Source organism: Manihot esculenta, chromosome 15 (genome assembly GCF_001659605.2).
Source record: "Manihot esculenta cultivar AM560-2 chromosome 15, M.esculenta_v8, whole genome shotgun sequence".
Lineage (NCBI taxonomy): Eukaryota > Viridiplantae > Streptophyta > Magnoliopsida > Malpighiales > Euphorbiaceae > Manihot > Manihot esculenta.
In genome coordinates, this window is record NC_035175.2 from 4,675,406 (window position 1) to 4,736,353 (window position 60,948).

General features: G+C 37.1%; 10 protein-coding genes across 12 annotated transcripts; 5 read left to right on the forward strand and 5 right to left on the reverse strand.

The window, feature by feature from the left end:
• Positions 1-2,346: 2,346 nt before the first annotated feature.
• LOC110600933 (desmethyl-deoxy-podophyllotoxin synthase) lies at positions 2,347-4,694 on the reverse strand. The gene is made up of 2 exons (XM_021737871.2): positions 3,762-4,694; positions 2,347-3,675 (listed from the first exon to the last, which is right to left on the reverse strand). Exons 1-2 carry the CDS (start codon positions 4,662-4,664, stop codon positions 3,046-3,048), a joined length of 1,533 nt encoding a protein of 510 aa, XP_021593563.2. The 5' UTR covers positions 4,665-4,694; the 3' UTR covers positions 2,347-3,045.
• Positions 4,695-12,449: 7,755 nt separating this feature from the next.
• LOC110601245 lies at positions 12,450-13,342 on the reverse strand. The gene has a single exon (XM_021738310.2). It carries the CDS (start codon positions 13,186-13,188, stop codon positions 12,811-12,813), a length of 378 nt encoding a protein of 125 aa, XP_021594002.1. The 5' UTR covers positions 13,189-13,342; the 3' UTR covers positions 12,450-12,810.
• Positions 12,450-16,998, reverse strand: LOC110601480. 2 transcript variants are annotated; one of them, XM_021738631.2, is made up of 6 exons: positions 16,561-16,998; positions 15,355-15,697; positions 14,802-14,886; positions 14,513-14,584; positions 14,187-14,429; positions 12,450-14,076 (listed from the first exon to the last, which is right to left on the reverse strand). In XM_021738631.2, exons 1-6 carry the CDS (start codon positions 16,704-16,706, stop codon positions 14,000-14,002), a joined length of 966 nt encoding a protein of 321 aa, XP_021594323.1. In that variant the 5' UTR covers positions 16,707-16,998; the 3' UTR covers positions 12,450-13,999. The 2 variants fall into 2 exon arrangements, with proteins under 2 accessions (XP_021594323.1, XP_021594322.1); XM_021738630.2 differs by having other exon boundaries at positions 14,513-14,599.
• Positions 16,999-17,468: 470 nt separating this feature from the next.
• Positions 17,469-19,942, forward strand: LOC110600852 (DNA-dependent metalloprotease WSS1). The gene is made up of 5 exons (XM_021737756.2): positions 17,469-17,938; positions 18,110-18,305; positions 18,520-18,898; positions 19,102-19,184; positions 19,488-19,942. Exons 1-5 carry the CDS (start codon positions 17,784-17,786, stop codon positions 19,677-19,679), a joined length of 1,005 nt encoding a protein of 334 aa, XP_021593448.1. The 5' UTR covers positions 17,469-17,783; the 3' UTR covers positions 19,680-19,942.
• A 929-nt stretch (positions 19,943-20,871) lies between these two features.
• LOC110601230 lies at positions 20,872-26,779 on the forward strand. The gene is made up of 6 exons (XM_021738293.2): positions 20,872-22,210; positions 22,909-22,988; positions 23,128-23,250; positions 23,985-24,806; positions 25,602-25,821; positions 25,932-26,779. The coding sequence occupies exons 1-6, from the start codon at positions 21,916-21,918 to the stop codon at positions 26,435-26,437; spliced, it is 2,046 nt and encodes a 681-aa protein (XP_021593985.1). The 5' UTR covers positions 20,872-21,915; the 3' UTR covers positions 26,438-26,779.
• Positions 26,780-27,000: 221 nt separating this feature from the next.
• On the reverse strand, positions 27,001-29,648 carry LOC110601231 (pectinesterase QRT1). Its single transcript, XM_021738294.2, has 5 exons — positions 28,685-29,648; positions 27,887-28,082; positions 27,594-27,797; positions 27,268-27,503; positions 27,001-27,174 (listed from the first exon to the last, which is right to left on the reverse strand). Exons 1-5 carry the CDS (start codon positions 29,014-29,016, stop codon positions 27,027-27,029), a joined length of 1,116 nt encoding a protein of 371 aa, XP_021593986.1. The 5' UTR covers positions 29,017-29,648; the 3' UTR covers positions 27,001-27,026.
• Positions 29,649-29,975: 327 nt separating this feature from the next.
• On the forward strand, positions 29,976-36,324 carry LOC110601031 (30S ribosomal protein S10, chloroplastic). 2 transcript variants are annotated; one of them, XM_021738011.2, is made up of 4 exons: positions 29,976-30,315; positions 30,754-30,813; positions 32,051-32,378; positions 36,011-36,324. In XM_021738011.2, the coding sequence occupies exons 1-3, from the start codon at positions 30,049-30,051 to the stop codon at positions 32,360-32,362; spliced, it is 639 nt and encodes a 212-aa protein (XP_021593703.1). In that variant the 5' UTR covers positions 29,976-30,048; the 3' UTR covers positions 32,363-32,378; positions 36,011-36,324. The 2 variants fall into 2 exon arrangements, with proteins under 2 accessions (XP_021593703.1, XP_021593702.1); XM_021738010.2 differs by lacking the exon at positions 36,011-36,324 and having other exon boundaries at positions 32,051-32,643.
• A 4,243-nt stretch (positions 36,325-40,567) lies between these two features.
• LOC110600839 (serine acetyltransferase 1, chloroplastic) lies at positions 40,568-42,023 on the forward strand. Its single transcript, XM_043950869.1, has one exon. The coding sequence runs from the start codon at positions 40,636-40,638 to the stop codon at positions 41,794-41,796; it is 1,161 nt and encodes a 386-aa protein (XP_043806804.1). The 5' UTR covers positions 40,568-40,635; the 3' UTR covers positions 41,797-42,023.
• A 2,315-nt stretch (positions 42,024-44,338) lies between these two features.
• Positions 44,339-46,417, forward strand: LOC110600837 (desmethyl-deoxy-podophyllotoxin synthase). The gene is made up of 2 exons (XM_021737731.2): positions 44,339-45,544; positions 45,634-46,417. Exons 1-2 carry the CDS (start codon positions 44,612-44,614, stop codon positions 46,255-46,257), a joined length of 1,557 nt encoding a protein of 518 aa, XP_021593423.1. The 5' UTR covers positions 44,339-44,611; the 3' UTR covers positions 46,258-46,417.
• Positions 46,418-46,606: 189 nt separating this feature from the next.
• On the reverse strand, positions 46,607-48,554 carry LOC110600840 (desmethyl-deoxy-podophyllotoxin synthase). The gene is made up of 2 exons (XM_021737733.2): positions 47,447-48,554; positions 46,607-47,365 (listed from the first exon to the last, which is right to left on the reverse strand). The coding sequence occupies exons 1-2, from the start codon at positions 48,347-48,349 to the stop codon at positions 46,745-46,747; spliced, it is 1,524 nt and encodes a 507-aa protein (XP_021593425.1). The 5' UTR covers positions 48,350-48,554; the 3' UTR covers positions 46,607-46,744.
• Positions 48,555-60,948: the final 12,394 nt, after the last annotated feature.

Consider the following 60,948-nt stretch of genomic DNA (forward strand, 5'->3'; position numbering starts at 1 on the left):
AAGTGATTGGGTCAGCGATTTGCCCAATCACTCGAAGAAACTGGCCAAATCACCGGGCAAATCACCTTGACAGCAGAAACTTGACAGCAGAGCGGGAAAGACAGCAGAAAACAGAAATCCGAATTTTTAGAAGTCCAAATCCAACTCAATCACTATCAATACAAATCCAAGAGCCACGAAAAGAATTTCTCATCCAAGGAATTCCAATTGCAATTAAATTCAACATCAAAAGAGGAGTCAAACACCAAATCAAAAAGGGATTTTGAAACCCTAGATGGATGGAAATCTGCAGCTATAAAAGGAGAGCCTCCAAACCAGCAAGGCATCATCTTGGATCAGCAACTCAACTCGCCAGAAACTCTCCAGCATTTTTCTTCCTTTCTTTTCTTTTCATCTTTTTGTATTTAGTCCACCATGAGTGGCTAAACTCTTTCTTTTCTAGTTGAAGTTGGTGAATTTCAGATTTGTGTGATGAATTGGGAGATTTAAATCTCCATTGTTAAACTTCTATTTCTTTTCAATATTTATGCAATTTGAGCTTTCCATAATTATTACTTTGCTTTTAGAATCAATAAGGGCCCATTGTTTTTAAATTGCTTAAGTAATATTATTTGAATGATTTAGGTCCGTAATTGCTTAGGTTGTTCAAATACACATTTAATCAAATTGCATGATCTAGACTTGACCACGCGGTTGGCAAGGTTAGAATTAGGTTTCTCTAAGTCTTAATGCAGTTAACAGTTGTTCGATGCTATAATGCCCCAAGGACGTTCCTTGACAACTTGTTAACTAGTGTTTGATTAGCGAACGTTTCCTAATCAAACTAGAACTAAGGAGGAATTTGGATTGTGAGAAGCGTCTTCCACATCCAAAACTAATTTATTGAGATAAATAGGAGTATTAAAGAATCAATGATCAATTCTAAACAATCTGAAATAAAACCATACTTCAACTAGAAACTTTTCTCTTATTGATTTACTCATCTTTAAATTATTGCTTTTTTTTGCTATTTAGTTTTAATTCATCAACTCAAACCCCCCTCTTTTAATTATTTGTTATTTACTTATCTTGGTTATTATTAGGAAGATCTTTAGTGTCAATTTCCTGTGGTTCGACCCTATTGCCACTATCTACAAATTTATTTTGTTGGTTGATAATAGGTTTATTTTTGACGGTTTCGACAACCGCCTATCAGGTAGTTGTCCTGATTCCTGAAGTTTTCAGATGGCTACTATTAGCTGCTTTATAATTTCAAGAACTACTGTTCTTGGGAAACTCACTAATTTCTAACTTTTTTGACAGGTGTCTGTTGGAAATGGGTGGGTACATTTGTTTACTCTCAGCTCTTTGAAGATATGAAGGGAAGTTAACTTATATTTTGCATATCTTATCCATGAAACCCAGTTTCTCATATATGATAGTCTAAGTTTGCAAATCAATTCATTTTTTTAAAACACTGATAGAGTTTTTTCAAGACACTGAATAGATGCTAACATGGTAACTTTTCCTTCAAGGTGCTATGACTTGGGACTTTTGGAAGCTTGCATCAAATAGTATGAGAAGATTTATGATGAAATTATAACTCTGTGATCACTATGTAGTTCCTCAGTTGACTATGATTAATGACATTAACTTGTCAACTATATGATAAGAGAACTATGTACCATCCGTCTGTCTCATTAGTCAATGCAAGGGACTTTAGATATCATTTGCAAGGAAGACTAGACATTTCCCTTATTTGGCTTTTCCTAATGAGATATAAAGTTGCCTGCATAATATTTGTCCCTCTTGCTACTTCTCTTCCTGCATTATTTTATCAACTGTGGAATAGGATTAAGCAGAGGATTTGATTTTAAAAAGAAACTGGATGTTGAAAAAACATCTCCTAGATTTGAGTTTGAATGCATGCATATTGAGCTAAGGATTTTGCCTTCATTTATGCCTATTATGTAGGTTGGTGATGGGCTGGATACGATTTCTAGAAGCTGGAAGTAAATTTGATTGCATGAACTGTCCCAGCAATGTAAGAGTCAAGCATTGCATTGATTGCATTACTCCTTAGAATATGATTGCTATCTGATTTCCCTCATTCCTTTGCACTTTGCAGGTGCACCCCATTCCTATGCATGTTGACGAAGTCAAAGGTATTTAAACCATTAAATATTTACTGTTGAACAATTCTAAAAGGAAAATATAGATAATAAGAATTTTAAGTAATCTCAAATTTAGATAAAGAGGAGGAGATCTTGTGCATTTAAATTATGCTTTGTCCTCATTCCAGAGGTTGTTTTCCTCCTTACTTTATTTTTGGTTAAAGTCAGTGACGTATTCATGAACAGGGTTGATATAATTCAGTTTAATGCTTTATACATGGAATACTTTATGAATAGCATTATTGATTGCTGTTTTCCCCTAACTATTGTGCATAGATATTGTTAATGTTGCCAAATACATACTTGTTGTGGAGAAGGAATCAGGTGAAGCTTATCATTTACAGTGATATTGTCTTAAAAGCGAAGCAAGTAATTCTATTTTCAGAATGCTTTTACTTGCCTGAACAGTTATTTTGAATTCCTGGAAGCAGTGTTCCAGCGTTTAGCTAATGCTAGTAGCTCAAACCCATCAGTAGGCTGCAATTTGGTTAACAGATATAATTGATAACCTTGTTCTCAAACTGGAGCGTCAAGGAAAGAAAAATTCCCACCTGTCTTCTCAGCTTCTCAAATCTCTTTTGTATTTGACCAAAAAATGCTATTGCCCAGTGTCGTATGAGGTGTTTGTTATTGTAGTTCAAGAGGTAGTAGCTTTTCAAAGAAAGGCTTGAGGCCCTCTGTTAATACCTAAAATGTAGTTCACACTTGAACCATAAGTTTTTGAAAGAAAATTATTTGAAGTCCCAATTGAACATAAATAAAACTGAATACCTCTGCAAATTTTCATCAGCTACAATGCACTTGAATCTCCGAAAGGAGAAATTGAATTGTCATTTGAACCATATGTTCATTTGACTAGCTGGCTGATATCAAACTAACATATAATGATATTTTACTCCACTGGTGGAGGTGGAGGAAAGTATGGAATGGGAATTAACTGGAGCTCGTTCTTTCTTTTCACTGCAGCACCGAAAACTTCAAGCATGTCAAGATTTTCTGGCTTCAGCCCAGCAGGGAGTTTCCAATCAAAATAGTATAGCAACCGTGCAAGTGGAGACTCAACATTAGCCATGCCAAACAATATTCCTGGACACATCCTCCTTCCAGCACCAAATGGGATTAATTCAAAGTTATTACCCTTATAATCTATTGAACTATTGAGAAATCTTTCTGGATAAAATCTCTCTGCTTCAATCCAATAATCGGGATCCCTTCCAATTGCCCATGCGTTCACTGTAACTTTGGACTTTACAGGAATGTCGTAACCGTTAATCACACAATTCTCCCTACATTCTCTTGGAAGTAGCAATGCAATAGGAGGGTGTAGTCTTAGAGTTTCTTTGATTACCATCTTTAAGTAGTGCAGTTCATGAAGTCTTTCTTCATCAATGTTTCCTTCTATACCAAAGACCATCCTCACCTCAGCTTGTGCCTTTTCCATCACTCTTGGATTTTTTAGCATCTCAGACATTGCCCATTCTACAGTTGTAGATGATGTCTCACTACCAGCAATGAAGGTGTCCTGAAATAATTTGAGCAGGTATTAATTTGCAGCCTTAATACAGCAATTACATACATGAGATGATATTCGGAAAGAGATGTGCTTACCAGGATGACTCCTTTTATGTTGTCGTTTGTTAAAGGGAATTCAAGGTCTGCACCATCCTGAAAATTCAGGAGGACATCTACGAAATCTTGTTCTTCACTATCAGTACCAGATTTTGCTGCTGCCTTTCTAGCTTTATGCTCATAGATGATGTTGTCAAATATCTCATCTATTATTTGACGAAGCCTCTCTAATTTAGGCCTCGTCGTACTGATCACATGAAGCAATTTGATGGACGGGTAGACATCAGCAAGAGTGAAACCGCCAGCCAATTGTATGAGTTTTTTGACTGCTGATTTGAAGGTTTCTTCTCCCTTCCATATCTTACCAAAGGCTGCTCTAGAAGTGATGCTGTAGGTTAAAGAACTGAACATCTTGCTAAAGTTGATTGGCGATCCTGCACTAGAAGACAGGGACCTAATGAGTTTTGACATTTCTTCTTCCCGGATTGATCTAAACGACTTCACTCTTTTCCCCGTTAGCAGCTCCAGCGTGCAAATTTTTCGCATTTGTCTCCAATAGTCTCCATAAGGAGCGAATGCGATGTCTGAAAATTCATAAGCCACAATACTGGCAGCAAGGAGAAAGGGCCTTTGAGCAAATGTGACATCATGGGTTTTCATCACATGTTTAGCAGTTTCAGGTGAAGAAATAACAATGTTAGTAACTTCACCAAGTTGAAGGTGCATGAGAGGTCCATACTTTTTAGCCAAGTCTCTCAGGCATTGGTGGGGTAAGGAGCCAACTAAATGGTGCATACTCCCTATCAGTGGCAATTTCCACGGTCCTGGTGGTAGATTTGGAGATGAGTTTTTGCCTTTTGATTTCTTCCTCATTCTCAATACCGTGAGGATGAAAAGAAAGACAGTGAAAAGGACTGGAAAGCAGAGGAATTGGTGGTCCATGTTGAATACAAAGTTTCCAGGAAAGAGGCTTATGGGTTGCTTTCCATATTGCATCTCATCCAAATATAAGCAGGTTAGTAAGTTTTTTTTTTTGAATTATTGCCAAATTAGTAAGCTTAATTTTGGAAAGTTGGTGTAACAACCTGATTTTTTTTAATAAAATATTTTAATTAAGGTATTATTTTATTAAAAATATGATTCTTGAAAGTTTTAAGTTTTGCATTAACTTAGTTTATGCATTTAATAAATTACTCTTGTATTATTTATTTATACATTTATTCTTTTATTTTATTGATTTTACTATATATATATGTGTGTGTGGTGTTTATTATTATTATTATTATTATTATTATTTTCACTGTTGTTTTAATTAGTTGTTTTAAATAGTTTTGAACTCAAAGAATGTATTTAAACTGTTTAAGATTAATTATATATATATATATATATATATATATATATTATATCATATTGATTTATATTTAAATTATATAAATTTTTTAATTTATAAAATTAAGTAAATAATATTAAAGAGAAAAATAATCATACAAATATATATAACATATAATAATAATAATAATAATAATAATAATAATAATAATAATAATAATAATAATAATAATAGTTTATTAAGAGATTTAATAATTTAAAAAAAGTGTCTATTTAGAAAGACATATAATAAAAAATAAATATATAAAGTAATAATATAGTTATATAATTAAGGAATAAATATAAAAATTAATAATATATACGATAAATAAATTAAGTGGGTAAATAGATTAAGTGGTAAGGGTGTAATTGAATCGATTCGAGTCTCTTAACGAGTCTACTCGATGAGCAGCTTAACGAGACTGCTCGATAAACATCTTATCAAGTCTGTTCACAAGTCTGTTAATGAGTTTGTTCATGAGCCGTTTAATGAATTTATTTACGAGTCTTTTAACGAGTCAACTCACGAATCTTAACGAGCTGAGTATTATGGAGTTTAAGTTTGGTTCGTTTAATAAACAGCGTAAAAATTAAGTTTGAATTCGATTCATTTAAAAATCGAATCGAGTTTGATCAAGTTTTTATTAAATCGAATTTTGAATAACTCACAAGTGTGTAGTTCATTTATAGTTTTAGGATTTAGTGCATAGAATTGTGTACTAATATGAAGTACTTGAAAAGAAATAAAAAGGTATCTGTAATTTATATTTTAATGTAAAAATATAAAACTAAATAATAGGTTTCATTAAATTTTAAAAATTAAACTATAACTTATTTTAATTAAAATTATTTTTAATTCATCCGTATTTATTAATGGTATTAAGAGAAAAACTCTAATCTTTAAAACGTTGTTCGACTCCCCAACTCCTATTTCAAAAAAAAAAATCTTTAAAACGTGAAATTAAAGAAAAAAATGTTTAATAATAAAAAAATTTAATGTAAATTAAATAGCTGAGAATACTACTTGAAAACGCGAAATCACACGATAAGGTTTTTTTTAATAATTTCTACTTAAAAATAATAAGAGAAATAATAGATTATGTTGAACGTCCTGCATTAACCGAGAATAGTCTCGGCAAAATCAAAACGAATTGGGTCATTTTAGTGGACGTATGTTAAGTTCAGCCCAATTTCTGTAGAGTATTTCACTCAAGCCCTTGATTTGCCCATGGATTTATGAAGTATTGGTCTGGTGGGATTTAACAGCTGCAGCCTGCAGATTCAGGCTTTGAAAATTTGGTGGGCTGAGCACCGCAAACATGATCGATGAACTGAGCCTATGAGAAGTGCCCGAGTAAGTGCCAATCCTTACATATAATACTAGTTTGATATAGTTACTACTTACTAATACTCTATTTGGGAGAAAAAATTTTAAGGTAATGGAAAGTTTTTGAAAGTTTAGAAATATTGAAAAATATGTGTTTAGAAGAGGTTGAAAATAAGGCTGTAATCGAATTGAATCGAACTGAGTTTTAATAAACTCATACTCGATTAGAAAATAAATTTAAAAGTTCGAGTTCGAACTCGACTCGAGTTTAAACTCGAGATCGGTTTGAGTTCGATTTTATTACATTAATAAGACAACTCAAACTCCACTCAAAAAACTCGAATTTAAATGGATTTACACTCAAATTTGAGCTTATTATATTATAAACAAATTTAATATAATTCTAATTTATTTAAATTAAAAATAAATTTAAATTAAAAATAAAATTTAAATTATAAGGTTATTAAAAAATTTTTAAATTAAATTTTTTTTATTTAATTGAAATCTCTCAAACTCAAGACTAATGAAAAAAAAAATGTAGAAGGGTTGTTTTTTTACAGATAAATCACAATTTTTCATATCTATTTAATTTTTGAAGTGGAATTGGTGTTCGCGAGCCTGTTCACGAGTATGTTCGCAAGTCTACTCACGAGTTTGTTCACGAGTCTGTTTACGAGTCAGTTTGCAAGTTTATTCATAAATTTGATAGATTTAGAAAATTTTTTATTGAAAGTATGCAAATACCTTAAAAAAATCTTATTTTCTTTTCAACATAATAAAAAATTATTAAAATTTAAAAACTGTGAAAAACTTTATCTTATAAAATTATATTTTAGAAAACTTTATTTTAGTATATCTCCAAAGTTAAGGTTCAAGTCTTTATTTCTTCAATCTCTTAGTTGCATATATATAGATATCTGAAGACACAAGTTAAAGCCTAATTTGCATTTAATTTTTTTTTTTTTCAAAAAAATTGAATTGTTCCAAATGGAGCTATATATATTTTTATTCATCAATTTATTGGGATCGAAGATATAAATGTGTAGGTGATTAGATGATATTTTAAAGGAGATTGTGTATATAGATGGGATGCTCTACCATTGTTTGTTGTTAAAAGGGTATGTGGACAAATTTATATTAATTATTAGAGCATGGATTAGTATTTATCAGACTTTGGATCCATCGATTTAGCCACAATGAGAACTAGAAGGGGACCTTTATCAAGACTTGGCACTGTCAAAATCTCTTTCTGATGCAACGTACAAACCACAGTTAGAAACAAAAAAAATTAAGTTTTAATGTCATATTTAAATGTTTGGAGTGGTTTACCTCCAATATTTTTTTTTATATTTATTATAGATTTAATATAATATGTGATGTTTTTATTGAAAAAATGATATTTATATTAATATTTTAATAATAAATTTCTTTTGTTTCAAATATCACTTTTTGAAAAAGTTTTAAACGATTAGAAGAAAGAAGAAAAGCTTGGCGAAGGTTTGTGTCATAATTGATTTGGAGGCTAAATTGACACTAAGTGTATGCATGATCGAGTCGACCAAGTAACTGGCCGGTCATTATGTTTTAGAAACCAATTAATCGGCCAAATGCCCATTTTCTAATTAAATTGGTTGGTCGGGTTTAACTGCCATCCTTCAACAGCAAGATTTGATTGATAAGACAAATTTGATGTTTACATTTATCTGCTCCAATTGTGAACGTAATACAAATTTCATCTTTAGATAATCAAAAATTGGCTGGCCAACTGAATTTAGTTTTCAAATCAATTTCCATAACATTCATCACCACAATCTCTGTTACCAAATCAAGTATCCTGAAGCTGAGCAAGTTGCCTATACAGCTGGGAATTATAGCATTAATAAATTAATGTGCGTATAACAAAGTGGCAGGACTAAATTGAAACCCTAGCATGAAGGGTGTTTTGGGTTTCTGGCTAAGAATAGTTTCCCTGGCAGGACCTAATTAGAACCCTTCCTTCAAGGCCATTATTGCCATCAAGATTCAGACAATACTTGATCTCAAATTGTGATGTTCCTGATTTCTACGTTAATTAGATCATTGCCGCACAGGCAGTTCCTTGCAAAACGTATTGTCGTTATTACATTGGGATCTTAATATTCATTGCTTATACCCCACATTCATAATTGATATTTGCATTACTATTATTGTTCGATGAATTGCGCAATCATGCATGCCTTGCTAGGCATCCCTTTTGCTCATTATTTCTCTCTTGCTTTTGTATGCTAGTGCATCTCTGAATAGCTGGTGCTCGGTTTAGTTGCCTTCAGCCAGAATATAGAATCAACCCATCTGCACATTTCGTGATTCTTGATTTCACTCTTCATGTTCCATGTGGGTACACAGCAAGTACAGATTTTTTTTAGCAGGAATTGTCACCTTTGAACATGCATTATCCCTAAAAGCTTGCAGTTTAGAAATAGGAAAAATCAAACTCGTAGTTGCTTCTATATGTGTAAATGATTTTACTTTGAAGAAGAGGACCCCCACTTCCCCCCACCCCCCCCCCAAAAAAAAAAAAAGAAAAAGAAAAAGAAAAAAAAAGATAGAGAAAGGGTAACTTACTTTGTGATGTGAATCCACAAAGAAGACTGAAAGTGAAAGCTCCTGAGTTTATAGCCACGCAAGTGTAAAGAGTGTATGGATTCTTCAGCCACTAGATATTGTCAGCAGCTTCAGTCGTCTCTTTCAACCGCAGTGAACCAAATGTTTCAGCTTATTTATCACAACCACTTACGCATTATAGCGTAATATATATTTTTTAAAAAATCCCACATTAAGGCAAAATATGATCAATGCAATTAATTAGAGAAAGATTTAACTAAGAATTAATTTGAGTGGGTGAATTAATTTTCGAAATTTAATTATCAGGAAGTGAATGATTGGTGACATGTGTCGATTTGGAGGAGTGAAAATATTTAGAAAAAAAAAAAAGAGAAAGTTTTAACTTTAATTTTTTGTGTATATTCAGATAAAAGATGATTCTTTTTTTGCTTGGGGGTCACACATAGGTTATTTTTGTCCCCCACATCATGAGGTTGTGGTACTTGTTTTTGATACTTAAGGGATTGTTTGTCTTCCTGAAAATGAAGCACGTGGAAACCTCTTTTTTATACTTCTTTGATCTACTCATGAATTTCTCTTACAATTTATCATCCAATAGTGTATTAATTAATATAATTGATTTTCATTAATTCTGCTGCTCAGGAGACAGGAGGGTTTTCTTTCTCTTCCCTTCCTTTCCTCTCCTATCTCTTAATGACTTTATGGCTGTAATGTAAAAGAAAGAAAATTATATTCTCTAGTTTATTTTAAATTTACTTCAAGAGTATTGAAAATTCAAAAACAAATAACATTAAATTAACATCCAATTGCATGCTCAATCAAATACACACTTATCCGAACATGTTGTAACTTCGACATGTGGTATTACATATGTAAGAATGTTATCAAAAGCTAGCGTAAAAGAAACGAAGACTGAAAAATTATTAACTACGTATAAACAATATTAAATGTTGATAATGAAATATTAATTAATAAAATCATGATTTAATTATTTCACCAACTTTGGAGTTTATTATTTCTTTGTTTGAAGAAAGATGAAGCTTCCCAAAGTAATCAAAGAGGCAATTGTGAAGAATCTCTCCAAGTGTTAGTACCAGACAAAATAATTCAGTAATTCTTCTTTGTCTCATGCATATTCAACCCAAATATCATTGTCTTATGGCCCTCTTCATGTCTCACACAATAACAGCACACCATTAAATTATATCCTAAGCATCATATGTGGCTTTTAGATCTTCATAATCAATTAAAAATAGGGTAAAAATATATATATGTAATCGTAAAATAACAGCCATGTGGTTAGATATGAACATCTGTGATCTATCTCTTATTTTTTATGCATGATAATAATTTTTTTTTTGATTGGTTGACTTTGTAATCAGGTTGATTCAGAATCAAATCATAATCTGAAACTTCCACATCGGAAGCTGTCATTTGCATTGGAATAAGACTAACAAGGTTGCAGGAAGCAAAATGCTTCGATTTTTACTGAAACTGGAAACTTCCCATGAAATTACAGAACCTAATAAAAAACAAAACAAAATTTTCACAGCTATATGTATCTAGCTACAGTCTGCAAAACGGGAAATAATTTACAAGCTTGATGAGACAAGGGACAGCAGCTCTCTGGTGCTTGTTATTATTTAATTCTTAATTTCTTGATATTTGCTTCTGAGGTGATTATTTAATTGACCATGACTAGTTGCTGTTGAGCTTCAATCCTTATTTCTTCTTTCATCTTTCTGATAAATTCTTCAAATTTCTTGTTTAACTCTTCTGTGCTTAACGTCCCATTTTCTTCTTCATATTCATATTCTTCTTCATCTTCTTGAATAGGAAACTTGTCAACGAACTCTTCGATGGTCTCTTCTTGATGGTCATCATCCTCTTCAACGAAAACTTCGCTAACTTCTTTATTTCCTGGAGTAATCGAGAACCCACTCTCTCTTTCCTGATCTGGTTCATCTTCTGCAATGAACTGCTTTGTTTCTCTCTCTTCTACTTCTCTAGTGATACACTCGTCACTTTCTCTTCTTTCCTCCGCAGCAACATTCTCTTGAGCCATCAAATCTTCCTTCACTAGCAATGACACTTTGGAGTACTGATCCAATACTGGTTGTGCATCATCTTCATAACTCTTGACAGACTCAATGCTGCTATGGTTAGTATACACTGAGGAAGAACTAATCAAACCGGAGAATTTGGCAACGAAAACTAGAAGACCATTACAGAGAAGAAATATGCAGTTCTTATCTAAGCTGTGACTAAAGAGCTGGACAGGGACAGTGGAGAAGCTAAAGTTGAAAGAATGGAGAAAAGATAGGCGAGCAGAGTTAGACAAGAGCAAAGAAAACACAGAAACAGAAAGCAAGAACTGGGTTATTTTCTTAACAAACTGATACCTTGAGAACTGGCTTAAGGTTTGGAGATTTTGGTGATCCATGTTCTTGAATTTTCTTCTGGTATTGTGTGAAGAAGAAGGAATCAATGGTGGAGAGTGCAGTTAGGAGAGTGGTTGGCTGTGGGATTGTGGGTTGATGCATCAAAATCCTGATGCCCATGTCTTATATAGAGAGAGGGAAATCAAATAATGGGCGAATTTTACGAAAATGGCCTTGTTGTTTAGAGAAATATGAGATTAATGTAGAGGGTATAGGAAAGTATAGTGAGAAAAGTTTGATGAGAAATAAAGGTTGTAAGTTTGGAGGAAATGGTGAATTTCTCTTTGTACTTTTGAACATTCTAGCTAAGGTGGCAACCTATACGGCAAAGGCAAAGAGTTGTTTTCTACTTTACCAATTTGATGTTGACGGGTTTCTGCGTATTAATTATTGATAGGCCCTACCATAATTAGAGAACAATTTTATTTTAAAGATAATTGATACATGTAAAATAAACTTGAAATCTAATTTTTTTTATTAAGAATTATATTTTTGTCTAAAGCTGAAGATATTAATAATTTAATTAGGTTAATTTTATCTTTATAATTAGAAATTAATTAAATATTTTTGATGATCTTCTCTATCCTCATCCAAATGAAAAGATACGTTATTTTCTTTCTTTTTGGCCTCCCTGTATACTGCTTGCTTTATTCCTTCCCTTACTTGCTTCCTTTCATCTTCTAAAAAGAACACAAACATCTTTCAGAAATTTTCTGAGACCCTTTTATCCCTCTTATCTATAATTGGTTTAAATTGAGAGAGAGATAACATCTGTTTTGTTAATTAAAATCTGAAATAATCTATTAATTTTTTGTATTTAATTTAAAAGACATTTTTGAAAGAGTGTTACACTTCTACTATAACAAGCATGGAACAACGCATCAGTAAAGAATATAAGGTTTTTTTTTTTTTTTAAAAGTTGATGAATTTTTTTTTATTATTTTACACGAATCTCTAAACGCTCTACTTTAAAAAAAATATACGAAATAGAGAAAAAATAATTAGATCTATTGCAAATATCTTAATCAGTTGCTTGTCTTACAAATTACAGTTGAACATGCAGAACCGAACCCCTCTCTAACTGCTAATCATTTGAGTCCTGCACATAATCATTTTCAATTCTTTATTGATGACAACTTAGAAACAAGACCCAGATCCTTATTATCAAGACTTACAATTTACAACATAAACACTTTGCTTCAAATTCACTCCTCACCTCAACACAGTAAATTTCTAGCATGCACTAATTATACAGTAACCATCAAAGCTTCAAAGGCACGCCAGGCTATTCAATTACATGATCTCTTCAATTTTTAGCAGTATGTTGTGAGACAAGTAGTTGTCTGCTTCAAAGTTGGTCTGGCCACAGGAAGGCCCCCATTGCAAACGCCCTTTTCTCGTCAACACGGCCTTCAAAGCTAAGTCCATACTCATTCAGAAGCATGTCAAGTTTCCACTCTTCCATCTTCTCATAGTCTGCGGCCGTGTACCTTGGGTAGTGAAGTGGAACCTGGAACCCATTTGGGTACTCTTGTTTCCTCGTCCTAGTAACACTACCTTCTTTTACATCCCTCGAGCTTCTCACACATTCATGGACCTGCAGCAGGCCTTGATTATTTGGACATGCGACCACATCACTTCTCTGCCGAGTCTGCACTGTAACACTACTGTCTGTGTGACCAAAAACTTGAGTAAATGCAGAATTTAGAAACCATTTTAAAGCCATCTTGTCTGAAGTAGGCAAGAGCTCGAAGTGTTGGGATAATATATATATGCATGGATTAATTGTATCCGAGGAGAAAAGGGAGATTTTCCCTTTTCGATTTTGAAAGTTATCTCTCTATTATTGGGGGTTGCATAAATGCTGTTTATCTCTAGGTTTCATCGTAGGGCTAGTCTTGCCCAGCTGAGGATTTGAGTTATTAGAGTAGTTGGGGGTCGCTCTTGGTCATTGAATTCTCACCGGCTTGTTGAAGTTGGCAAGGAGAGATTTCAGCCACTGGTGGTTTTATATTAAGTTGAGATTTTGTGCTCATCTAGGAATTTTCTGTGATCCTAAATTATGATTTGTAGTCTGATAAGGCCAAGACGTTAAAGGGATAAGCATGTATGAAGTATGCAGTTGGATACTTAGAATTAGAAATAATTGTTAATTAGTACATATAAAGTTTAAAATTAGAAAAAAATTAATTAGTACTTCTTTAATCTTTTCAAAGTGATAAATAATTTTGAGCAAAGTAATTTTTAAATTAAAAAAAAAAAGAAAATAATATATCTCTATTTATTATGTCTAAGAATCATTTCATAATTAACATGGATTGTTTAATTTTTAATTGGATTATTCTAATCAACAACTTCATCTGCTACAAAACCTGGCATTTACCCAGCTTCTTTCGCAGTTCTCTTCTTCTTCATGGGCGCCTCCGACAATATCAATGAATGTGCAGAATTATATGATCAAATGCCAAAAGAATATGTTAAAAACAATTCAAGTTAGAAGCAGGTGCAACTACTTCAAATAATCTATTGCCACTGCTTTAGAGTTCCAAATGAAAAGCTTTTTCAACCCACAGTGAGACAACAACTGGACCAGCCAAATCCCCAATGGCACAGCCTGCAGAAAGAACTTCATAAATTAGCTCACTGCATCACAACACACAAGACAAATTTATGCCATGATACCAAGAGAACAAAAGAAACCAAGTAAAGACTTGTGTACCATACCAATCCACTGGCCAGTTGAAGGTCGAATTAGAGTTGCGCCAATTCCTGCCCCGATGGAAGCGAAAACTAGTGATGCACTACACCTGAGAGTAACACCTGTAACCTTCTTCCTGAGAATTATAACTTGTTCTGATTTATCAACCCTATTGTTTTCTTCTTCGGACTTCAGTAGATTATTACAGAATCGATAAATTACAATACCAACTTGTACAATCCATGAGGCAGCAACTCCTAAAAATTGTCCTGCTTAAGCATGCAGAAATAAGGCAAGAGTGAGTTTATCTTTTATACACAAGGCACCAACTAAACAAAGCACAGAATTTGACCTCTAAAAGTTGTCCTGCTAACTCTGAAAAAGTAGAGAATAGTCGGCATTCCTCTTTCAGCTTTGCGTACAGCTGATTTAGGAGCATCTGTTAATATTGATCCAATCCATAAGCTGCTAATCATAAAGTTCATTTGATTGTAGAAATAGAAATACAGTTCATAGAAACCATACTAGTTTGATACTTAATTTAATTGTTTGTCATTGTTTCTTCTCATATGTTCATTAGATGTAGGATAAAATTCTCATAATAATTATATTCCTGAAAGGAAGTGCCTTCTAAAAAGTACCTTTTAGAAGTTTCCATGCCAACTGCTGAGAAGCATAATGCACAGCAAGCCTTTCCAGAATTCGTCTTGTAGTAACAACAGTTGTCTGAGACAGTAAACAAGACAATATTCAGTTAAGTTCCCTTGAATATTTCAAAAATACATCATCTAAAATAATTAAACTTGTGCAAAAATTGTTCTCAAAAGTTGTGTAGAAACTAACATTTGCACATGTTCTACAGATCCAATAGAAAAAAAAAATGCAGAGCTTCACTATATCTTTAAGATCGATCCAGAACTTTGAGAAGCAAAATGTGGCAACTCAGGGTGTTTGACTAGTTCAGAATCAAACAAGGATACCTCCTTAATTTAGAAAATCTACAAGGGCGTTAAATACAATAGCACAGAGATTACTGAGGGCAAAAAGTAAGTAACAACTGGAATAATTGAAGCCATGAATATTTGATGAAAAAGTGGCTGAAATTACAACGCTTTACCCCAGTTAATGCAGGACAAGTAATGAAGGAAGAGCACCAACCGAAATTTGATTGAAAATGAGAGGCAACAAACTCACCTCATGAACAATTTGCTTGACTGATTTTTGGAAGGGAACAATCAAATCTACATGCTGCGTTTCTGGAGAATCCTGCAGAAACTCTTCATCATCCTCTTCAGTACTTGAAGCATGCTCCAGAAGAGGCAGATAGAACAGCAAAAATGACCTCAAGGATGTCACGGCTAGTTGCTTCCATTCAAAAGCTGACAAGAGAGGTCTTAACTCAAAATAGTACTCCTTGGTAGTGTAGTTCAGAGAATCATGCTGAAAAATATCACTGGATGCTTTTCGTATACTAGAGATGTAATCATCAGAAAATACAGCACCAGCGTCACAATGACTAACTCGTGTCCCAGAATAACTGGCATGACAATGGAGAAGGTTAATATTGCCAAGAGAAAGCTAAAAACAGGCAAGTTATGTGGGTGTTACCAGATTAGAAAAGAAGTTATGAAATGAAAGAAAGATGAAAAGGAAAACAGAAAACAACTCCAAGCAGAAGGTCCAGACTGAAGAAGCTCATCTTCTCCTTCCCCTACTTTTTCTCCAAAATAATGATTACAAACAAATAAATAGCATTGAAGTGTTAAGAGTGTTAAGAATGAACTACAGACAACCACAACTAGAGCAAGTTTAAACACCTAGCGACTAGAGAAAAAAACAGGAAGATGGTTGATATAACTTCCCCCTTTCTATCAAAGCAAAAATTTACACGCTTGCTCATGGCCCCAACAGATACTAGAATCTCCAACAACTATGTCAAACATTGAGCATGACAGACTCTCCTAATTGGACAAGATCATCTAGACCATATCAACAATTCTAAAAATAATCCCAAAATTAGCAAACCATTGTTCTGCCAGTAAAATATGAACATTTTATTAAGCTAAATAAGAAAGGCTAACCATTTTAAAAATTAATCCCAATAACTCACACCATAACCTACTTCTCAAAAAGCTGAACTGCTAGTATCCACCCATTAGCATATCCACATCAAACCATAGTTCTGAGAGTAACTATGAACAGCCAAGCTAAATAACAAATGCGAAATCAGCTTTCTTTGATATATATGAACATAGCATATCAATTATCACAAGCTGTATACAAGTGAATACTCCAATGCCCACTATCCAATTGTAGCAATAGCTACTGTATCACAGAGAGCTCACGCATCAATGCACATATCCATACATAGGTCACATGGAGTGAAGGAAGTGATGATACCCGAATAAGAACCTAGAAGCAAAGGGTGTCCCAGCAGCTGCGACAGAGACGGCAGCAGCAGAGACGGCCGCGGAGGCAGAGAACTGGGATGAATAAAAGTTGGGATGTTTCCTCAACAGATCTAATATTGTAGCTATACCAGGCATTGTTATTTACTCTGATACACATGTAAAAGATATTAGCGAAAAACTATCCCGTTATGATTCAACCATAAAAAAACTGAAAGTCCTATTATTTATTGAGAAAGATATAAACTTTAAGCTTCCCAGAGATGTAATTTTTTTTCTCGGGACAGTAACAGAGCAGTTGGGTTTGATAGAATAAAAAAGTGCGAGATTTGAGAAGGCGAAAAGCTCGGAATTTTTGCAGGAATTAATGAGCAAAAGGAACTGTAGAAGAAAGGAGAGGTCACATATAGGTGTTGTTCGTTGCAAAAACCATGAATCGGTGAGCACTTTAGCTCCATATTTACCTCATTTTAATTTTAGTTAAACAAACTAAAAAAATATAAATATTTAAAATTATAAGTATTAAATACTATATTTATAGTTAGAAATATATAAATTAAATAATTCTAAAATTTAAAACAGTTAATTTTTTTTATAAAAATTAAAGTGTTTAATTTTATAAAATATAAAAATATCTTAATTAGTTAATTTTAAAATAAAAATGATAAATTTTTTAAAATTTAAAAAGTAGTATAAATAAATGAAAAATAATATTAAAAACAATGAATTTCATATTGATTTACTTTTGATAAGTAAAATTTTTGTTCTTGATAATAATATTGAAAATTGTAGTAAATTTAATTTAATTAGGAATAAAACAGAAATTATATAAATTTTTTTAAAATAAGCGTTTTATGTGCTTTTTTTTCCCCCTCCTTATAGGCTATTTATTAAAAAAATAAAGTAGCAGCCATTGGCTAATGCAGCTTGATCTTCTATGCGACTCCACCAATCCTCGTTTTCAAACAGCTCGACATGGCAGAAGCTTAACTCAACTCGCGTTGCGTTGTATTCAAAATCCCTCCACAAGTCTCCAAGCCTCCAACGTCGTATGTGACGAAAAATTATAGCAGTGATCCTTTCCTTGCAGAGTTGCAGTTGCGATTAAGCAAATGAGAATTCTGAATATCACAACGCTGATAACAACGACGGCTATTTGACGAATTTCTCGTAACTATTGAATACTTAGGCTTCTATTATTCGATTCCAGAAGAGATGAATTTGGGGGATTTGAACAAAGTATGGGAAATTAAAGCCCTAGAGAAACCAGGAGAAGAAGAAGCTAAAGAGATGCTCGAGAAAATAGCCAAACAGGTTCAACCCATCATGCGTAAGCGCAAATGGCGTGTCAAGCTCCTGTCCGAATTTTGGTACTTGAATTTTCCTCTTCTTTCTAATTACTTTTTAATTTTACTTTGGATAACTTTAACGAATCTTCTCATATGTATACAGTTTAAGCTATTTTTTTGTTTTGTTTTGCTCTTTTTGTTCTTCACACTGCAAATTGATTGATGAAAATATTTATGGAAATGGAACTGAAGTCCGAGCAACCCAGCTGTACTGGGTTTGAATATAGGAGGTGGAGAGCATGTGAAACTGAGGCTTAGGAGGCCAAACAGAGACTGGGATTTCTTCCCATTCGATCAGGTTCTGGATACGATGCTTCATGAACTATGCCATAATGTTCATGGTCCTCACGACGCCAATTTCTATAAGCTTTGGGATGAGTTGAGAAAGGTGCTATTGTTTTCCTAGTTTGTTCAGTCAAGTGATTATAAATCTCATTTTATTATGATTAATAGATTGATGTGCAGGTCATACCAATAATTTAGAATGTCCTTCATAGTTCAGGCGTCTTTAGTCATAATAATCTTGTTTTTTCATAAATTTTCTAGACTTGGCAATACTTGTTGCCTTTAGGATTTGCTCATTTCTTTGCTGCTTTTGATAGGAATGTGAGGAGCTGCTTTCCAAGGGAATAACTGGAACGGGGGAGGGGTTTGATCTGCCAGGGAGGCGTTTGGGGGGGTTTTCCCGCCAGCCTCCTCTATCATCTCTACGTAAAACTGCCTTAGATGCTGCAGAAAAGAGAGCAAAATTGGGATCTATGCTTCCATCTGGACCTAAAAGGCTTGGTGGTGATAGCACCATTATGGGCGCACTCAGTCCAATTCAAGCTGCAGCAATGGCTGCAGAAAGAAGATTAAAGGATGACATTTGGTGTGGTTCTCAGTCTGCTGAGGTTTTTGAGCAAGGAGAAAGTAGCAATGACGTCAAGGAAAACCTTTCAGATGTGGGTCAAATTACAGAATGCTCGAGGCCAGATAATGGTAAGAAATCGTGAATATAAAAGCAGAACTTTGCCATGTTTCAATTGTCCTTCGGGATCCAATATCTAGATTTGTCTACAGATGTTTCAACTTTTGGTTCAATTCTTGACTATGGCTTCTGCACTAATAAGTGATTTTCCAACCCATTGTATGAATTTGCCTTTTGATTATAGTTTTTGGATTTAATTGGTGTTTCATCTTAGGGTCCAAACTTAATCACGACACTGTACATAATCTAGAGGAACATGCTACATGGGAGTGTGGAACGTGCACATTGTTGAATACGGTAAGTGATTGGTTTAAATTAATTTTATTTACTTAATTGTGGATGTGGAATGTCATTTGTTTGGGCATGCTTTCTGGCCATATGTTTATTTGAATGTAAGTTGAGCACATTTTTAGAGTTACATAAGTAAGTCTGGTTTTTCAACTTACATTTTGTGCTGCTTATCCTCGTTTCTTGGGGCATGCGAGAGTTTGAAGTGATTATTTCTTGAAGACGGCTCAAACTTGAAAGTTGACATAAATTTTCTCTTTTTTCCTTCGAATAGATTACTTCAGGCTTTCTAATTATGCTATGTTCATGCAGTCATTAGCCCCAATATGCAAGCTTTGTAGCACAGAAAAGCCCAAAGATGCGAGCACCAAGTATAAAACATGGTCCTGCAAATTCTGCACCTTGAATAATAGTGTGAAGCTGGACAAATGCTCAGCATGCAATCAATGGAGATATTCATATGGCCCACCAGTGTCAACGCGCCCACCCAATCTTGGGACTTGAACAGTTGCAAGCAAGAAGGGTCGCGAGTTTTAGATGTCCCAAACAGTTGATAATTCCTGATGAATTCACTATACGGAGTTTTTGGCATTACTGTTGTCTGGTATATATGTTTGATTACCACATTGGCTCCATTTCTTAAAAGGATATTGTATATGTACCACATTGCCTCCACCATTCACCATGCGGAAAAAGGTTGGTTCTTCCTTTCCAACTTCTTTGTATGTTGCATCTCAATAAATAATTTTCCCTGCATCTTCCCTTCAGCCTCTTCAGCTTCTATAACATACTTGTCCTATATAATGGGCTTCATCTTCTTGTCCTATATTTGATTGAACCCTTTACCATCGGCATAATTAATTTATAAATTTTAATTGGTCATTTAATTAATTTAAATTTTTAAATAATATACATATATAAAAGGGAAAAAAAGCTACCTGGACCGAAAGTGGCACAATCCCCCGAATCTAATTTTAATTTTTGATGAATGGAATTATTGTACCAAAATTAAAAGTCTTCAATTAAATTGTAAAATAGTATAAATATTTAAGTCTTTAGTGTCATTAGACTTTTTAATTACTATTCTCTATGATCTATATACCATATAGATTTATGAACTGAGTACGCCATATGGGATGAGGTATACTCCATCAAATTGAAATATATAAATTTGCAACAAAAATAAAATTTAGACAATTATATTAAATTTTAAAGTTTTGCATTAAATAGTAAAAAGATACAAAATATTAATTTTTTTTAAATGCAAATAGACCAATTTGATATTGCAAAATATAATTTATTTTATACTGATTGACATCGTAAGTATAATAGTATTTTCTTTGAAATTAGTAAATTTAGTGAATTTAAAATTATGTCCCATCTTAAAAATTATTTAATTTTTTTAAAAAATGGTATACAATATACGATTTTGTTTCCAGAATATTAAGATTGCAGCATATGGTTAATTAATTTTTAAACATTATCAAAGGAAACCCCAACTCAGAAATAAATCAAAAATATAATTTTTGTTATTACATCATTTTGGGGAAGCGAGTAAGCAAGAACAAGAGGCGGGTCAAGTACAACGGCCCATGGACTTCCAAAAAACTGGACAGAGTGGAAAATCTTGTTTGGTTAGTAGGAAAAGCCCAATCCATGTAATCATCGTTCGTTTTACCAAACTGTTTACCTTTTTTTCCCTTCTTCCATTTGTCCACCCTCGGTCCCTCACCCTCCTGTCTGCTCTCTCACCCTCTTAATAATCATCACCTGCATGCCTAACCTCTTCGCCTCTCAAAATACTCATGAAAATGGCCTGTTTCTCCATTCTTCCTCTTCCTCTCACCTCATCACCATCCTTTCACTCTTTCTTTTCCTGTTCCTTTCAGTTCCCGCTGATAATGCTGCAGAATCTCTTGTTTTCACCAATTTCTTGAACCCTTCACAGCCACCGCCACAGGGTCGTGTTCCTTCTCAACAGAGGACTAACGGAATTGTTTTTCGTTACTCGGTATTTTCTTTACTTGCGTAAACTGAGATGCCCATTTTGTTTTCTTGATGATTCTGTTAGTTGATTCGGTCAAAGCATTATCTTGGTGCTGCTTGGTGGTTTCCAGCTTGGATTTCAGTTTTCATGACTTGGTTACTTATCTTCTTTCAGATCTTCAAAGTTTAGATTGCTCTTTGTTCTGGTCAGTTTTCTCTAGCACCCACTTATTCGGTAGAGTTATTTGAGTTTTTAGCTCAAACTTCGCTGTGGGTGCTAGGGTTTATCAATTTTCTTAACTGATAGCCAATCTCTGTTTTGATTAGATTTGTAACTCTATAGACCCTTTTGACCTGTTGCTAGAGAAGTGATTTTGAAGACAACCGATTTTGTCGGTCATCTTCCGCAATCTGTCTCGCCTTTTAGTTAATGGAGCAGTTTTTCTTTGCTGTTTAAGCTAGGTTATTATAGCGGCATCGGATCAAATTTGTGGCAATCCACTTTTTGTTGTTTTAGCTGTTTCGTTTCTGGGCAGATAAGTCGTGGGTGTGCTAGGGTTAACTGCTTTCGGACAGTAATTAATTGCAAAAATTGTAGCTCAGTTCGAAAGCTGTGTGATTCTAACGGTTTACGCATCCACTGAGTGGGGTATTAACCCTTTACCATTACCACCGAGCATCTTTGGCTGTGTAAATAGGATTACCAGTGGGTTTCTGGTTTTCCAGAAGCTCCTTCCGGGTCTTTTCTGTCAAGATGGTTGGAAATGGTCACTATTTTGTGGAATGGAAAGAACAATTTGTTTCGCAGGAGCGGGGGAACCGTGTGGTTCACTATTTCCTGAAGGATTCTGCTGGAGAATCTATTCTTGCTGTTGTGGGCACTGAGAGGAGTGTCAGGCACATGTTCTATGTTGTTGCTGAGGAGTTTGTGCAAGCTTATGGTGCAGAAAATTCTATTCATGCTGGTTTCAAGTGGAGGTCAAGAAGGGAGGTTGTGGATTGGCTTACGTCTATGTTATCAAAGCAGCATCTGCAGAGTGATTGGTCCAGTATGTATTTATGCTTTTGGATTCTTTAGATTCCTAAGTGATTATACTTTATCATGGAAATTGGATATGAATGTAGGGTTGCTGATTTGTAATGTTTCTAGCATGTCTGAAGCCCAACAGTCTGTTGACAAATGGAGACTACATTGCGAATTGATATTATGAGAAGTTTAACTTATTCAATGTTGCCTGGCATTAATTAAGCTCTTAACCATAAGTTGGCATCCCAGCCAGTCCTCTGTTTCAGGATTTAAGTTAACTCACTATTTAATGGTATACGGTAGCTTTTACGTGTCACCCTAGCTACGATTAAGTTATGTTCCTCGTGGGGTTGCTTATGAAGTTATCATCTTTGTTTCTTTCTTTTTTTCTTTTTCCTAAAAATAGATCTGAGTTTTTTTTTTATTTAGTAAAGTGAACATTTATTTTCAAATTTTTGCTGTTCTGAATTCCCTTGTCCATCATTAAGTTTGAAGTTCAAATTGTTAGTTTGTTTTCTGCATATGACCATGGTTAGAATATCACAATAGGCCTTTCCAATGCAATCTTACGTAATTTGTTTATTGGGAGATTCTGTTTGTTATTTTCCCTTTATAACTATGTTGCGGGAATTAATTACGCAGACCTACTTGCAAAGGGGATCAACGGATTCTTTATTTAACTTTCTCAGAAAATATTAATCGGAGTATCTTTTGATGCAGAATCACCAAAGCATGATTTAGTGCAAACTTTAGAATATCCCCAGTATCCCGTGAATGGATTTGGTGCTCAACTGACACAGGTACCAGATATGGGATGTTGTGCTCTGGTCGTAGTTGTCTTCTTCTTCTCCTCCTCTCTCTCTCTCTCTCTCTCTCTCTCTGGTTTGTCATCCTTTTAAAAATTAGTGCTGTGATGTACAACTGACACATGCATTGCAGGGCCGGCTTTCTAGGAACTTGAATGGACATAATTCGGACATTGTGTGGTCAGGCGTTGCATGGACATGTGGAAAACAGCTCAAACACTACCCAGCTTTCTGTAGAAATGGGATTAGAATAGCAGTAAGCAACTGTTTTTGTTAAATAAAAAAGGGAAGGCTGGATGTTAGGAGTTAACTCTGAGCATGTGCGATGAAATGCATGAATGCTGTTGATCAAGCTTCTTATCCTTTGTATAGAATTCTAATATTTAGTTTTTCGTCAGTTGATTAGTGCAATAGTGGAAGTAAGTATTCATGATTTTATGGAAACAACTAATGACTATTATTTTCTTACAACCTAAACAGAAGAAAGGGCCTCAGCAAGCAAAAGCCACCATGTTTTCTTTTTAAATGCAAAAGTAGGAGGATTAACTTGCCTTTTTAGGTCATATTTATGTCATGGTTATATCATGATGTTTGTGATTCACTTGAATAAGTGATTAGGAAACATGATTGATTTGAAGTCAGATGTTGTATCATGTAGTATCAGGTTGCCATATGCAATTTGACTTTTATGTTATTGGCATGAAGTAGATTATATTCCAGATAACACACTGTTGAGGCATGATAGCATTTAATTCATAGATTTTGGATTTGTATTTTCTTCTCCAGCTTGAGCCACAATAGTTTATATCTCAATTTATCATCTAAGAGTGATGTCATGTAATTGTTATATAGTTTATATCTCAATTTATCATCTAAGAGTGATGTCATGTAATTGTTATCTTGTTACTGTTACTGTTTCAATTTTAATTTCAATTTCAATTTCAATGGCCTTATGATCATATATTGCTTTTGTTCTTATTTGCATTACAGATCCAGTCCTTTGTTTTTGTCATGGCAAAAGGTGAGAATCATTACCTTGCTTATTTGGAAGATATGTATGAAGACAAAAGGGGACAGAAGAAAGTCAAAGTGAGGTGGTTTCATCATAACCAGGAAGTCAAGGGGGTAGTTCCACTGAGAAACGCTCATCCAAAAGAAGTTTTCATCACACCTTATTCGCAGGTCATTAGTGCGGAATGTGTTGATGGCCCTGCTACAGTCTTAACCCGTGAGCATTATGAGGAATGCTTGGCTGCTTTTCCTAATGCTTTATCAACCAGGGTACATTTGTGCTTTAGGCAGTTCAGAAGCAATAAAGTAAAGCCCTTTGATTTGAGTAAATTGCGTGGGTACTTTGATCAACAAATTCTGAGTTGTTTGAATGCCAAACCATTTCCGGGGGCCGACTCTATAGGCATAGGCTATGGCCTAACTGGTGAAGATGAAGGATTGAGTCCAGATGAGAATGTGAAGTTGGGAGCAAAGAGGACGAGAAGCTGTAGAGGGAGTGAAACATTTGTGACAGATCATTCAGGAGTTGGAATTTCTGGAAGCCGGAGTATGACTTATGAGCCTTCATGTTTCAACTCGAGATATGGTATGTCAGGCAAGAGATTGCCTCCCCTCAAGCATGTTGAGTCTCAACTTCGATGTAGTCTGCAGTTTAAGGTTGATGAAAAGATTGAATTGTTGTGCCAAGATAGTGGTATACGAGGCTGCTGGTTTAGGTGTACCGTCTTGCAGGTGTCCCAGAAACAGATTAAAGTTCAGTATGATGATCTGCAGGATGAAGATGAGTATGGCAACCTTGAGGTATGCTTAAAAATTATGAAGCACTTTCCTTAATTTTTTTCCACCAGGCTTGTTCTGTATAGAAGAATGGAAATAATGAAATTGCTTTGGAAGTTTTCATCACGAAACATAAATGCTTTTGCAACTTGGTTTAACATTTTCCAGGAATGGAAAAATGACATATCTAGTAATCTGGGTATGTTAGCAGTGTCAGAAACCACATATCAACTTGGGAAAAGAATTTCTCATACACAAAGAATACTACATTAAGAGAGAGAGAGAGAGCATCAAAAAAATTTTTAAAAATCCAAGAAATTGAATCAGTTGTGCTTTGACCTAAAATATGTTAAAAGGATTAAAAATTTGGCCTTCTATTATAAAACCTTTTATGGTATTTAATTTTAGTGACCTTTTATGATTAAGAAATTATTTTATGGCATTAATTATTTGGTTATTCAAAGTTCATTAAACTTGATATATTTTTTACCAGTGATGTATAAGCAGCTATTTTTGTCCATATGCATAGATGATTGTTGTAAATTAATCTATTGAATAAACGAGCCAACCTTAAAATACTTTTGGCTACATCACTGGTGTTGGAATTTTACCATAGTTGCCGCTTTATGTAATCTTCTTCCTCTTCCTACATATAAGTTCCATTCATCAATGAATTGGACTGTGGTACATCCAGCTCTAACTTGCCTAAGTACCTGTAACATTAGATGCATGTTATCGACTTTTGACTATCTTACTTTGAGGTTGAAATTTTAATTTCTTCCCTACGAAAGGAGGTTTGACTTGTCATCTAATTTTTAGGAATGGATACCAGCATTCAAATTGGCCGTGCTTGATAAACTTGGTATGAGGTGCCCAGGCCGTCCAACAATTCGACCATCCCCTCCTCTAAATGAACAAAGGGACCTAGCTTTTGAGGTTGGTTCTGCAGTTGATGCATGGTGGAGTGATGGCTGGTGGGAGGGAGTAGTAACTGGAACCAGCAGTAGCAGTGATGACATTCTGCAAGTTTACTTTCCTGGTATGCTTATTTCTATAAAGCACTATTATGCATTAATTTTGTTTCCTTTGTAATCTTCTACTTATGCTTTGTCTCTCCCCTTATTTCAACATATATTGCGGTGGCATTAGGTGAAAGTTTCTTCTTGAATATACACAAAAAGGATCTAAGGACATCCAGAGATTGGGTAGGAAATCAATGGATTGATATTCAAGCAAAACCTGATATACTTTCGGCCATATCAGCAACAATTAGTCCAGATGCCAAAATGTCCATGTCTTCAACGATTACAAAGGACATGAAGCCCAGTGGTTGTGATTTGTCCGGTACTGAAGGTAATATTAGTGCTGAACTCAATAACATGGAAGAGAAAAGGTCCGGCATAGCTACATTAGTCAGTAGCGATAGTATCCTGGATATGGACTGTAACGATGACAGGAAGCCTTCATCTGACAACAAAGCTGATGAGGGTGATGGTGATGACGTCAATGTCGGTCATGATGAATTAGATAAAGTTCAAGGAAATGATGAAGATGAGGTTGATAGTGATGTTAAGGAGAATGATGAAAGAATAGATATGGAGGTGTTCGAGTCTTCTGATTGCAAGGCTATGGAATTCATGGAAGTGACGGCATAAGATGCTTGTAGCAGGCTTGTATCGCATCATATCATGACTGTCACGTCACGTTGCTTGTGATATGGGGTAGGTTTCAGTTGGTGGTCGAGATGCCTTTGTAAATATTAACATGACAGTTGACAATCTCCATCAGTTTGGCGAACATAATCATAGATGTATAGGTGTCATATTAGATTTTTAAGGTTCTATTGTAACTGGTTGTATGAGAACTGGGATTGGCATTTGAATTCATTTGGTCAGAAGCCTAATTAAGTCAGATTTCCCAAAGTGGTTCCACACTTAATTTGCTTCTTGCTTGTAATTTATACCCAGATAATATTATAATTACCTGAATATTCTGTACCCCTTTGAATTGCTTGTCCCTAATTGTAAGTGAGTTGTTTTAATTCCAAGTCCGGCATTTAAATGCCTTAGTTTTTGGACATTCTTAAATAGAAATGATTTTGCATTCTGCATTAGCAGCAATCTCTTCCAACGAAACGCATTTAATTGGAAGACGCTGATTGATTCTGGACCGAAGCAGTAAGAGAAATGGAATTAGAAAAGAATAACAAATTGGCAAGCTCAACAAAGATGGGGAACAAAAGAACTAGAGTCTAAGCCATTGGCCTCCATTTATGAATTGCATGCCCAGGAAAGGCTTTACTTCCACATAGGTGAAAGTCTTCAACCATGGCACTCGGCCTCTTGTATCTGCTCCTCTCCCACTGCACTCATATTCCCCGAAAACCACAGTCCTGCAAATGTGAAAATTTCGTAATTTCTTTACTATAATGGTATTTCATCGACTCTGAATTATAGATTGTTTTTGAGGATTTAAGGAATTGTACTTTTGCCTGTATGGGTTGTTCCAGTCACTCCATCCTGAAGGAATTATAATGTTATCGAAGTAACTGTAGGAGTATATTGCCCTGGAATAGTTTCCCCAGGCTCTTCCCAGGAGGATTTTCCCAGTTCCATTGATCACACAGCCCACGAAAGAGAAACCTGTATCATCATATGGTGAATCCCTGTGGTGAGCTGCAATTGCTCCTGTTTTTGTAGCTGTTGATTGAAGGACGCAATCCTGCTTCCAACGATACCCTCAATATTTCAGATCGTAATGATACGTCTGAAGTCCAAGGTAAAAAGAAAATAAGAGATTAAGCTCTATAACCTGAAAGAGAGATCTTCCTCTACCAAATATGAAGTCAACACTTCCTTGAATGTGACATTGGTAAAAATAGTGCGATCCAGTCTCATCTAAAAGGGTGTCCTGCGTCCCCAGGATCCTGACCTTAAAGAAAAAGGCCTTGTCACCGGAAACCCTCAGAGCTACGGCTTGCATTCCATATCCTCCGGGCACAGCTACTACTGTATTCTGCCATTACCACCCATCATCAACATAGTACTAAAAATGCTGGAGGTTGCAAAGCAACTCCTAACAATTAGGTGACATGTCTTGATTACCTCAAAAGTGATTCCAGTAGCGCAGAAGTAATCGGATTCTATGGTAATGGATGCTGATCTATAGGTTCCTAGTTCAGCCCCGTTGCTGTCTGTATCAGAAGCTTTACTGTTCCACGTAATTATAGTATCGTAGATTCGGCCTTCCTTGCCAATGAACGAAATATAAGGCTTGATACTCGGTACAACTACCTTTTCTCTGCATCAACCTTAAATGGATTAATTAACTGCACATGAATTTGTTACTTACAACTTGGAAAATTCAATGTACAGCTTCTATATTTTTTTAATTGAATAATTAAAAAAAAAGAGTAATTTTACATTTGGTGGGTCCCACATGCTTTAGAAATACTTGTAGATAGATAGATATTAGAAAATTGACCCTTCTTATTTTTCAGTTTGATTTGGAGGAAAAAAAAATTCAATAACCACAGCAGGCTCCATGTAACTACCTCAAATTCACCACGTAGCTAAAATTATGTGCCCACTTCATTAACCCAAAATATTTTTTTAAAAAAACAACCGTTAAAAAGTGCAGGATTTCAAAATCTAACCTTCCCGGTTCTGCTAGCTACAGGGAGTTGCTTTAAAGAAAGATTATTCATTTATGAATATCAAACATTAATTTTTTTCCTTGAAACAGATTACCCTTTTCTTTTTACCCAGGAAGATTCAGCATGAGCTGTATAAGAACATAATGCCGAGTGGAACTTTGAACGCTGATCAATCGTCATGGAGATCCGAAACTGTATTTAGATATTAAATAAAAAGAGATTTCCATTATGAAATGCATATACAAACCTGTAAATCCCTGGAAGAATGTAAATTTTAACTCTTCCTGTGTTATGTTCTGGTACCATATCTATTGCACCTTGAACTGTTAACGAATCACCTCCACCATTCTTATCAACTACAATTACTCGGCTTCCATTATAATTATCTCTCGAGCTCAGTCTTGCTCTACCTGAATCATCCACCTTCATGTCATCCCAGGTAATAAAATCCTTCACGTAAACTTCACTTTGCGATAAACCCACTTGAAAACAACCCAAAAAAGACATGAACACCACGACAAAAGCACTGAGAACAGACCTTTCCATTGTTTTTCCTCCTCTATCTACGATAATCAGCATCTGGGTATCTCTTTATTTTGATGTTAAAGCAGTTTTAAGGCAACTTTAAAGAAAAAGAGAGTTAGATAAGCACAGAAACTAGGAACTGGCATGGTATTGGTCGTTATTTTGAGAGTTACAAGTTCTTGAAGTTGAAAGGGTGTGAAGAGAGGTGAGAATAATAAATAAGGGAGCGTATAGGTGGAGTTGTTATATATGGAACTGAAAATCTGAAATAATGAGAGTAGCAAGCAGTAGCAAAGAGCATGTTGAAGATAAAATAAATGCAAGTAAAGAGAAGGAAGAAAGAACAAAGATTAGGATTGAGTTGTTTTACATTTAAAGAAATGGGAAGGGAAAGGGAAGGTCAGTCATGAAAGTTATGCTAAGTTCAGAAGTAAAGATTGGATTTTTAATGGAGTTTCTTTTATAATTTCTTTTGATTTTTTGCTGGGTAAATATTGAAAAGGTGTTGGTTGATGGGTAGTTAAGAGAAATGAGAAGCAAAATAGCGGTTATGGTTTTTGTTTAGCTGAAACTGAAAGGGTGGAGAAGGAAGCTCTTGGATTTTTGATCTCTTAGTCACGAGGGTATTGGCCTAGCTAATAATGCAGCATTTAACACGTACGACCTTAATCATCATCAATCATCGGTAACCGCTGCTTTAGAAGACGATGAAATCTGCTAATGGATTTCTTTTTCTTTACTGTTAAATCATATATAATAATATAATTCTTTCTTTTTCTTTTTAATAAATTATATATAGAAACTTGATATGTTAATTATGATATAATTTAAATATTAAAATATAATTTATTTTTTTATTAATTATATTAATTAGAAAAAGCTATTAACTAGGGTTTGTAATCCGCTATGAGCAAGCCGTGGAACAACTAAGCCAAATATAATATTATAAACAAAGCCCACACCAGAGATGGGCCTCCAACCCGATTTTATTCTTTTACTAAATTGGAAGAAGAAAATAATTGGATAATTTCACAAATGGCTAAGTAATTTCACTGCTCGCAAAGGTGAAGAAGAGAAAGATTGAGAATGGCAGTATCTTCAATAACTACGACGCTAATCCCTTCTCTTGCTACTTCTTCTTCATTTTCCTCTAAACCAACAACACCAACCAAACTCTTTGCTGCTTCTTCTTCTTTGTCTGTAATCTCCAATTCTGTTAATGTTGCCTTTAGCTCCCTAAAGCTGTCGCCTTCAATACCCAGGGCTTTTGCTGCTCCTGAGACTTTGGATTCTCAAGACACTCTAGACCTACCTCCTGAAGCCCTTGATGAACCTGACTCTGATACTTTTCAGGTCTCTTTCCATTTACTCTTTACCTGAAATGAGAGAGAATAAAGCTAATTTTCTGCTCTGCGGTTCAATTATCGATGAATCTTAAGTAGTTGGCTTCATGAGTTTGAATTTAGCGTTTTTTCTTTATTACTGGTTTATGTGTGTTCTATTTTGCTTTATATTTTCCGGTTACCTCTCTATCGTTATCTCGAATTAACTTTGCCAATTCGGTTGCCTATGAATTGTGAAAAAAAAAAAAAAAAAAGAGGGGGAGCGGTGTAAGAGAGGGAGAGTTTGTTAATTGTTATTACCTTTATTTATTTTTCTTTCAAATATTCTTGCTCAAATTGCATATTATTTCTTCTATACCCCTTTTTTTTTCTTCTCAATTTCACGCCAATGTTCTGATAGAAATTAATAACTGTAAATGTATTCTATTCTTAATCTTGTGTGCTTTAGATTGAAGATTCCAAGACACCAACTTCTCCATCACTCAGCATTGGGGCAGATGCAGATAAGGTATCTTTCTCTTGACATATTGTAATGATAATAAAAATTCAACGTCATGAAATGGTATTCTTACACTGGACCTGCTGAGGAAAAACTCTTCTTGCTAATTGACCTACAATAAATGTCATTGGTTGTCTATGCAACCATGCACTTTATTGAATGATGAATTGCCTGAATTTGCATAGACTGAAGTTCATTTTCTAAACCCAAGTCTGGTTGATTCGGCTTCTCGTGAAAATGCTAAGATGAAATTTTTTATAAAAGTAAACTTGTCCCTGAAATTCACTGCTTGTAACACTAATTCATTATGTAAAGGCAGTTTTGCTAGATATTGTTTCTTTGTTAGGCCAATTTCTTAGCCATGAGGGGCGATGTTTTAAGCACCTACCTTTGGGCCATTGAATCCTATCATGGCATGTTGAGTTCAATTGGGTTTGCTCTCATGCTAGACTTTCATATGGTGTTGTAAGCATTCTTATCAAAAACCTATGTACTTGTTGCAATGATGTAGCGTTATACCAGTTCATATTTTTCTGAATCATATGCTTGAATGCTTTTATATACAAGCATTTTGATTTTTAGGTGAAGTGTGAAATAATTTGTTATGGATGTATGGTGGTTTTGCATATAAGATAGTAGGTTTATAAAAACCCTTCTTTTTCTTCTCAATTTCTGATTGCCAAGTCTCAATTGATCATTATGTGATAGTGTTTAACTCATTTCCTTTAAGTGCTCCTTCAGCTATCCTTGTTCTTCTGGAAAGGACTTGTCAAGTAATCATATGATTCTGTGGTCTATTTAGGCAAAAATATTTATACTTCCTACTTTATACTGAAAGCATATAGGAAAATTGATTATATTATCAAACACCTTTTCCTTTGGCAAGAGCATTGGGCTTGTAGAAATTAGAGCTTTTTAATTGCTGAATGTTGATGGAAAGAAAAAAAATAAAAAAGAAAAAACTAGACTAGCATCCCCCTTTTAAATTAATATACCTGATTTCTTCATTAGCTAGATCCCATTAAGTTGTCCATCCAATATATTTTCTGGTGGCCAAATTAGCAACCCAAATCCTCAGTCAGCTTCAGATCACCACAATACTACAGCACTACCATGATATTTAAGAACACTGGTCTTGTTCTCAATAACCATAATTGCTTTTTTCATATCTTGAACTGTCTCTTTGCTTTCTTGATCCATATGTTTAACAACTTTTATTCTTTCTTGATGTTGTTTCTGTTCTTAGATGGCTCCAAAGCAGAAAATTAGAATTAAGCTGAGGTCTTACTGGGTACCTCTGATCGAGGACTCCTGCAAGCAGATAATAGATGCTGCTAGGAATACCAATGCAAATACCATGGGTCCTGTACCATTACCAACAAAGAAGCGAATCTACTGTGTTCTAAAATCCCCCCATGTCCACAAGGATGCTAGATTCCATTTCGAGATCAGAACCCACCAACGCCTCATAGATATTCTCTACCCAACTGCTCAAACTATTGATTCATTGATGCAACTCGACCTTCCTGCTGGGGTTGATGTGGAGGTTAAGCTCTGAAGAAGCAAAGACTAAGGTAATTCCTTGAAGTTCTTAAGTTGCTCTATATATGCCTTTTTCCGCCTTTGAAATTTGGCCAAATTTATTAGAATCCATTACTATTGACTGTTATTGCAATTTTAGTCAAACAAATTATGTTATGAACTTTGGTTAGTTATATCACTTGCAGCCAAAGATTATCCATTCATTTGCAACAAGTTGAAACTTGTATCCGTGCAGAAACAGAGATGCTACTACAATTATAATTCAATCTATCAAAGTAATACAATTGATTCTCCAATTATATCAGCTATTGAATTTTCAGCTCATTACTCTATCTCAGCATGAATTGTATCAAGTTTTTCTTTTCAGCAACACAGGCAATCAATACCTATGAGTTGGTGGTATGGACATAAAAAATACGTGATATTAAATAAATGAAAAAAAAATACAAATACAACTTCACTGTGACTTTAATTGTGAGATGAGGATGCAACTTCGGCATAAGTATAACTAACAAAACTTCATTGCTAATTTTCTTAAACTTAAAATTTTGGTGTAAAGTATGAAAAGGTTCAGAGATCATTGAATTTTAGATACTATGGCCTCGAAATTTCTTTGTTGAAGAATACAGTGCTATAACGTAAGCAATATATATTTTATAATAACTCCATAGCAACTTTCTTTAGGTTTTCCGGGTGTTCTACGTAACTACATGTTTATTTGGAAGAATGATTTTCGTTGTTGGTTTGGAAGGAAGAATGTTAAAAAGTGTAGCTGTTAGCAAACCACCATTCTTCGTCATTAATGCTAAAAAGAGTAGCTGTTAGCAAACCACCATTCTTCGTCATTAATGCAATAATGATACAATCGGTAGTGGATGCAATATTGATACAACCGTGGGTAGTTAATCAGTAGTGGGTAGTGGCATAGAACAGTGGATAGTTAAACAGTAGTGGACAGTGGCATAGATTATGAGTTTATGTATAATAATGGTTATTGACAAAGATCATGAGTCTTATGATGTTACTACAATGTTATGTTTATGTTTATGTTTAGTGGTTAGTTGCAACGATCATGGATCTTATGATATTAGTACCATGTTATGTTTAGTTATTTAGGTTGGGCTCCATTGTGCTATTTAAAGTTCCTATTTTTTAGGAGGTAGCTAAAACTCAACTTGTATTTAAGTTGAAGTATATTAATAAATTTCAGTTAGAAAAATTTTCAAAAAGTCTTTAAATACTTTAAACTCAAGAAATTACAAATTCCCTCTGATGAACTTGATAACTTTTCAAAATAGGTCGCGAGATGAAAAATCCATCCTTGCTCTCTAATATCTTGTCAAAAGACTCATTACATAAATCTATAACTAGATTCTATACAGCGGATTCTAACAATTTGATATCAGAACTAGGGGTTACAGGGATTATATCCAGCAGCAATTAGATTGAGAATACTGAATTCTCACCTTGTTCTTAGAAGAGTAAGCAGCCAATAAGGCCTGGCAGATGAATTAAATTCAAAATTAAAAGTTCTCACTTATATGATATCGCCAATTTAGCATAACTAACACAAATTGATGGCCATTCTCGCAACCAAAAGGCCAAAGGAGTAACAAGTTCTGAAAATTCAAGCAATGGTACCAGTATTCCAAAATTTACCAAATTTTTCTGTTTCAATGGGCAGGATGATCCTATAGGGTGGCTCAGTAGATATGATCATTTTTTTCAACATTAACAAACTTCAGAAGTTTAGCTTCATTTCATCTGGAGGGCATAACACAACTATGGTTCCTGCAATTGCTGCAAGACTACCTGAACTTACATGGGAATATTTAAAAAATTGGTGCAAAAAACTATTCTGGCTGAATTTAACAAATAATGACTCAGGAGATAAAGGATGTCACTTTCACACGTACTTTTTGAACGAAACTTTTTCGTTTATGTGGTACTACTCTAGCATTCAGTTATGCTTATCATACCCAATCTGATGGCCAAAGGAAAGTGGTTAACTACACCATTAAAATGTATATCACACCAAGTGGATGGATTGGTTATTTTGGATTGAATATTGTTATAATACTAGTTATCACTGTCCATGATGTGTTCGAAAGGCGGTTTTTTCGATATCAGTAGAGAACATGCGAACATGCTTTTATAGCTGATTCGGACTACTAGAAAGAATTTTTACGTAGCATATTGGTAAGAGGAGTTGTAATGATATGCTATGCAAAAATTCCTTCCAGTACTTCGAATAAGCTATAAAGGCATTAACTTGTGTGGCAGTTATCGATGAGGTGTGAAGAAATGGGCCCCTCCTAATTCTTCGAATAATTGATCGAATACGGCTCAACAACATTGATTCAATAAATTGATGGGATTTACTTTTCCCGTGAAATATAAGACAGGCCGACAAAACACAGTTGTTTTTAAAAAATCTAACAATTTGATATCAAATTAGGGGTTACGGGGGATTATATCCAATAGCAATTAGATCGAATTCTCACCTTGTTCTTAAAAGAGCAAGCAACTAATAAGGCTTGGCACGATGAATTAAATTCAAAATTAGAAGCTCTCACTTATAATATCATCAATTTAGCACAACCAACAGAAATTGGTAGCCATTCTTGCACCCAAAAGGCCAAAGGAGTAACAAGTTCCACAGGTTCTAAAAATTCACGCAGTAACTTGATTTTCCCCCGATTTAATGAACAAGAGGATCTTTTAGGGTGGCTCAGCAGATATAATCAATTTTTCCATAATTATGGTTTCTTCAGTTACTGCAAAACTATCTGAACTTGACATGAGAATATTTCAAAAATTGGTACAAAAAACTATTCTGACTGGATTTAGCAGATGATGACCCGAGAGATATCGCAATGGATCAACCTTTGACTAAATAGTTTCTATAAATTTTCTGACTTTGCGCTTGAGGACAAGCGCATAGTCAGAAAAGGGGAGTAATGTTAGCAAACCACCACTTCAACAGATTCTTCATCACTAATGCAATAGTGGGTAGTTATTCAATAATGAATAGTAGCATAAATTATAGGTTTATACATAATGATTATTGGTGGCAAAGATCATGGGTATTATAATGTTAACACCATGTTATATTTAGTTATTTAGGTATTTAGGTATTTAGGTATTTAGGTTAGGCTCTACTTTGCTATTTTAAGTTCCTATTTTTTAAGAGGTAATTAAAACTCCAACTTGTATTTAAGTTGAAGCATATTAATAAATGTCGGTTAGAAAAATTTTCAAAAAATTTTCGAGTATTTTAAACTCAAGAGATTATATGTTTCCTCTTATGAGTCTCTGACAACTTTTCAGAATAGGTTACGAAAAGAAAAATCTAATCTTTGCTCTCTCGTATCTTGCCAAAAGACTCATTACACTAACCCATAACTAGATCCTACACACCTGATCCTAACAGTAGCATGTTAAAAGTGTCTTCATCAAATAAATGTTATTTTCATTTCATTTTTAAATTTTAATGCACATCCTATCCAATCTCCTGGATATACTTATTTCTAAGAGCTACTGATGATTGCCTTGTAGAGTTTTTCTGGTGTAGTTTATGCAGCACAGTATTATTCTTCATTGCGATTTCTTCTCTTTGCTTTAATTTTTCCTATGGCTTATGAAATAGACATTGTCATGTTAGGTGTCCTATTATTCCAAGAAAAGAAAGCGTAAGGAAAACAGATTTTTCAATTCAAGATTGGAAGGTTTGCTTGAACAAGTAAATTGTTACAACTGTCCTCTACAAGGTTGTTAGAGCCCGTAACTCTTTTGGTTGGAGAATTGTAAGCAATATGCTGATGGGATATTAGAAGTGAAAAATAGGCACGCAGAGTTGAAATTCATAAATTAAGGCTTTCAGTTATGTTTATAATTGATATGCACTGCTCCACTACAAAGTTGGAGCAGGGTATGTGTGTGAGAATCTGATTTGAATGGATTATGTCTCTTTTTTTTTTTTTTTTTTGTTTTGTAGTAACATATAACCGCTATTTTATTATAATATAATATATTATTGTCACACAGAGACGTATATATCTATTATATTTTTTTCATCGTTAGACGATTATTTAATTTCTTTCGACATCTGTTTTAATATGATATTGATGTCTGTTATCCCACACCGATCCATTAAATCAATTCACTTGAATTTTTTTTAGTTGGATTTGAATTTTGTTTTATCTGTCTCGCTGAGGAGTAATCTAAACCACATTTTTATGGTTAGACCGATGTATTGAATTTTCACAAAATTATAATTTGATTTTCTCTCATAAACTTAAATGTGATCCGAATATTTGAAATTCAACCGGTATCAATAATGTTTATTTTTCCTTTTATTTTGATCTATTTTAATTTTTAACAGTAAAAATCAACTCTTATGAAAAGCATTGGTTTGAAAATGAGTAAAAGAGATGAGGACCCACTGGTTTTAAAGAAGAGCTCTGTCCAAAGTGATTCTTACTTTGTGCAAGAAAATTGCATTGTTGATAATTACACATTAATCTTGAGAGTTGCAGTGGCAGTGGCGTACAAAGACCTAACGAGACTCTGATTTGAGAGGTGGAGATATATTTACTCCCATGTCCTATTGCTGATGTCTTGTGGGGCTGAGCTTCTTTTGTTTCGTTTTGTTTTTGTTTTTATTTTTATTTTTATTTGGGGGGGGGGTGCTTCCACTGGTCTAATCCATTTTGAATATTGATTAGCTTTTGACTCTGTGTCTGCGGCTCCATCCCCCACATACCAAAATCCAACCCAACTGCTTACCACATATAAGTGGGGCCAACTTTGCATTTCAATTCCTTATTACCAGTCTTTGTCACTGTAAGGACTTGAGACCCATCACCACTGTTTTCATTTGTATCTTTAGTAAAATGCTTTCTTTTCTTCTAAATATTTGAAGAAAGAAAATTGGTATGCGTCCATTCAGAATCATCACACCTAATTTTTAATATATATAACATACATCAAATACAATTTAATCTTTAAATTTTAATTAATTTAAAAATATTATGATAAATTCAGACTATTTACTAACTGCAATTGTGTGATTATTTTATTTTTAAATTATGTATCACGAAATACTTTTTAAAATTCAGGATATTATGAAATATTTTTATTAAAATTCAGAAATGTAAGCATATTCCAAAGAATATATATACATGTAGGTCCTAGTATCCTAAGTTCATTGTCAGCTTTTTTTTAAAAAAAAAAAAAAAATATCATGTAACGTGGGGTACGCCCAACAAGGAAAAAATAAACATTTGCTTTGATTTATCCCTTTCTAAACTTTCACTCCTATTGTGTGAGATGATTGGTCCAAGATATTTATTTATTTATCATTTATCATAGTGGTAAAATATTTATTCAGCAAATCTTTTTGGATACGATATGTATATTTGTATTTGATATAAAAATTAAGAATGATATTATTTATTTTTAACAAATTTATTAATTTATACTTTTTTCCTCTAAGCGCTTAGAATGTGTGATTCAGAAATATGAAGAGGCAAAGCAAAGCCACTCTGACTCTGAGGATGTGATGTGGAAAAGCCCAGAATCCACTTCGTGTGGTTCAGTATCTCTCACTCTGCGTCTGAACTTCTTTTTTAACATTCCCATCATTCATATCCCACTTAAAATGTTTCCAATTTCTATCTTAACTTACCATCCATTCTTACTTTTTCCTTAAAAACTAATATTCTTTTCTTTTTTTCAAGAATAATGACACCAAATGCCAATCTCGACACTCACATTATTAGAAACCCATTCATATTTATAAAACATCCTCAAAAGTTGAAACTTTTTATCTTTGCTATTTTCAAAAAGGTTAAGACGATAATCTATTCAGACACCATCTAATGCTATGTGCTATTCCTGTTTAAGACAACTAAACAACGCTTGGTTTAACCCTTTTTTTTTTCTTTTTTCCGTCTTCGCAGTGGCATCAATTTCTATTCTCATACGCGGAGCGTGCAGTTTAAGCACGAAGGAAGGGATGACCATCATTGGTCTGGTAGACGGAGGACAAAGCATGTATTTTTTTATGAAATTCGCAAGGAAAGAAAGTAAAATGATTCTTTAATCACAAAATCAAGTGTAGATCTGACTTGAAAAAAAAAAAATACAAGATCACAAACTAACTTTTTAAAAAATTTCTTTAATATTAATTAAATATTTTACAAAATTTCATTAAAATTTAACCATATTAATAAAAAAATTCATTTTACAAATATTAAAAAACACAAATAATCTAAGAGACATTATTTTTATAATTTTTCTTAAATTATTTTTAACATATAACTAATTATGAATGAAAATATCATGTTTTATATCAAAATATATTATATGTATTAATAAATTTTAATACTATTTTAATAGTTTAGATAAAATAGTCAGAGTGGTTTTGTGACTATTGGACACGTAATCTATTACATAAAGGTGGCGTGAAAGGAACGGTCCCCATTTCACGGGCAGTCAAATTAATATTTGGCTGTGTTCCCTTCTTCCTCTCTCAAAATCATAACCAATCTTGCGCCGGCCACTGGGCTCGTCATCACTCACGTCACGCCGCCGCTTCCGTTACTTGACAACTTATTCAAGCAAGTTTCTTCTTATTTCTATAAATATAAAAATTTGAGTATCACTATACACAGCACAAATCATTAGATTAGATATTTATAAATAAAATTTATATATACGTTTTAATTAAATTTATATAATTTTAATATAATTAACTAATTTAATCATTATTAAAATTATTTTTATAAAAAAACAGAGTAAGAAATTTCTACAGATCTTGGATGTAAATAAAAATAACATTCACGATAAAGATTTTCTGCATTATACAATCTAAAATGTGGATGTCTAATTAAATAATTATACATTTATTAAATATAAATGTTAAATGAAATGCGAGTAAAAGTAAAGATATCAATTAATGGAGAGTGAAAGCATTTTCCATACTGTATAAATTTTTTTTTGATAATTTAATATTTAAAAAGTAAAATTTATTGTAAGTGTGTAAATTTAATTATAAAAGAAAATGTCTTTTTATTTATATTTTTTTTATATTTTAATGAGTAATTTTTTTTTATTATGATGTCATTTATTTTTATTATTCAAATTTATATATACCGATACGTCAGACTCTCTCCATGTTAAATAGCCATTTAATTTCTCTAGCACACATATAAATAAAATTATAAAATGACTGAATCAATTATTTTTTCTTATATCACATTATCGAATTAAATGATCTTTTATTCAACTCATGCTTATAATTAATTCGATCTATTTTATATATTCACAATAGGACTTACAATATTGAAAAATAATTTGATGAATAAAAATAATTTGATGAATTTTAAATCTACTGTCTGTTTTTGTAGAGGCCGATTTCATTTGGAACTTAGAAATCCCTCTTCCTTTCACTTTCAATAAACAAACAAAAACTTCGATTAAGCAAAGACGACAAAAACTGAATATTTTAATCTAATTCAATTAAATTGCCAAAAAAACTTATCACCCTCAAATTTAAAGTTCATAAAAAGTAATGGTCCAGCCTTTCCAAATTTGCATATATATTGGATCAAAATAAACAATTTGTTGTTAATTTTAATTTTTTAATTTAATTTTTAAAACTAATTGAGTTTGAATTGAAATTTTAAATTAATTGAAAAAAAATATTTTGAATTGGATTTTCTAATAAATAAATTAAGAGTAAAATTAAGCATTAAATTAACAAAGAAATGTTTGACGGATTCTCAACTCGCGTTAGATTTACTTGCAGGTAGAGGTGCAGGAGTTTTTAGAATTGCTAATTTGGTGAGGAATTGTCGTGATGTTATCAATAGAGGCTGGGAAGTCAAGATGGTAAAAATTTACAGGGAAGCAAATGCGGTAGCGGATCGTTTGACTAATTTAACCATTGGTGATGATTTTAATTTGAAAATTCATCAATGGCCTCCTGTTACTATTAAATTTTTACTGGATGCTGATAGGTTGGGTTTTTCATGGCCTAAATTAATAAAATAAGGGCTCTATCCCTCTTTTTCTAAAAAAAAAAAAAGAAATGTTTGATTATTTTTTTCACAAACAGTCTGAGCAAATATTGCGTGTGGGATTGAACACGTAGCTTCACAAGGCTGCTGTGGAGTATATAAAATAAATTTTATGTGGTCAGTTCATACTTATTACTCCTTTTGTTGTTTCTTTCTTTCTTTCGTTATCCTCTAGAAAATTTTTCCCAAGAAACTCTCATTTCCAATGAAAGTTCCGGTCTTAGCCCCTTCTCTATATAAATCCTTTCCTCCTCCACTCTCTCTCACCAATCCTTTCTTATTTTCACACTCTTTTCCATCAATTGGCTCCCTTTCCAAGCATCTTGATTATAATCTTCCCATGGCTGCTTGTGTTGACACTCCTAGACCGGACACCTCTCCACTTTCTCGCGATACTAGCAGGTCTGAAAGTGATGATCATGTTTACAAGTATGTCAATTGTTGTCGACCCTGTTTTTCCGATCATGTTTCTAGCTTACCCTTTAGCAATAATCATATGAAAACCGTACACACGCTTTCAGTTGTGGAAGATCTTCACTATGAAGACGAGAGTAAAGAAGATCCATGGCTCAAAATGCAGGAGGAAGCCATGTTAGATGTTGAGCAAGAACCGGTTCTGTCCAGCTACTACTATAACTCCATTCTGTCTCAGAAGACACTAGAAAGGGCGTTGGCGAATCATCTGGCAATTAAGTTAAGCAATTTCACCCTTCCCAGTTGTACTCTGTTTGATATTTTTATAGGGGCTCTTGAAGGGAATCCAGACATCATTAGTGCGGTGAAGGAAGATTTGAGAGCTGTGAAGGAAAGAGACCCAGCCTGCATAAGCTACGTGCACTGTTTCCTGAATTTTAAAGGGTTTCTGGCATGCCAAGCCCATAGAATAGCACATAAATTATGGGTACAAGGTAGAAATATTTTAGCTATATTGATTCAAAACAGAGTATCTGAGGCTTTTGCAGTTGATATTCATCCAGGAGCAAGGATTGGACAGGGGATTTTACTTGATCATGCCACCGGAATAGTTATTGGAGAGACTGCTGTGATTGGGAATAACGTGTCAATCTTGCATAATGTGACTTTAGGTGGTACGGGGAAGGCTTCTGGAGACAGGCATCCAAAGATTGGTGATGGGGTTTTGATTGGGGCTGGCACATGCATTTTGGGTAACATTAGGGTTGGGGATGGGGCCAAGATTGGGGCTTGTTCAGTGGTGTTGAAGGACGTGCCACCCAGAACTACTGCTGTTGGCAACCCAGCTAGATTAGTTGGAGGAAAGCAGAACCCAATTAAGCTTAACAAGATTCCTAGCTTTACCATGGACCACACTTCACACATAGCTGAGTGGTCTGATTATGTTATATAGATGGGTTTTTACTAGTCAGAAATTATAAATTTTTAGTATTTTAGGTTTCGGAGTATTTTCCTGCTATTGTGATTGAGAACTGAAGTTCTCTCACTAGCTAGCAGAACAGGATCTGTTCTAATCCTACTTAGTGATATCATAATCTTAACTAGTGATATCTTATGTATGGCCTTGAGCAAATAATGCCAGACCAAATGTGTTGTTAATTTTCTTCCAGTTCTGTTGTGGTTTACTTCCAAGATATGCAAAGAGATTGTAGATTTGTAGGTGATAGCACTTGACGACTGTTTATGGAATTTGGATAAGTTTTAGTCTAGCTCGCATGAAAATGGAATGCAATTTTCTTGATTATTAACAGCTGCACTGAATAGTTTGTTTTCTTATGTCTTGTGACTGAAATCGCCTCAAGTTGAGGGTGTAAATTCGAGTTTGGTCGTGCAGGGCGGAAAATGAAGCCACTAGCCAGCCCAACCTTTTTCTGCGAGTGTAAAACGAATTAATACAGTTTGATAGCTTTTGAGACTGAGTTACCATCTCATTAAGATTTTAGAATGGAACTTATTTAGAATATCAATAAGGGCAGGATCCTGAAAATTGACAAGACAAGTCGAAACACAAAAGCTGATTCACAACTTCACATGGGTCACCTTCCCCGGCTGTCTGAGCAATTGCCAGCTTTACAATTGCGAAGCCATGTGTATTTTGTACTCGGTACTGAGGTACAAAGCTTGAGATTGGGCCTAATGGCCGCATCAACCCAAAGTCTTTCTCATGCAGGAATATTTTCCTGCAGCTTAGACAAAATGAGCAATGGAATGGAACCCATTTGCTTATTAGATCGGGCAAATGTGCTCATCATACATTCAAAATCAAATGAAAATGCAGCCACAAAGCATGCTCTTTATCCATAAGCTAATTAAATCAAAGTCATGACTTGCCGGATTAAAAAATGTGCAGGCTCCACATTCCAGCAGTTTTTGACTAGGGTCAGAAGAAGAGTTGTTACATGGGTCACTACTCCTGTTTTGTTAGTGGAGAACTGACCCTAATTGGGAGATAAAAAGATAGAAAAGATGCAAAATTTACCATCATCAGGGGTCACTTCCTACATTCTTCGTCGTCCACGGGGTGATTGAAGAAGAGTGAGACGTAGTGATGGACATTCTTATGAGGCCTCCAGGATCAATTGTGGGTTTAAACTGGATGAGCTGCTGCTGCTCTGTATCTGTACATAAGGTATTAATAAATTGGATCTAGTAGTTATCCAAGTAATTTAAGATACAGTCTTTGCTAGTGGCTAATGGCAGCATTAATTAATTGTTAGCTTCAAAAAAAACTCAATCTTGTGATGATGCAGTCTCCAATTTGTGGATGTCATTAATATTTTGGGTGATAGAGATATGTGGGCCCATTGGAAGAAAGCCCATAAACATCGAGATTCACGTTGCCATCCCATGAATTTTTTTTTTATTAATTGCATTAAAACCTTTGGGGGACGTCGGTACGTAGCCCATAATACAATTTACCCAACTCACAAAGACCCAAGAGAACCGTCCCGTGATTGATGTTTCGGCTCCCTACATTTCACATTCGCTGCTAACTTTTTCATTGCTATTTTTTAATACTTTTAATTTTTATAAAAATTTAACTATTTAATTTATATATATATATATGATTTATATACGTTTTAAATTTTTTAAAAAATAAATAGTTTATGAAGTTTAAAATTAAATAATTATACTTTATAAAATTTAAGTATTAAATAATTATATTTTTATAATTTTCAAAATCAAAAGTTAACAAAAAAAGTTAAAATACTGACTGATATAGTTAAATAATTAATTAGTTAATTATTTTTATATTTAATAACTCTTAAAAAAGCAACTCCTAATTCATTAATTGCATTTTTTTTTATCGATTTTAATTTTAAAATTTTTCTTATCAGTTGATAGCGGATGATTTTATAATTTATTTTTATCATATTTATTAATTATAAATTTTACATTAATATAAAATTTATTTTATTATTAATCACATTTTAAAATTATATATATATATATATATATTATAAATTATTAATTTTATTACATTTTAATAGCTAATAAATAATATAATATACATACTCTTATTCATTAATTATTTTATATATAAATGATAAGACATAACTTAGCAAATGTTTCAAATATTTTAATTATAATTATAATTATAATCAGTTATTAACTATTTATTATTGACTATTAATTATATTTAATAATTAAATTAAATAGATCTTAAATTTATATTTTTAGTGAATTACTCTTATGTCGTGTAGTGTAAACAAATAAATATAAGAACAAGATTTTTTTAAAAAAAAAAATAAAGATTTGAATCGGTCACCGCTGCTCGGCGAGCTTTGTTCTCAAGCTTCTTTTCTCTTCTTTTTGAAGTCTCAGTTCTAAAGTCAATTAGGAAATGGTCGAATAAAAAACAGTTTAGCTTAGACCGTCGAATTTGACTATATGGTTTTAAAGAATTGTGACGCAGACCGTGGCAATAATTTCCATAAAAAATCATTATTTTCCAAATTATATTTTGCGATGGACAATGAAATATCAAAGATGCTGATGCACTAATCTATTATTCAGCAATATGCAGGGGAAATTTTTATATCCGATTTCCACCCACAGTATTGATTATCTGTCTAAATATTAAGATTCGCCGAGCTAGAAGACAAAACTGAGTCAATAAAGGTGCGCTGGAGCCTGGTGCATCAGGCCATTCCACGAGCTACATAAATGAAGATGTGAAGCTTTTCACTAATGCAAGTTTAACAACCATGACCAAGCTCTTCTCCAATTTCATCATGGAGCAGCGCCAATTCCTTTCCTTTCCAATATTGTTCACCTCCCTTGTCTTCATCTTCACGGTGCTGAAGCTATGGAGAAGATCAAAAACCAGTCGGTCCCCTCTAAATCTACCCCCAGGACCAAGGAAGCTACCTATTATCGGAAACATGCATCAGCTTGTTGGCTCTCTGCCTCATCATCGCCTAAGAGACTTGGCAAAGGAATATGGAAGCATCATGCATCTTCAGCTCGGTGAAGTTTCCAATATAGTTGTTTCATCGCCAGACGCTGCAAAAGAAGTGATGAAGACCCACGATATTGTGTTTGCTCAGAGGCCTTTTCTCTTAGCTGCTAGTATTATATCCTATAACTTCACAAATATTGCGTTTTCACCATATGCAGATTACTGGAGACAGCTCCGAAAAATCTGCATACTGGAATTGCTAAGTGCAAAGCGTGTGCAATCATACAGATCAATTAGGGAACAGGAGGTGTCAAATTTGATCAGAACAATTTCTTCTTCTCCAGGGCAGCCGTTCAACTTCAGCAGAAAGCTTTTCTCTTTAACTTATGGCATCTCTGCGAGGGCTACTTTTGGTGAGAAGTGCAAAGACCAGGAGGAATTCATACCGCTTGTGGAGGAAATTATAGAGGTGGCTGGTGGATTCAGTCTAGCAGATTTGTTCCCTTCCATTAAATTGCTCCATGTGCTTAGTGGGATGAGGGCTAGACTTGTGAGGCTGCAGCGACAGGCTGACAGGATAATTGAAAACATCATTAATGACCACAAAGCAAGGAACAAAACAGGGAAAACTGGTAGCGGGGTTGAAGAAGATGATCTTGTTGATGTTCTTTTGAGGCTTCAGGAGCATGGAAACCTTGAATTTCCGTTGACAACCGACAACATCAAAGCAGTTATCCTGGTTAGTATGCCGATTAATCAATAATGCTTCAGAAAGTAAAACTGTTCTCTCTCTGTTTCTGAATATGTTACCTGTTAACATTATTTCAGGACATTTTCATCGCTGGCAGTGAGACATCATCGACAACAGTAGAGTGGGCAATGTCCGAACTGCTGAGGAATCCAAGAGTGATGGAGAAGGCACAAGAAGAGGTGAGGAGGGTAACTGATAAAAAAGGAAACGTGGAGGAAACAGACATACATGAACTGACATACTTGAAGGCAATTATCAAAGAAACTTTGAGATTACACCCTCCTGCTCCATTGCTACTTCCAAGAGAAGGTAGAGAGAGATGTGAGATTAACGGGTACGAGATACCAGCCAAATCCAAAGTTATTGTCAATGCTTGGGCAATTAACAGGGATCCAGATCACTGGACAGATGCCGAGACTTTCTACCCAGAAAGATTTCTTGATAGTTCAATTGATTACAAGGGGAACAATTTTGAATTTATCCCATTTGGTGCTGGAAGAAGGATGTGTCCTGGGATATTGTTTGGCATAGCAAATGTTGAGCTTCCACTTGCACAGTTGCTGTATCATTTTGATTGGAAACTTGCAGGAGGATTGAAGGCTGAAAATCTGGATATGAACGAGGCTTTTGGCGCTACAGTTAGAAGGAAAAATGATCTGCACTTGATTCCCATTCCTTACACGCCATCCTCAGCCGCCTGATGAGTCAAGCCACCAATATTGTAGTTATATAGATATTCGTCACCTTGTATCATTGTCTTGCAGCTTCCTACATGACACTATCTTATGTTCAGCAAATCCTTTAGACATCCAATTTCATGGCTTCCATTTCTCTTAATAACAGAACAGTTCCTCCCAAAAATAATAATCTTCTGTACCTTTTTTTATTAGCCTAAATTAACAATAAAATAAATGAAATAATAATAATAAAAATAATAAACACACCACTGTTGTTGCATAACCTGGATTGCGTCGATTTTGTTATAATTTCTGCTGAAAGAGAAAAACAGAAAAACAAAGGAGAGGAAAAAGAGTAACGAAGAACAACTTCTTAAAGATAATACTTCTCTCTTGCACTTATCATATCAGAAATCATATTTCTTCTGTTTATTTTATTTCTTCTACAGGTACATCCCTTGCGTAGTTTGTTAAATTTATATGAAATAGATGTTGTAGCTTCTTCCTGACATTATTCAACAGAAAAAGGATGATAAGGTATTGGGATTAAATACAACTTCTCTTTCTTGCTTATTGTCAAGCCAAAGGCCTCGGTCATGTCAAGATCTTCAGGCTTCAATCCACTGGGAAGTTTCCAATCAAAGTGGTATAACAATTGTGCAAGTGGCAACTCAACATTGGCAAGAGCCATTGATATTCCAGGACACATCCTCCTTCCTGAACCAAAAGGGAGATACTCAAAATCCATCCCCTTGTAATCAATTGAACTGTTAAGAAATCTCTCTGGACGGAACCTCTCGGCTTGGACCCAATATTTTGGATCTCGACCAATTGCCCATGCGTTAATGACAACTTTCGTCTTGGCAGGTATATTATATCCATTAATCTCACAACTTGTGCGACATTCTCTTGGAATAAGAGATAAAGGAGGGTGTAGTCTCAAGGTCTCTTTGATTACAGATTTCAAAAATTTCAGCTCATGTATTCCTGTTTCATCTACAGTTCCTTTCCGATTAAATACTTGTCTTACTTCAGCCTGTGCCTCCTCCATCAGCTTTGGATTCTTCAACAGTTCTGTCATTGCCCACTCTATTGTTGTTGAAGATGTCTCACTCCCAGCAGTGAATACATCCTGCTATACATTCGACACTTTAGTATCAAGTATATGCTTATTAATGTTGACATTTGGGAAAAAGAAAGAAAAATTACTGACCAGGATAATTGCTTTAAGACCTGCATCAGAGAGAGGAACTTCAAGACTTCCCTGTTCTTGAAGCTTTAAAAGAACATGAATAAGATCTTCTTCTACTTCACCACCGTTCACTTGAGAGGCTGTGGCCTCGCTTTTGTGCTCCTGAACGATATTCTCAATTATCCTATCAATTTGTCGATGTAGCTTCTCAAGTTTTGGCCTTAATCCACTCATCAGTTCAAGCACTTTGATTGAAGGGTACATTTCAGCAATAGCAAAACCTGAGGACAGACTTAAAGATTGTTGCATGGTTGCAATGAATTCTTCCTGATCTCTGCACTTTTTCCCGACTGCAGCTCGCGATATTATGCTAAGCGTGAGGAGGAAAAGTTTCTCAGAAAGATTGATAGGAGAGTTGCCTGTCAGTGAAATTGTTTTGATGAGATTAGAAACCTCCTCTTCCCTGATGGACCGGAAGGATTGGACGCGCTTTGGGCTGAGAAGTTCCACTGTGCAAATTTTTCGAAGTTGTCTCCAATAGGTACCGTAGGGAGAAAACGCAACATCGACACAATCATAAAATAAGATGGAGGACCCAATAAGGAGAGGCCTTTGAGCGAAGACAATATCATGGGTTTTCAAGACCTCTTCAGCAACTTCTGCAGAGGAAACAACAATAGTGGAAACTTCACCTAGTTGCAGGTGCATCAGGGATCCATGTTTTTGGGCCAAATCTGCAAGCTTGTGATGGGGGAGTGAGCCCAGAAGACTGTGAACGTTTCCGATAAAAGGCAATTTCCAAGGCCCCGGAGGGAGCTTAAGGGTTGAGTTCTTGTTGGCTTTGGATTTCACTAGTATGTTTAGCATGACGAGGAAGAGAAGGAAAGCACAGATGGCAGAAATGATGGGAAATGGGAACTCCATTGTTGGGGATATGCAGTAAACTTATGTACTGTATCAAATATATAATTATACCAGGGAAAAAAAAAGCGCAAAATGATGGAGCAATAAGCTGCAGGAGGTCCTGACAAGATCGTCGAGGCAACGGCGACGTATATTAATTTATATTATTTTATTTTAGCATCATTGAGCCTGAAATAAATAATCTTAAAAGATAACATAACATGTTAACGGAAATATTTTATTTTTTGTCAAGTAGGGGATTGCACATGCCATGTATCATCTTTTATCACTAACAATTTTTTTGTCCTCTTGTCCTTCTCTTTCCGTCTCTCTCTCTCATGCACAGATACTTTTTTCTATCTCAAAACTTGTTATAAAAATTTGAAGACTTTCTAATAATAAAATTAAAATTATCTTTTCATTTTTAATTATTTTTGATGATCTGAGATCCAATGGAATGGGGTTTTTTCAGGGTTTTGTGTTACAGAATAAGGCTTAAAACTTTCTGAGGAGGGGACTCCTCTTTTATACATTGTCTTGCTTGCTGGTGACGTGTAAAGGTCTCTCCAGGATTGGGCCACGCGTCTCTGCCATACAGATTCGGGTGTACTAGGGTATCAGCTGCCTGTTACATGCGTAACGGCCTCTGATTCTCCTCACGCGTACGTTCGAGCGGATCTGCCAGGCTGTCTGGCGAGTACTGTTCTGGACCCCGGGCTGGGCCGAGAGTTGGGCTGGACGCTGGGCCTGAGAGGGGTCTGCTGGTCAGGGAGCAGGCTGGACTGAGTGAGGAAGCATGGTCGAGCCCGGCCCGGAAGCTGGAATGAGCCAGGCTTGTTGAGGGTATCAAGTACGTGGGCCTCTGTGTCATGGGCCCTTGGCTGTGGTTAAGCCCCTGTTCTGGGGTGAAGAAATCCAGCGGTCATCAATTGCCCCTTCACCTTCTCGGGAGTTATTGCTTCAACTGCCGAGGGGGTGAATATCAAGAACCATCATGGCCGCGCCTGTTCGTGTCCAGGTGTCTTTATAATACTCTTTCATTTTTTTATCTTTGCGCAGTTTCTGAATCCTATCTGCTCTTTCCTCTTTCGGACTTTTCTTTATTCTCCGCGTTCTCGGTTATTTTGCTTTCCTGTCATTGTTGTCTGGACATGTCTTTTCTTTCCTTTCTCATGAACATCTTTTAAGGATTCTGACAGCATTAATTGAGAATTCGGCTCTACCTTGTCCTGCAAAACATAAACTTTTGGATATATATATTAACCTCACCTCTTTACCATTCCCAGGCACTTTGTTGGAACAGAGAGATTTTCTTGTTTTATCTGTGAAGGATCCATCTGGTGCTTTCTTCAATCGGGTGAAGGCGAGCTTGATATTACATTGCTGTGTTGCCCCAGGAATTTGTTTTAATCTTACTTTTATCATCTCGACGGAAAATTGTGCTAACTTATCTCTGTTTTGGGACTCTTTCGTAGTACCTGAGACGAAGATGAGTCAATTCAAAATTTCGGAGGAGTGGATGTTACCTCTAAGGAGTTTGAATGTTGCTTTGGAGATCCGTCTGGTAGGGCGGTCGATGGGTGGGACCATTTGGCAAGTTGCTGAAATTATTTTGCCCAGATCTTCTGGCCGACCTCCCCCGTTGCTGCCTTCTTTTGATGGAAGGGGCTCAAGTGCTCGGCTTGTTGTTTTCTTTGATGTGAAGCACCAGTATTATTAGTCTCTTTGATGTGAAGTACCAGTATTATGCGAGACTGGGATCTGCTACACTCAGTCAAGCTTCTGCTGGTACCTTCACACGTTAGCCCGGCGATCCTCCTGAGGTCGTAATCTGAAGCCCGTGTTTTTTTATGCGTGATATACACACAACATATGCCACGTGAGTTTGTCACGCGTATCACACTTGGGCAACCGAATGCCGACCTACAGAGGATCCATGGGAAACGCTTATGAGGATTAACTTCTTGGCTTTCTGCAGCTCTTTCTGCCAAACTCTCATATCGAGCTGCGAGAGTTTCTCCGAACCGAAGACCGAAGTAGTAGGATAGGTGATAACGATGTAATTGTTGATGATGATGTATGTGGTTATGTAAATCCTTTAAGGATAGTCTTTCGTCCCGTAGTGTAGGCCTTTGTAACGTGCTGTAATGTGCTCTTCTTCTTTTAATGAAGTTCTCGTTTTCGTTCATACTTGAGTTGTTCTTTCTCTACCATGGATGGAGTACTGAAACTGCTTTTCTTCGTAGCTTTAACTGAAATTTGTTTTTTCCGAGCTAAACTAACTGTACTCGTGAGCCGGACTTCGGATCCATTTAGCCAACTGGGCTTTCATATTTCCAAACTGGGTTGTCTGACCGATCTATGAGCTCGGTCTCTACTTAGATGAATTGAGCTTTGAGTCTCCTTCATCCGGGCTCTCAGGTGCATTGTCCGAGCTAGACTAGCCGACCTGAGGGCTCTGTCTTTCGCTTAGTGAAATGAGCTCTGGGTTTCCTTTAGCTGGCCGGGCTCTCAGGTCATGTTGTCCGAGCTGGACTATTCCGACCTATGAGCTCGGCTTCTGATGAGTTGAACTCTAAGCTCTCAGCTCAGTATAGATCCGAGGTACCCTTGTTTTAACGAGTCAAATCTTATATATTCTATGTGATGAGTAGGTCTAACCTTTATCATGCTTTCATCTGCTTGCATCTTTGAGTTTTTCTTTCCATTTCCTTGATACTTGCCATGGATGTGGTGAAGTGATGAATCTTGTGGGTTAAGTTGTCTTGGCTGGAGATCAGGTCTGAACAAGTTGGGCTTGCCTGGGCCTTTAAGTGATGGGCTATCATTGTGGACCTGGCCCTTGATAGATGTAGACAAGCCCAGCGATCATCCTTTTGCCCCTTTATCTTCTCTCCGGTTATTACTTAACCGTTGAGAGGGTAAACTTCGAGAGCAATTAATGATCGCGCCGCTCCAAGACAAAACTGTTCAGATCAACGTTCCGTCTCATCATTGCCTTTCATTTCGAAATCCTTCTGTCTTCCAAAGAAATTAGCTCTCTTCTGCTCTCTGTCTTCCTGCGACTCCTTTTGCGTATTTCACCTTATTGTGTTCTCAGGTACGCTCCCTTGTTCTTCAATGGCAAGTTCAAAGCTTCCTGATGTTGTTAACCTTGAGTCACGTATTTTGTCTTCCAATATAACTGATCACATCTCCCGGAGGCTTTTAGATACTCCGTTGTATTTTATTCGAGCACCTCGTCCAAATGAGAGGATAGTTCTTCCCTACCCTCCCCCTCCTGGTTTAGTGGATCCCCAAGAGGGTCGTAGCATAGTGTTTTTCCTAAAGCAGAGAGAATTTGGTCTACCGTTTCCTTTTTCCCCTTTCTTTATTGAGGTCTTCGAATACTTCGGGGTAACTCCTCGGATGTTATCCCCAAACTCTATTTTATTCATGTCCTGTTTCGAGTCTATCTGTCTGGGTTGGGGTTTCGCACCTACGGCCTGTTTGTTTGCCACTTTTTTCCGCCTGGTTAGGGCGAAGCAAAACTTCTATTACTTTTCCCCCCGTAATGGGCTATCTCTTCTTACGGGCTACAAGGATTCAATAAAGGGATGGGTAGAGAATTTCCTTGTGGCGGAGCTGAAACTGGGGTCCTGCCGATCATGGGATGTGGACCTAAGTTGGGGGGAGATCTTTCCGGGCTGTAACGATCTGCCCGAATTGAGTCTTATTGAGCAGGTCGGGTTGTTTCGACTGACTTCCCTTGAGAGGAAGTATGACGTCGAAAAGTGTATGTTCGCTGCCAATCTTAGGGATATCCGTGATATGGGTATAGTGTTTTGTCCAGTTATTCTGTTTCTTCTTTTCTTATAATATCAGAAGATATGCTGACTCTTTATAACTTCTTATTTTTTGCAGCTTCTGAGGTAAAAATGGATGGCATCAAATTCCCCAAGAACTTTGCCCTGTCTCGGGAAAATATGCATGCAATTTTTGACGCCTTTGGGGACGGGCGTTCAGTAGTTGAGATTGCTGCAGAGCTGGCTCAGGCCACTTCCTCCAAGAAGGTCAGCCATCCTCCTGTCAAGGCTGCTTCTCGATCTTCCAAGCCGGGCTCCCGCAGCTCCAAGTCAGCTCGGCCATCTAATCGTGATGGGTCGAGCTCAACTTCGACGCCTGCGGAAGGATCCAGGGAGACTTCCTTAGCTATTGTGGAGCAGGCCCAAGCTACTGGACAGGTGGGGCAAGATGTTGCCCATTCTGCTGAGGAGGTGTTAGGGGGAAAGTCTCAGTCCCCTGTTGAAGACAAAGGGACCTCTGGGACTGGGATGGAGATCATCCTCCTAGAGGATCAAAGCCCAGAGGTTTCTGTTGAAGGTGCCCCTGCCCCTGTGAGAACTGAGCCTGAGGGCACTCCAAAAACTGGGGAGAAACGTTCAACCCCTTCTGGAGCGTCTGCCCCTTCTCCTGCCCGGAAGAAACCCAGAACTGCTGCCAGGCCTTCTCCACCTCTTCCTCCTATTGGGAAAGGGAAGGGCGTTTCTGCTGTCCCTTCGTCAACCCCTACTGTCGACATTCTAGATCCGTCAGCTATTACCTCTGAATCTCCGGCCAGTGCCGTTGCCGCACTTCTCAGGAAGCAAATGTTCAGCGGAACAACAGAGGCTTCGGATCCTCGCCTTCTGGCTCTGACTGGCCATCTGGCCAGTTCGACTAAAGAGCAAGTGTCCTTCCGGTCTCGCTCTCGTGAGGAGCTCGGATCCACAATTAGAGAAATGCTCCTGATGGTAAGTTATTTTTTCATTTCTCTCTGTGTTTGGTTTATCTCTTTTTCCTAAATGTTGCCTTCTCTTACCAGGTGACAGGTCTTTTTATGGAAGTTGATGCTCGCGACCACTCTCTCCGGGAGTCCGTGGACCGCCAGATCGAAGAGGCGCGACGCGATGAGAACCTGACTGCCACCAGCGACGCAAGAGGTCACCTGGTAGCTGCCCGGGAGCAGATCCAGACTCTCCAGGTGGAGTTACATTCTGCGCGGGAAGCCACTAAAAAGGCTGAAGACAAAGCGGCTGAGGCAGCAGAGCACAGCAAATCCCTGGAATCAGAGCTGTCCCGTACTTGCGGGATTCTCCAGGAGACTGACAAGAGGGCAGCTGAAGTGGAAGCTCGTTGTGTAGAGGTTGTGAAACAGCTGTCCTCTATGACAGCGGCCCTTCAGGAAAGGGATGATGCTGTTGGCCAGAAAGCTGAAGTCCAGCGCCAACATGAGGCCTTAAAGGCTGATTTCGAAAGACTTCAAGCTTACCTGGATGAGGTGAAAGCTCAGAAGGGAGGTGCCCTAGCCCGGGTGGAGGTCCTTGAGCAGGAATTGGGTGCAAGTTCTGTGGAGTTCAACCTTCGCCAACAACAGCTTAAAAATGAAGTCAGGGCTGTGGAGCGTAAATGTTTAGCCCTGCTCGAGGTGGTAAAGTATGCCGAGGGGAAAGCTCAGCTAAATCGTGAACAGTATATAGCGGAGTATCAGGAGTCTGATGAGCTGAAGGTTAAAATTGAACAGGCCTGTGAAGCTCATCTTCAGGACTACAAAGACTCTTCTGAGTTTGAGGAATTTGTAGCTGAGGCCTGTGAAGAACATCTCGATGAGTTTAGAGCTTCTGGTGAGATGAAAAAGGCTATCCTTGATAAGGCCTTCCGTATGTATGCGACTGGCTACAATCGCGGTTTAAGAGAAGCTAGACAGGCTCCTGATATCCCTTTGGCCAAGCTTCGCAAGCGTGAAGTGGACTCAGATGGTGAGTCAGTGCTGTATGGGGAGGATGATTTCCCTATGCCTCGAGGAGATTCCCGGAGGAACCGAGATCGGCCAGCTGAGTCTTGTTCAGAGGGGTCCGAGCTAGGGTCGGGGGAAGATGACCCTGATTCTGAGAAAGAAAGCCTCCACCCTGGGTCAGATGTTGGCCCTACCATTAATGTTGATAGCTCTGGCCCAAAGGACACCGAGCTTCCTTCGGAGAGGGCTGTAAATAGGGGTAATGCCGGCGAGTGTGTCTTTACTGATGTAAGTCCTTTAAGGACTATTTATCCTCCCACCTCGCCGGAGAGATAAATTGTAATAGTCATCTTAATGAAATATCAGTTTCCTCTTTTCCCCTACTATTCTTGTTCTTCATGTATCTTTGAATCCGTACTTTTCATACACACTATGTGCCCTATTCATAAACTCTGAATTGATCTTGAGATGCGAGCTTGGCTCTTATCTAATAATTTGAGAGATTAAATCTCATACCCTTTTATTGGCGACTTGTATGTTTGCTTTTAGCTCTGCCTTCTTGGCTGTGACTTTGTATGTTTGTTCCAGATAAACTGATTTAGGCTTTGATTGTAGCCTTAGTATCCTTTCTAAGGATTTATGAGTCCCTCTGTGGAGGGAAGCTCGGCCTTTCTCTTTGGCCTTTGTATCTTGATCTTTTGAGGATATGAATTTATCCGAGCTGGGAGCTCGGTCTTGGGCTTTCAAGGATATTGGTCCGAGCTGGGAGCTCGACCTTTTCTTCTGTACCTTGAGTTTTTGATATAAGTTTTTCCGAGCTGGGGGCTCGTCTTTGGCACTTCTTTAGCTTTTACGTCTCTTTAGTAAGTCGGAGCCTTAATTTTTCTTGGGAGCTCCGGACCTCTCTGTGTTTGTGAGGTCGGAAATATAGTTTTGTAAGTTGTCCCTTCATAAAGTTGTGGGAAATTTTCATTTTTGGGAGGCCCTTAAGTCCTTCACCAACTATTCTTACCGTCAGGAGGTCTTACGAGATCCTGGCTGTGCCGGGGTGACCTTGGGGCCTCACCGGCTATCCTTTATTTTGTTTTTCTGGGAGTTCTACGGGATCCCGGTCTTCTACCTCCAGGAGGTCTCTATGCCTCAAGGAGGTCTTCTTTTGCCAGGAGATCTTGGGGATCCTGGTCTTCTACCTCCAGGAGGTCTCTATGTCTCAAGGAGGTCTTCTTTTGCCAGGAGATCTTGGGGATCCTGGTCTTCTACCTCCAGGAGGTCTCTATGTCTCAAGGAGGTCTTCTTTTGCCAGGAGATCTTGGGGATCCTGGTCTTGTGTCCGGGAGATCTTGGGGATCCCGGTCTTCTACCTCCAGGAGGTCTCTATGTCTCAAGGAGGTCTTCTTTTGCCAGGAGATCTTGGGGATCCTGGTCTTCTACCTCCAGGAGGTCTCTATGTCTCAAGGAGGTCTTCTTTTGCCAGGAGATCTTGGGGATCCTGGTCTTCTACCTCCAGGAGGTCTCTATGTCTCAAGGAGGTCTTCTTTTGCCAGGAGATCTTGGGGATCCTGGTCTTCTACCTCCAGGAGGTCTCTATGTCTCAAGGAGGTCTTCTTTTGCCAGGAGATCTTGGGGATCCTGGTCTTCTACCTCCAGGAGGTCTCTATGTCTCAAGGAGGTCTTCTTTTGCCAGGAGATCTTGGGGATCCTGGTCTTGTGTCCGGGAGATCTTGGGGATCCCGGTCTTCTACCTCCAGGAGGTCTCTATGTCTCAAGGAGGTCTTCTTTTGCCAGGAGATCTTGGGGATCCTGGTCTTCTACCTCCAGAAGGTCTCTATGTCTCAAGGAGGTCTTCTTTTGCCAGGAGATCTTGGGGATCCTGGTCTTCTACCTCCAGGAGGTCTCTATGTCTCAAGGAGGTCTTCTTTTGCCAGGAGATCTTGGGGATCCTGGTCTTCTACCTCCAGGAGGTCTCTATGTCTCAAGGAGGTCTTCTTTTGCCAGGAGATCTTGGGGATCCTGGTCTTGTGTCCGGGAGATCTTGGGGATCCCGGTCTTCTACCTCCAGGAGGTCTCTATGTCTCAAGGAGGTCTTCTTTTGCCAGGAGATCTTGGGGATCCTGGTCTTCTACCTCCAGGAGGTCTCTATGTCTCAAGGAGGTCTTCTAGTTTTTTTTTTTTTTTTTTTTTTTTTTTTTTTTTTTTTTAGAGAGAAGTAACACTCTTAATGGAGATAACATCATTACGTAAAGAATGGCGTTGTTTTATTTATTTGTGCCTTTCAGAGTACAATATTTTTCTTTACATATATTTCAAGGGAAGTACCTTTTTAAGTGCTGGATGTTCCAGGCGTGGGGCTCGGGGTTTCCTTGCATATCTTCAATTCGGTATACCCCGGGCTTAACCACTTTTGTCACCTTGAATGGACCTTCCCAGGTCGGTGCTAGCTTGCCTGCGGCTGCTCTTTTTCCTGTAGCTTCCAAGTTTCTTAAAGTCAGATCTCCCACTTTGAAGCTTCTTTCTCTGACCTTTTGATTATAATATCTTGCCGCTCGTTGTTGATAAGCAGCAGTTCGGACTTGTGCTTCTTCCCTAACTTCTTCAAGAGCATCCAGGTTGCTTCTTAACTTGTCCCCATTGGTGTCCTCACTGAGAAATTGAACTCGATGAGTGGGGATCTGTAATTCAACTGGAACTACGGCCTCTGTACCGTAAGCGAGTGCGAACGGTATTTCCTTAGTGGGTGCTCTGGGAGTAGTTCGGAGTGCCCATAGGATACTATTGAGTTCTTCTGCCCAGTTTTCCTTTGCACCGTCCAGCCGCTTTTTTAATCCTTGGAGGATTGCTCTGTTAGTGACTTCCGTTTGACCATTGGTCTGAGGATGGGCCACGGAGGAGAACTTATGCCATATGCCCATGTTCGCCGTGAAGGTTTTGAAGGTGCTACAGTCAAATTGTCTGCCGTTGTCTGAGATAAGCACTCTAGGTATGCCAAATCTGCAGATGACATGCCCCCATACAAAATCTATCATTTTTCTGGCTGTGATTGTTGCTATTGCTTCTGCCTCTGGCCATTTCGAGAAGTATTCCACAGCCACTACTACAAATTTCCTTTGCCCCGTAGTCTTGGGGAAAGGTCCCAGGATGTCAATTCCCCATTGTGAGAAAGGCCATGGACTGGATATGCTTGCTTGAGGAGTGGCAGGGGTCCTGATGGCATTAGCAAATCTCTGACATACGTCGCACCTTCGGACAAACTCTTCTGCTTCTTTCTTAACAGTAGGCCAGTAGTATCCTTGCCTGAATATTTTGTTAGCTAATGTCCCTGCTCCCTCGTGAGCCCCACATAGGCCTCTATGTATTTCCTCCATTACCCTTGCAGCTTCTTCCGGACTTACACACCGGAGCCATGGGCTGGACTTCCCCTTTCTGTACAAAGTTCCCCTTATTACTTGGTAATTGGCAGCTCGAGCTGCTATCTTTCTGGCTTCATCTCTATCTTCAGGGAGTTCGCCCTTCTCCAAATATTTCAGATAGGGGCTCATCCAAGTTGGGCTCTGGTCCACCTGCAGTACCGTGTTTGTCTTCTTGAAAGCAGGTGTGCGGATATGCTGTATGTATACTTCGTCAGGGAGCTGCTCTAATTCTTCTTTGGTCAATCGACTAAGCAGGTCTGCCTCCTCATTTTCATCCCGAGGTATTCTTTGAAATCTGACAATAACTCCCCGTTCTGCGAGCTCGGCTTCTATGGCTTTTACTTTATCAAGATAATTTTGCATGATGGGGTCTCTGGCTTGATATACCCCCGTTACCTGGTTGATCACCAGTTGAGAGTCACTATTTACTTCGAGGTCGGTTACCCCTACTTCCGAGGCTACCAACATCCCATTTACCAAGGCCTCGTACTCGGCCATATTGTTAGAAGCCTTGAATTCTAACCGTAAAGCATAACACACTTTGAAACCCTCCGGCCCCTTAAGCATTATCCCTGCGCCACTGCCCTCAGATCCTGATGCTCCGTCTACATATAGCTGCCAGCTAAATTCTTGGGAAAGCTCTCGCTCTCCTTCCTTTCTAGGCATCTCCGAGGATGATTCTTCCTTCTCCTCGTTGAATGAGCATTCTGCTATGAAGTCAGCCAGCGCTTGAGATTTTATTGCTGTCCGAGGTCGGTATTCTAGACAGTAGGGGCTGATTTCCACGGACCATGCTAACATCCGTCCTGAAGTTTCCGGCCTACGTAGGATCTTCTTTAAGGGTTGGTTCGTCATCACAACTCCTTGGTGGCCTTCCAGATAAACTTTGAATTTCCGGACTGCTAACAACAAGGCATAAGCCAATTTTTCAATGTTCGAGTACCTGACCTCAGTGTCTCTAAGTACCTTGCTGACGTAGAAAACAGGTTTCTGCTCTCCTCCTTCTACCCTTACTAGTACCGCGCTGATTGCCTGTTCTGAGGCTGCCAAATATATCAGAAGCTCTTCCCCTTTTATGGGACTGCTGAGCACGTGAGGCGAGCTAAGATATTTCTTAAGTTCCGCGAAAGCTTTTTGGCAGTCTCCCGTCCATTCGAAGTTTGGTACCTTTCTCAACTTTTTGAAGAATGGTAAACACTTTTCTGCTGACTTTGACATAAATCGGTTAAGCGCCACCACTCTCCCGGTTAATCTCTGGACGTCCCTTACGCAGGTCGGCTCTGGCATATTCAATATGGCTTCTACTTTCTCCGGATTAGGCTCAATACCTCTTCCACTCACCATGTATCCCAAGAACTTTCCTCCCCTGATGAAAAAAGCACATTTTGCTGGGTTTAGCTTCATTCTGTATTGATCTAACACCCCAAATATCTCCCTTAGATCTGCTATGTGTTGTTGAAAAGTTGAACTTTTAACCACCATGTCATCCACATACACTTCTACATTCCTGCCAATCTGGTTCTTAAAGATTTTATTCATTAATCGTTGGTAAGTTGCCCCGGCGTTTCTTAATCCGAAAGGCATAGCTTTGTAGCAGTAAGTCCCGTCTTCAGTTATAAATGAGGTTTTCTCCTCATCCGACTTCGCCATTGGGATTTGGTGATAACCAGACATAGCATCCAAAGAAGACATATAATCAAATCCGGCCGTTGAATCGACCATTTTATTAATATCAGGGAGGGGGTAACAATCTTTGGGGCAGGCTTTATTTAGGTCGGTAAAGTCTATGCACATCCTGTATTTGCCATTGGCTTTTTTGACTAACACAGGATTTGCCAACCATTGTGGGTACATTACTTCCCTAATAAAGCCTGCTTCTTCTAACTTCTGCACTTCCTCCCGGGTGGCTTGCTGTTTTTCTCTTCCTACTACTCTCTTCTTTTGCTTCACTGGTCTGGCCTCGGGGAGGACATTCAATCGGTGTGTCATCACTTTGGGGTCAATTCCTGGCATGTCTGAGGGCTTCCATGCGAAGGTCGACGCGTGACCTCGGATCAGAGTCATGACTTCACCTTTTTGTTCTTTGGTGAGGTTGGCGTTAAGACTGAAAACCTTGCTTGCATCTGCTTCTGATAAGGGGAAGGTCTCCAATTCTCCGACTGGCTCTGTCCGGGCTTCTTTTGTTTCATCTCTGACCTCCAGAACTTCCGAGTCGAGTGCTTCTCCAGTTGAGCTCGGTTCTGTTACTGTGGCCAAGTATACCGTCCTTGCTTCTTCCTGGCTGCCCCGAACCATTCCCACTCCTTCTTCCGTTGGAAACTTGAGTGCCAAATACCTGATGCTGGTGACAGCTTCAAAGCTAAACAACGCCGGCCTCCCTAAAATCGCATTGTAACTCAGTGGGAGTTTAACCACCAAAAACACCTCATGATGGGTGCGAGCTCTGGGTGCTTCTCCCAAGGTAAGGGCCAGCTTCACCTTCCCTTCTACAAATACCGGTGCTCCTCCGATCCCTTTGATGGGTGACTGGTCCCGAACCAGCTGTTCCTCCGGGATTCCCATCTGTTGGAAAACCCGATATGGCAATAAATTGACCTTGCTCCCATCATCCACCAGAACCTTCTTCACCCGAAAATTATGAATGACTGCTTCAATAACAAGCGCGTCATCATGGGGCATCTGAATGCCCTGTGCATCTTCTGAAGAGAAAACGATGGCCATGGGTGAGTGTTCAACGATCTGCATGACCTCGCCATTGCTGATCTCTCCTTCCCGGTTTCTCTTCATTCCTCGACGGCTCATCCGTCCTCCAGTTCCTCCAACAATCATATTAATAGTCCCACTAGACCCATCATTCACTGGTCCAGCTCCGGTTCTCCTGGGCATCTGGGCTGCCGGACTGGGCGGAGGCCTCTGCCCCTCCGGTTTCTTCACAAAATTTTTGAGATGCCCCCTTTTTATCAATCTTTCAATCTCCGCGATTAACTGAAAACAGTTATTTGTATCGTGGCCATGTGTCCGGTGGTACTGACAATACTTGTCAGGATTCCTCTGATCTGCTTCCGTCCTCATGGGTGTAGGCCACTGGAGGAACTCCTTATCCTGGACTGCCATGAGCACTTCGGCTCTGGAAGCGTTAAGGGGAGTAGGCTTCTCAGGAACCCAAGGGGGGAGCACTCGTGGTTCATGAGCCCTGGGAGGAGGGGGGGGCCTTTGATCCCTTCTTTCCCAGGCCTGCTTATATGGCTCAGGCCTCTTCCCACGCTTCTTCTCGTGTTTCTCCAGCCTTCCTTCCTCCGGGGCTTTCTCTTTTCCTGCCACCCCTTTGGCAAATCTACTCGTTACTAAGGCGTCATCCTGCCTTATGTACTTTTCCGCCCTCTTCATCAACTCGGCCAGTGAGGTCGGAGGTTTCCTGCTCAAAGAACCAAAGAACTCGGCAGAGGTTGTTCCCTTTT

Coding starts and splice junctions, on each gene's coding strand:
- LOC110600933 (XM_021737871.2), bottom strand. CDS start 4,664: ATGGACCACCAATTCCTCTGCTTTCCAGTCCTTTTCACTGTCTTTCTT. Junction 3,676..3,761: donor ACATAAAAGGAGTCATCCTG/GTAAGCACATCT, acceptor AAATTATTTCAG/GACACCTTCATTGCTGGTAG.
- LOC110601245 (XM_021738310.2), bottom strand. CDS start 13,188: ATGGCTTTAAAATGGTTTCTAAATTCTGCATTTACTCAAGTTTTTGGT.
- LOC110601480 (XM_021738630.2), bottom strand. CDS start 16,706: ATGCCTGGTATAGCTACAATATTAGATCTGTTGAGGAAACATCCCAAC. Junction 15,698..16,560: donor GCTTCTAGGTTCTTATTCGG/GTATCATCACTT, acceptor TTGTCATGCCAG/TTATTCTGGGACACGAGTTA. Junction 14,600..14,801: donor GGCATGGAAACTTCTAAAAG/GTACTTTTTAGA, acceptor CAATATTAACAG/ATGCTCCTAAATCAGCTGTA.
- LOC110600852 (XM_021737756.2), top strand. CDS start 17,784: ATGAATTTGGGGGATTTGAACAAAGTATGGGAAATTAAAGCCCTAGAG. Junction 17,939..18,109: donor AAGCTCCTGTCCGAATTTTG/GTACTTGAATTT, acceptor ATGGAACTGAAG/TCCGAGCAACCCAGCTGTAC. Junction 18,306..18,519: donor TTTGGGATGAGTTGAGAAAG/GTGCTATTGTTT, acceptor TGCTTTTGATAG/GAATGTGAGGAGCTGCTTTC.
- LOC110601230 (XM_021738293.2), top strand. CDS start 21,916: ATGGTTGGAAATGGTCACTATTTTGTGGAATGGAAAGAACAATTTGTT. Junction 23,251..23,984: donor GAAATGGGATTAGAATAGCA/GTAAGCAACTGT, acceptor TTTGCATTACAG/ATCCAGTCCTTTGTTTTTGT. Junction 24,807..25,601: donor ATGAGTATGGCAACCTTGAG/GTATGCTTAAAA, acceptor TCTAATTTTTAG/GAATGGATACCAGCATTCAA.
- LOC110601231 (XM_021738294.2), bottom strand. CDS start 29,016: ATGCTGATTATCGTAGATAGAGGAGGAAAAACAATGGAAAGGTCTGTT. Junction 28,083..28,684: donor ATTCTTCCAGGGATTTACAG/GTTTGTATATGC, acceptor AGGTTGATGCAG/AGAAAAGGTAGTTGTACCGA. Junction 27,798..27,886: donor CTACTGGAATCACTTTTGAG/GTAATCAAGACA, acceptor TGGTAATGGCAG/AATACAGTAGTAGCTGTGCC.
- LOC110601031 (XM_021738011.2), top strand. CDS start 30,049: ATGGCAGTATCTTCAATAACTACGACGCTAATCCCTTCTCTTGCTACT. Junction 30,316..30,753: donor CTGACTCTGATACTTTTCAG/GTCTCTTTCCAT, acceptor TGTGTGCTTTAG/ATTGAAGATTCCAAGACACC. Junction 30,814..32,050: donor TTGGGGCAGATGCAGATAAG/GTATCTTTCTCT, acceptor TTCTGTTCTTAG/ATGGCTCCAAAGCAGAAAAT.
- LOC110600839 (XM_043950869.1), top strand. CDS start 40,636: ATGAAAGTTCCGGTCTTAGCCCCTTCTCTATATAAATCCTTTCCTCCT.
- LOC110600837 (XM_021737731.2), top strand. CDS start 44,612: ATGACCAAGCTCTTCTCCAATTTCATCATGGAGCAGCGCCAATTCCTT. Junction 45,545..45,633: donor ACATCAAAGCAGTTATCCTG/GTTAGTATGCCG, acceptor ACATTATTTCAG/GACATTTTCATCGCTGGCAG.
- LOC110600840 (XM_021737733.2), bottom strand. CDS start 48,349: ATGGAGTTCCCATTTCCCATCATTTCTGCCATCTGTGCTTTCCTTCTC. Junction 47,366..47,446: donor GTCTTAAAGCAATTATCCTG/GTCAGTAATTTT, acceptor AATGTATAGCAG/GATGTATTCACTGCTGGGAG.